This window comes from Oculina patagonica, chromosome 6, assembly GCF_052425735.1.
Source record: "Oculina patagonica isolate OP01 chromosome 6, crgOcupat, whole genome shotgun sequence".
NCBI classification, from domain to species: domain Eukaryota; kingdom Metazoa; phylum Cnidaria; class Anthozoa; order Scleractinia; family Oculinidae; genus Oculina; species Oculina patagonica.
Genome location: NC_135763.1, coordinates 34,101,705 through 34,172,563, shown reverse-complemented (window position 1 = coordinate 34,172,563; position 70,859 = coordinate 34,101,705). Strand labels below are relative to the sequence as shown.

The window sequence follows — 70,859 nt, the reverse complement described above, 5'->3', positions numbered from 1 at the left end:
TATTCGAGGTTGGGCGCTTAATCGAATAAATACGGTATCCACCTCATGAAGTGGTTTGACTACATAGAAAATTTCTCCAATTTCCAGGGCCTTGATTGTGTTGCTCAAAGCCCAATGTAGTGTACATGTAGTTGTATAATAGGGTCTTTATTTTAAGGTTTCATTACCTGGGATCCTTGCTGATCCCGAGTGCATCTTATAACACTGGGCACTCACAGGGTCTTAAATGAGAGGGTCCCAGGGGTGATGAATGTTAGCTCCTTGGGGTCCTATAAGAGTGCATTTTGAGTGGGCTTATTTCTCTTAGGGAAAAAAAGACAAACAACGTTGAAACTTTCATACTCACTTCAATAAACACTGAGCCAGACTCTGGATATCGATAAGAATAATGCCCAGGTGCAGATCCGAAGGCCAACAGAAAGTCAGTTTCTTGTGCACAAGCACCTCTGGCAAGTGTGGAGTCGTGGTTAAGGGTGGGCACAAGACTGTCACAGTGACGATCAGGGGGAGAAATAAATTCACCTAATGGCCCTCTACAACACTGAATGAAGAACAACTTTGGTTTGTTGCGGAGGGTTGGACATTTGATTGCTTTGAATTCGCTCATTACATCTTCAACATATGCAGCTCTATCGTCAACCCCAAACACAGCATCACGGCTTCCCCCATGTGACATGATGATAAACACGAAAGCATCAAAGTTGCTGTGATCTTCAGCTGCCACATCTTTAGAGGTTTTATTTATTTCATCCCGAGTTAGATTTCTTCTGATATCCACAACAAAGCCAAGTTCCTCAAAGAGATCTTTAAGCCTTTTTTCATCATGTTTGGCACCATCACGATTGTAGGCCTCATCATGGAACTGCTCATTATTTTTAATGACACACTTTCCTCTTGGGAGGCTCTTCATTTTGTAAGATGGGAGTCCAGGACTTTCTAAAAAACAAAAGGAAATAGTATATTATTTAACAGTCAATTGGAGTCTATATATACCGTACTTTCTCGATTAAACACCGGGCCCCGAATAAACGTCGGGTCTCCAAGCTGTATTTGAAAATAAACCCCTTAAACAATTATTAAAGGTTTAATATGCCTCAAAAATAATGTCTACATATATAGCTGTCAAAAATAATGAATAAAAATAATTTCATAAAAACATAGGGCTTGAACAAACTTCTGGAATCAAATAAATGCCGGCTCTATCGGGCCAAGTTTGAAATAAATGCTGGGGGCATTTAATCGAGAAAATACGGTATTGCAATCCAGTGGAAGCAAACAGAGGGGTTTCTTTATCCCACATTCAATCAGCAGGGTGCAGTAAGGGGTGGTGGCTCTCAATCAAAAGTCACAGGTCTATTTTCCTTCAAATCACAATTTTTTTTAGACGTTCATTTTCATGAAACATGTATTTAACATACACAACCCATAAATGCCTGTGCTGGCCAAAGCCGGCCATGATAAATATTGGCTTAAAATATGTACAAAAATGCTCTTCTGCCTCTGGCTACTCCATGGAAAGGATTTCCCCCTTTTGTTGACGCGTCTTTTGGAATTTTTGAATTTCATGTACTATATATTCGTCTCAGACGTCCATAGACAAGGGCTTTTTTGGCCCGCTTCACGGACCATTGGTCGTTAACAACCAAAATGGCATCACGTGATCAGTGTTTTGCAAACCGCATAGCCACAAAAACATTGTCACTTGACCAGAATTTCTGAACTGCAGACTAAAACCAACGGTCTGTGAAGGGGGCCAAAAAAGCCCTTGTCCACGGACGTCTGAGACGAATAGCAAAAGCAAGCCTCAGTAGAAGGCCAACAACTGCAGCAAAAAGATAAAAGGGAAAGGGAAATCCAAAAGAAAATAAATTAAAGTGCCTATAAAGTAAAAAATAATTGCTGCTTATTTGAAAGGCTTTTCATAAATAAAGAAGAATGGCATTTTCCTTTTTGAAATATCTCTTTTCGTTTTAGATATATAATTGCCATTTTTGTATTATACAAACAAGGAACTTGATGATGTCATAAATCGTTCCACTACGAGACACATCACACCCAGCATAGAAAATTGCACTCAATCTTTGGACTCAATCTGTGGATTGAGTTCGATTTCCAAACCAATTGAACAAATCAAACTTAATTGAACCCAATCCATCAGATCCCATTCGATTGAGTTTGGCAACCGAACTCAATCGAACACAATTAAATGGATTTTGTTCAATTGTGTTCACTAAATAAATTGGCTCTGATAAACCTATATACAAACAAACTCTAAGATTTCTTATTGCATCCATTAAGATCGCCAAATCTTGCACAAAATTAACTTGATCGGTGGGATTCCTCCACTCTAGCTAACAACAATCTCACATTTCTTTCATAATGGTCAAGTCTGCGACACCAGAATTCTGCACTGTCGACTTGGTTGGTAGACAGTGATTTCTTGCTTCTCCTATGACTCCCAACAGAATATCAAAAAACAAATCAATGTTTGGTATCCACCAAGCCACCATACAGTCATGCTGCTGGATGCCGGTCAGGTCATGAAGTCTTACATGCAATACTGACTGAATGAAATGTAAATCGGCTGTGAAAAAGGAAATTATTTACTATGCAGAATGCTTTTGATGTGGACGTACCTTCACAAAGAATGCCTTCACAGACTGCTTGGTATCTGCCATTTTTCATTGGGTTTGACCCAAATCCAACCAATATAACAGCCCCAACATCTTCTTCAGATGATGGGGGTCTTGAACTGGTAAAGTGACCAGTTTAGTGGGGTCTGAAGTATCTTTTGCACTGCGGTTGCTCAAAGACACCACCTCGCCTGACCGTGTTACAAGCTCAATTCGGCCATCCACTTTTACAGCATAGGAAATGCTGATCAGGGCATAAGGACGATTTGGTCTAGTTTCTTGATATATGCCCTTGGTTTCTGCAATCACTGCATTTGGAAATGCTTGCGTTATACTTGGAAACACCATCCCGCCACACTCTTTGAAGTTCAGTAGTGAAAGAATCTTGTTTGTGTCCTATTTACAAATAAAAAAGGATACAATAAATTTTGATAATTATTTTAGAAATGAATAGACAATGTATGCAGCACAAAGACGCATGGCTGTAATATTCCAGTGAGAAAAATTTGAAAATATAAAAATAGTATAAATGAGGGTTGTATATAATTTGGAACTTTCAAGGTAGACTGCACCTGCAGGGGTCGAAATGATCCCCTGTCGATTTCAGGTAATTTTCAGAAGTGACAGGTTAAAAAAAAATTGATGCCTGTTGTTGGTGACAAGCAAGAAAATCCTTGTTAATTCAGAAGTTATTGATTGAATAATATTTTCATTCATGTTTACTCTGTGCAGTTCCAAGAAGTTCTTGCATGGTAGTTATCAGACTCTACTACCGGTAAATAAAAGCTAGATGGTGTCATCTTTGCAGTGCACAGGACAAAGACAGCAAATATCACGTAACACATGTTTCTTCACCGATCAAGCATGAGACAAATTAGCAACAAAATGTCATTGTTATAAAACCACAGTTGGATTTTGTTATTGTTAAAAAATTAAAATATTTAAATAATATTGTTCAAGTTGGATGTTGGTCAGGTGGAGACAGATAACAAATATTCTACCTGTCACAAGACACAGGTAAAAAGGGAACATTTCAACCCTAAACATGTATGATTCTCGGCATGGTAAAGAAAATGGAAAGGTCAACGCAGTCAAACTGAATGTCAATCGTACTCAATTTATACATGTAGATTGAAATCAATCTACAGGATCATTTGCTTGTTAACTTTAATAATAATAATAATAATAATAACAATAATAATAACAATAATAATAATAATAATAACAAAAAAGGTTCTTAATGCGCATTTAAAATACAGCATTGCAAGTATCAGTGGCGGTTAAGTCTCGCAGCGACTTCCCCAAGCTTTGTTTAGTAAACTTATTTTACGTTTTTTTTGCCTTTTCTTGTCCGATCCAGCAAGTGCCGGCGGAGTCGGCTCGTAGTGCTGGGGAGATAAGTAAGGCTCGTGAAGTCACAATTGTCTATACTCTAGCACGTTGCTTACTGGAGGTCAGCTCATAGTGCCGTTTAGAGTTAGGCTTATAGGATGCGTAAGCTTATGCCCTGCCAACTTGTCCGATCCAGCGCAGGTTTTACCGCTGGGGAGATAAGTTTGGTAACACAATGGAAGTTCGCTTGTCACGCCGATTGCGGAGCGGTGATCCCCCCTTAATGCCATATACTGTGTGGTTATTGTGTTTTATTTACTTTATAAATGTCCAAAGCGAATTTGCATAGGAACTGCGACATTAATAAAGCTTTAAAGTGCCTATGAAGTAAAAATTAATTGATGCTTATTTAAAAGACTTTAACAAATAAAGAAGAATGGCGTTTATTGTTTTGAAAAATCTTATTTCGTTCAGGAGATATTCAAGTATTTGTGTTATGCAAATGAGGAAAGTGATGACGTCACAAATTGTTCCACTAAAAGATAGATCTCAAAATCAAGGATATCTCTGTAAATATAAGAGTGATATTTTTGAAACTTGGCATCGTTGGTGACCTTCCTCAAAAGTGTGTAAGATGGCTCATACTATGATGTAACCATGGCAACACTCTTGGTCCCAGTCTCTTTCTGTCATAAACCAAATATCTCCATTTGCAACCCTTTAATGTGGGGCAGAGGGTCTGTTGAAGGCACAAATGTAATAACTGGTCACAAATGTAAAAGGTCAAGTGTAATAACAAGTCAAATGTAAAAGGTAACAAGTGTAAAAATTGGTCACAAAGAAGGATACTCAGATTAAAAATCCGAAGGAATGAACTATTTAGATGTCTCATGTCGAACTTATTTTCTCCCACCTCATCTAATAGGGTAAAAACAATAGAAGAAGCCTTGTCAGGGCGGCCAGGAGGCCAAAGTGACCGCTAAATAAGGTTTCTTTACTTATTGTACTGAGAAATCCTTTTGATGCCTGGCCGTCTAATGGGTGGCCGCTTATGCTGGCCGCTGGGTGGCCGTTAAATAGGTACTCGACTGTAATTGTTTTCTTGATCATTGAGTGATTGTTCCCAGTGAACATGTTAGTGAGGATGACTTCTTGACTTCCTACTACCCTTCATTTCCCAGGCACCGTTTGAGTGCCTACGTAGGCACAGCCACGGGATCTAATTTTTTAGCTGGCTTACGTGATTGATGACAGGTTTACTTTTGTGTTTCGTGTGATAGGCTCCGGTACTCTTTTAGTAATTTTTGAAGTATTTTTCGTCTTCTTTTTTGCTCACTCAATTTGACCTATAAGTAATCGATTCTAATGGATTTCAACTCTTTCGGTAGCAATAGCACGTAGACAAGTGTCTAGACACAGAATCCCCGCTGTCTTAGATAGTTTGGACAAGTTGCATTTCTGGTTCCCCAAGTGAGTCTGTATGTCTGCTCTCTGTCCTCATTCCTTTTAACAGAGCCGCCCTTCATCAGTGTAATATCTGTAAAAGACTGTGAAGGGCCAAACATCTGGTGTTTTTAAACAACTATCTTTCAAGAACACATTGAACAAACAATTTCTTCAACTTGTTAAGTGATTTTATTTTTTTTCTCTTCTCAATTCTTAATTTGTGATTACATTGAATAACATAGTTATTACATTTGTGCCTTCAACAGGGTCCGGCTTGGAACACACATGATGCCCATATCTCTTTAACTCTCCTCATTATCTTGTTGAGAGTGGATCATCTTTGGTTAAGCAAAAACTGGGGATGTGAGTATTAATTAAAATAGGTATTTGCAACAAAACGGTTGCCATGACAATGGCATGACAGGTGTCATTTTGTGTCTTTTGTGGTGTACATTAATGGTGCCAAGTTTGAAGAACAAAGCTCAAATATTCCTAGAGATATTCTTGATTCAGTGCTTCATCTTTGTGTGGAACAATCTCAATGACGTCATCACTTTCCTCATTGGCATAATACAAAAATGTAAATATCTCTAAAACGAAAAAAGATATTGCAAAAAGGAAAATGCCATTCTTCTTTATTTTAAAAAGCTTTTAAAATAAACACCAATTATTTTTTACTTCATAGGCACTTTAAAGAGAATCGTTTAAATCACAGTTAATGGAGCATGACGCTCCCGAGGCCCCTAGTGGGTTTTCTATTTATGTTCTTGTGTAATGTAACGCAACAGATCTTTAGACCTTTCTTGTCTCAACAAGACAATGGTTATAATGGACTCTTACAGTGTACATGTCGCAATATCGACTAGTATTTTTATATTACGCATTTTGTATGGCTAAATTAATAATACCTCTTTTCATGTCTTGATCTATGCTGCAAGCAGTTCGTGTTGTCTATAGTACACATTTCGCCATTGGGCTAAACTCAGACAGCTGTCTGGCTATAAATAGTGTAAGGTTTGAACTTTAGCATCATTCGCTAGCAATATCGCTACTGTAACTTTAGTTCGTCAAAAAAATTGTGATTCCCACCCTCCCTCCCTTTGGAGGTTTGTTTATTGTTATTAATAATAAATTGGGGTTCACCACTGTGTATCACGCTTTCGGTTAAGTCTCGCAGCGATTTCCCCAAGCTTTGTTTGGTAAACTTATTTTACGCTCTTTATGCCTTTTCTTGTCCGATCCAGCAAGTGCCGGCGGAGTCGGCTCGTAGTGCTGGGGAGATAAGTAAGGCTCGTGAAGTCACAATTGTCTATACTCTAGCATGTTGCTTACCGGAGGTCAGCTCGTAGTGCCATTTAGAGTTAGGCTTATAGGACGCGTCAGCTTATGGCCCTGCCAACTTGTCCGATCCAGCGCAGGTTTTACCGCTGGGGAGATAAGTTTGGTAATGTTTGGTAATGAATTTCACTGGATTATCGCCCAAATGTCACGGCCACACAAATGTCTCGCTCCATTCTCTTCCATTTATCGTTCCATTTTTATCGCTCGTGTCAGGCTGATTATCGTCACGCTATGTATCGCTTGTTAGCGAAATTTTTTATGGCTTGAATCTCGCCAGTGTCTCGCTCAGATTTTTCCTACGGGCTGATCTCAAATGTTACAGAAAACAATATTTCTGCACTCTAATGTGCTTTTCAGAAATGCTTATACTGTAAAAACTTGTGTATAAGCCGCACCTTTTTGCTGAAATTTTGGGCTCAAAATCGTGGTTGCGGCTTATCTATGAGACCATTGCTTTTTAGGGGTGTACATTGCCTAGTCTCGGTCAGAAAAAGCACTAAAAACACCTGAAACCTGAAAACTGCTGTTGTCGATCATTGCTTTTGGTAAAAGGTCTGTCCCCTAGAGGAACCTTAAATGCTTCAGTCTCAAATTGTTTGTCACTAGTTCTTTCAAACAATTTATTTGCACCTCGCTTATGCAGCTAAACTCGAGCTGACATGGAATCTCCATTCCTCCACAAAGCTGCCTATTTGTTAAACTCCCATTTAGCAACAAATTTTTATCCACAGATAGCTGATATGATTAGAATTTGAACTTTCAGTGAACTTTACCGTGTTGTTTATGTTGTTTACTGATCACCGATCGGACATGACTCGACCCAGACTTCTTTCTTTAAATGACTGTGTACTAACCAAATGAAAATTTGGGGAATTTATTCCTTTTCACCTACTCCACAATCTTTGAGTTTATTGGTGTTTTTGATGCGAGCAAAACGGTCTTGTTATCTTGGTGAAAACGCTCTATCCACTGGATAACCAATCGACATTGAACTCCCACAAAAATCGACGTTCGATTTCGTTCGATTGCCATTTCCGAATGTTTCATTTACTATGCCGGGATGACTGCTGGGTTCCATGTTGTTGACAAACACCACCTAATCTAACATTTTAAGCTTTCAAATAAGAATTCCCTTTATAACACTTCCATACTACCGTTTCTAATAATTATAATTGAACAGTGAAAATGCATTTTGACGTGCTCATTCATATTAAGCTTAAAGATTGCTCACTCTTCTTGTAATTGATCTGTCGAACGCAATATGTATATACAATAACAGTAGTGGCAGCCATATGCACTCAAGCTGTAACAAGACTTACCAGTTTCTTTTTCGTGTTGCCTACGTAACGTCGCTTTTGGAAAGGCTTATGAAGACGGTAAGAAATTATCGATCCAACTTCAATATCGTCGCCTCTCGAGTCTCGATTATACCAAATATACCGACCATCTTCGTCCTCCAGACGAAATGGGTTTCCCAAAACTCGAGCGTTTTCCTCGTCCTGAAAATCGAGGACAATTTTCAAGCCATAAACCAGGGAAGTATCATCGCCCCCTCTCGCTTTGGAAATTACTACACCCTTTTTCTCGTCAGGATAAAGCTCCCGTGATGAGGATTCTTGACTAAGCATTGCGATTTCTTGACCCAGGGAGTCGATGTTGGCGAAGCAAATGATAAAGGCTGCGTTTGAAAATGGTGCGCCCCATAAATACATGACCATGTTAGGTCAAGGGTGGTGATGTCATGAGATTTGTCCAATCAGCGAGCTCAAGTAGAACAAAAGTTTAGCGCCAAATCGCGGACAAATCGCGCCATTTCAAATAAACTAGTACACAGATTTCTTGCGGACAAAATGTTAAAGTGTTTCCGTCCAGTAACCGTTTTGGGCCGTTTTTAATACTGCGAAACTTGCCAACGATGAATACTTCAAGCATATAGCAATTAGCAAACCGATCTAGCAAACCAGCAAACATTCTCGTCCTCAGAGGCCGCGATCCTTCTGGTCAGCACCAGGGGGTCCCCGTAGGTACTTCATATATGGTAATTATAATGTACCCTGATAATGTAATTGTAGTGTACATCAGTTGCTTGATTAATTTTACGTTCTTTGGCTGCTTCCTTACCTTTTTCCTTACCTGTTTTGCTTTCCATACTCTAGTTCCTTTATTTGACTTGGCTGAGATGCTTTGCTTACTTGTAGTCCTTGGCTAACTTGAGGTATAAAATTAAACCAGACAGAAATGGAACCTCAGGTTCGATTTCAGACGAACCTCAATTAAGCCAAGCCTAATAGCGGAGCTCCACAGTCTGTCATTGATTTCAGTTATTTATTTCCGACATATCAATACCGACAATGATCTCGAATAATTGCGTACTACAGACAGATTTAATTACTTCCCACTTTCTTTATTTTTTTGGGCCAAACTCGTGCACGCAGTACAATAGTAAAACATTCTCACTCGATTCTCACTGTATACAATTGCCCTGACACGGGAGGCTAAGTTATGGGAGGATACCTGCGACTGCCAGAGCAATTGGCGTGTAGAATGTAGGATACAGCAGTGATCGACCGCCACCAGGGGAGGTGGGAGGGGCGAAACTTTTACAGTCACTTCACCGAACTCCGTTGAACTGGCCACGAGGTGACTGAAACTGTGATAATTGAAGCGAAGGTCGCAATGCATCATGCTACTAGCGCGCAGGTACAACACGCCGGAATTTAACGAACTTAAGCCAATCTCGCGTGACGGGCTAATTATGATGCAGTGAAAATAGCGGATGGGTGTACAGACGTACGTAATATCACGTGACAAGCAATTTTTTTTTAGCTCGATCAGAGGGCCAAGTTTCTTAGGTATGGGGCTTTGCTCCGCTCGGGTGTGCTTCGGCGCGCACGTAAGCTCCGCTAAAACACCAAGTAAAGATATTTTATTCTGTCCACTGGTTTGTTTTTTGGTGTTTCTGCCTAGGGAAGATATTTCGTCCATCATCCACATTCCGTACCAATTCAAGTGTCCTGACCAATGTTCACGTTATTTCAAGATGTCATAGGAAACGCAGAAATAAACCTGGTGAGGGTCTTCTTTGGCAGAACACCGTTAAATTTCGAAAAAAAAAAAAATCCCCCCTGAAATAAGCCTCTCAGAAATACCAGCCTCCTCCCCAAATCTCGACAGACGCAAAAATCCTCCCGAAAAGGTTTCTGAGCTTGTCGAAATGCAGTGATCGAGGTCGGCCTCCTGCTAGTTAGGATTCTTGCAATAACATGTTTCTCTTCATAGCATCGTCTCTCGCTGATAATTAACGAGAATCACTTCGTGAATTTTACCGGGCCACATTTGGCTTGGCAACCCACGTTTACACTAACATGCATAAGGGTCGTTTATATCAATAGGTTTGTCGCGCGACATGAAAATATATTTTAACGCAAATATTCTTTAGAGAAAAAACAACGTGTAAATGAATAATGTGAAAAGAGAAAATGTTAGGAAATCCCTCATTTTGAACAGTTGAGAATTTGAAAATCTGGCTAACGTAAATATTGCGCGACAAAGGTTATTTGAAACATTCCGTTTTGTCGCATCATTAGTCAAAGCAAGATTTTTACCGTAATTGCATTGCATTGATTCATACGAAGACTTGTTTCAATATCACAGGGTGCCCGCGTTTTTAAATATTGTAAACTATGACAAAATTAAATTTACTTCTTTTGGATATCGTTAAGAATCAGCCTTCTGATTTAATTTAGATTTTATGCCAATTTTTATGCGACAAAGCACAGGCGCCCTTGGCCGGCGTGATTTTTGTGTCTAGTGCGAAGCTCAGACACAATGCTATAACGTTAAAAAATTTGGGTAAGTGCTTCATATAAGGCAAATTATGACGTCATACTGACCAATTTACACTGAGGTTTCTCATACGTGACAGCGTACGCGAAGTATTTTGCGGTATTCTTCTCTGGGTAATAGTAATCGATAATCACTCGTTATTGCCTCGTAACCCGAAGTAAACAACCGAGCTAACGTAGAACAAATGGAACAAGTCTAATTTGAGATAATTAAGTCATTAACTACGTCAACAAACGTCAACACAATGTGCTCTCGTGCTATCTGTTAACTCGCGCGCGCTCAATCAATTGAATATCCACTCTTAAGTTTTCGCTCATGAAGTAGTCTCTCGTTAAGATTGGGGAACTTGTCGTTTCCCCAAAAGCTATAATCTTTGTCTTGAATGCCCTCCTGCTTTTCGCAAAATGGCGAATAATAATTCAACTGAGCCAGCGATACATCTGAGCAAGTAAAGTTACTATGACAACGATTTTGTCAAAGCGGAAAGCGGTGCCCTGGAAATGAGACGTTGAAAAAACGAAAGGAACGGAGAGCATTTTATGACCGGTGCTTGTGCCCCGGTAATAAAGATAGGCACGCAAGGTGTACTTTTGGCCTTTTAGCAGTGCTAGAATCATCGACTCTCAAATAGCTTTTTGTTTATTTTTTATTTATTTATTTATTAATTTGATTATTTATTTACCTATAAGTTTCATAAACTTTCATTGCTTTTACCGCAAGTATTGCAAGTTCATTTAATATTTACAGTTTTTAGATGGCTGTGCACCGCTGGCTTATCATTATAATTCGGGTAGATAAAACAAATCTCTAGGTTCTGCCTCTTCCTGCTTTCCTTTTCTTTGCTTTAAAATTGCTTTGACTTGTTCTGAAGAACAATACTAAAAGCGACAAAACCCTATTAAAAACGTCAGTATTTATTGTTTTCGACAGTCCTGTAAATGGCTTAGTTTGTGCGAGTTACTTCTGTTTCTTAGGATCCCTGCCACATCTTTTACACGAGCAGTCATAAATCATCTCCACAAGCTTATCCACTTGAGAATTCTTTTTCCCAGGACAGTTGAGGCTTATCTTGGTCCAGCTCTTCAGGGAGGGCTTGCAGACATCGCAATACTTCGTTCTCTTTCTTGCGGCGTATCTCACTGGAAATGTGCCTGGCGAGTAATATGAAAAGCACTGGCCAACGCAAGCTTTGTTCTTGATCACCTTAGTCTCACAGCCCTTTTCTTCAATCGACTGCTCGATATCTGTCGCCATGCACCAACTGCTTTTTGTGTCAGGGAGAGGGGGCATGGATTTCTTTCGAGATCCTTTAGCTCGAGCATCAACTTCCCCGATCTTTGAGATAACGAGCGATAACGTGAAAAGGAGAATGAACCACTTTGTAGACATGGCTGGCTTGCCTATCTGAAAGAGGAGAAATAAATGGCAAAAACTTGTTTAATGAAGATGAATTGTTCAACAATAATACGAGCATAAGACAAAGAAAAAATCTGTGTTCCTGAGGGGAATCGAACCCATGGCCTCCCAGATACCGGTTGGGCACTCTAACCAACTGAGCTATTAAAAGAGAGACTCGTGGTGAGCTGGGCCATTTACTAGGTTGATATGTGACACGCGTCCTGCATACTGCTAGAATATGCAGTGTCGCAATCATCAAGTGTGTAGTAAATAAATAATAAAGATGGTAAATTTTAAGCTCGGTGCGGTGATTAATAATGAAGAAGAATTGTTCAACAATGACACGAGCAAAAATCCTGTCACGCAGCCTTTCTTGTATCGTCACGTAAGTCTTAGGGTAAGGATTGACTTACGTTCATTTCTTTATGTGAAGACCTCGGGCCATCAATCTCCTAGCCTGCGAACAGGCTCCCAAGTGGGCATCTGTCAATATTCATCGCTCAGTTGTCAAGAATTAGCGGTTTGACCAATTATATCATAATACCAGAATCTGGTATCATGGATCGGTGGTTTCAAAGGACTGTCCACAGGCTCCCGCGCCCCCGTACTCCCCGTCAAGCCCCGCTCTTCCGCTCGCTTCGCTCGCGTAACCCCTCGGGAGCCTGTTCGCAGGCTAACAATCTCCTAGTATGGCCCTCCCTTCTGACAAGTCCCCAGTCGCTTCTCTTCTTCCTTCCCATGATTCACTCCGTGTTTAGTTTCAACCAGTCTAGACTCAAGACGGATTCAAATGACGACTGGGGACGAGTCAGCCTCGTGCTCGGTTAATAAGATGTATATCTGCCTTTAAGCACTTGAGGTTAATGTATTTAATAACCGGATATGTCGTGATAGCATTGTTTACATCTCATTATTAGCATAATTAACACGACAAACAAACAAACACTAAAAAAGCGAAAACAAGCATATTGAATTCAGTTATACATGACAATTTCGAAGAATAAAGAACGGAAGCTTCAAAGCGCCCCAAACCCGGGCGAAGTTTCGGTTGAGAGGCGCAGTGACAGAAAGCTCACTTCAGGGCCTGTGTTTTAGCGCTGGCATGCATATCTAGATATTAAGACTAATGGATTAGTCAATATCGCTCTTGTCAACTTATGAGAAATGATTCGAAAATGTTTTACTGGTAAAGAGCAAGCGTGCAGAAAATCACATTTCGGTCAGACCCAATGAATGGTTACCCTGTTCCCTTTGCGCTACTCAATTTTACCTTTGGGTAAGGTTGTACTAAAAATCTTTGAAAGAATCATGTTTTGATGCGTGAAATTAGTTGTTTTGTAGCGTGTATTTATCAGTATTGTCATCGTGGTTTTGCGGTCAGCTGAAATTCATTGCCCGTAGGGAGTATTTGCATTTCGTGGGAATAAAACCATCGAATTTTTTTAACTACTCCCACCTTCACTTAGAAAGCTGTCATTCTCAACATTTTTGTTTTCAACATGCGTAAGCTCTTTTAATATCAATGCGCTCGTGTGTACCATTGAACCTAAAAATGGAGATTGCGTATACGACAGAACTCACCCCCCTCGAATGCCATAACTCACTGATACCCTTTACGCTGACACAAGACTTTGTAAGGGAAACAAATAAACAAAAATCAACGTGCCACTTCAGTGTAAACCAGCATGAATATTTAAAAACACGTTGAAACGATTCAAGATGCGCACTGAAGTACTCAGTTCTATTCACTCATTAAGATCATATTTTAGAATGGATACTGTAGCATTTCTAGTTGTCTTTTTGGTGTTACAGTTTGAGTAAAAACCTTGTTTCAAACTTGAGAAGCATAAACTAGGAAGAAATATCTACATCGTCAAATGTAAACGAATTCATGAATGGCACGAAATTGACGATTCAGAATATCTGAACTCTTTCAGTTCTATCAATTACGTTAGTTATCAATCGTTATCACCAGTATGTTTTGCAAACTTGCTGTTTCTTTATTTGTTTATGACAAAGTTTAGACATGGGTTAAGTCTGGTCGTGTTGCATTCAGGTCTGCGCTAATGCAAGACTACTATAGAAACGATACGTAACTTTGAAGTCTGTCAGTCGAGGCTCAACAAGATTGACTGAACGTAAATCGACTTCAACAATTAGGACGAACAAAAGTCATAATACATACCTTTATCTTTGCTGGGGCGTGTCACAGCCTTCCCAAAGACAAAATTGTTTGCTGGTTTTGTAGTTTAATTTTGATCTCCGCCTTCGACAAGAATTACACGCAACTGACTCAGTTGTTTTCAAGCTTGAGATGCCCCAGGGCCGGTCCGTATATTGGCTTCAAAACGACTTCCTGTGTGTGGGTTGTAATTTATGAGCGTTAAAAGCAGGCTGGTTTAAGAGCTTAAGAGCCACAAGTGTCTGTTGTTAGTAAAAATGTGGATCATTTGTTTATTATCTGGTGTCGTTTGGCAGTATTTTTAGGGAGTAGTTTTGCTCAATTTAAAAGAAATTTCGAAACAGGGGTGTTCAAAAGGGGAACGTCTGGCGTAGGCCGAGAAGTCAAAAAATCCATGTTGATGACGTAGTTCGTGTAATGTCTCTAATTGGTCAGATTAGAATTACAACAAATCAGACAGAGGCACTTCACGGATTTACGTGATGTGACGTCATCAGCACGGGCGCCACATTTTCTAGCTGACATCGCTCTAAGGGGTTGGAAGGCTGAAAAAAGCATATTTTTAGTCTAAATACCTTTCGTTCGTTTTCTAAACCATCTAACAGTCTGAAGTTGCAGTAAAGAAGCGGTTCTTTAAAACACAAACAAAACAAAACCAAGAAACGAATAAACGGTTATTTAGTAAAACTCCAAATGTTTGTTAGTATCATTCCTTGCTTTATTTGTTTAAAAAGATACAACCAGAAGACTGCTTAGTCAGGTGAAGAGTTTTTCCACAATCAATCGTTGAAACAGGTTTTTAGATTCAAAGTAGTTAAAACATGTATATCCCTCAGTTACATTGTCAGGGTTAGGTAAATATTTCTTGTCAAAGCAAAATTTGTCATAGCTCTAAAACACAGTCTTCATGACTTGCCGTGCAGCTGAAGATTATATTACGTCTGAAAAGCAAACACTACTGATATTGGACGACCTCAACTAAAATACTGTTTCAAACATAATGCTTGTCTTTGTAAAATTGCCTCCATGAATTTAAACATTCGAAAATATAGTCTATCCTAGTGAAATGTACTAGAAACGTTACTTTATAAAAAAAAATTACAAAATTGCTCAGGTAATACTTCGTGTAAAAGCACTCAACTAGGTTTGGATAAAATGCTGAAACAAAAATACAAATAGCACGCACTGGGTTAAGAGTTTTCAATTGCAAACAGCAATTAAAAGACTTTTAAAAACCACAACATGAACGTCTCGTTGCATCCTCAAGAGGGGACGCTAAGTGTAAACACCCCTTTTAAAAAATATACACGATTGCAACTGAGATTTTGTAACTATTTTGGACTGGTTTAATTAGTCTCTCTTGGAGGTCTTTTTAAACAAGTGCACGAGATAGTCGTCGTTTTCAATTGTCAACTGAAATATTATAAACATTCAGAAGATGTGAATTATTAAGTGATGTAATTATAAATATAGGTACGAGAGTTTGCAAAACTCGAACCAGTTGTATAGTCACTGCGGATTAAACAAAGGCGGCGCACTTTCAATTAGTTTGTTATTTCGTTGAGCTTTGAACTTAGTGAATTAATGTCAGAACAACTTGCGTTCATTGACGTAGTATTCGAGGACAAATTACAACCTATTTTAATCCCAAACTCGTTAGTCAAGATGATCGTGAAAATCCAGATAAATCATCAGTGTTGTTTTGAGAAATCGTACATTAAATTTTTTGTCATCTCTCTCGAAAACTTCACAACGGTGAGACAGGGAAACTGAAAAGTGAAAGGGACCGTTTATGAAAGGGAAACTCATTCTCGTCCCCATAGCCGGCAGGGCTTTGGCACGAGAAACGAAAGGCTCTGGAGACACAGGATTTCCAGTCCTAGATTCTAGGACTTCCGGTCTTCATGTATGCAGTCGTGATGTTTCTATGTACTGTGTGAGAAGAGTCATGGTGGTTTTGACTTCCGTTCAAGATTTCTTTGTTTCAAACAGCCAAACAAAACTGAAATATTCGAATTAATTCAAAATGTCCTATGCCGGTCCCCAGAGCCCTTCGTTTCACGTGCCAAGACCCTGCCGGCTAAGAGAAACGAAAAGGGTTATGGGGACGAGAATGAGGGAAACTTGCCTCGTCGCAGATCATCGATGTTGTTGTGGTCGAGTTTTGATTGAAAAACAGTGTTCACCGAAACGGTCCGCAAACCTCCGCTCAGATTTGCTTTTGTGCAAACAGCGGTCGCATGCGATAGCAATCGAACGTTAGTCCATAAAGTCTCGGATACACAGCTCATTGTGTCCATTTTTGTAACGTGATCGTTAACGCAAGGGCAAAAGAAAGCTCAAAAGGGCGTACAGCCATGCACGCGGGTTAGCTGCGAGATGCGCTCGAGGCGCGTGAGCTCACGCGTGTTCGAAGTTACATGTTTTGCATCTTGGGGATGTTTCGGCTGATGAACAGCCATGCACGCGGGTTTGCTGCGAGATGTTCGAGAGGCGCGAGATGTCACGCGTGTTCGAAGTCACATGTTTTACATCTTGGGAATGTTTCGGCTGATGAACAGCCATGCACGCGGGTTAGCTGCGAGATGCGCGCGATGTTGGCGCGATGGCGCGATGTTGGTCGCGGGAAGGAAAAGTGCTGTGAACCAGAGGACAACAAATGTATCTGTTCTGTTTTTATCTCGTCGATCTTTTTTTTTTCATTATAAAATCTGAATAATATTCCGCCCCAGTTCTGCCCAGATCATTTTGTTTGGAATCTTCATATCATTCACTCTGAAGAAATTTTGGCTGAATCTCGGTGACATATTCAAGGTAAGCGATTTTTTTTATATTTAGATTTTTTAGTAATTTACAGTGAATAACAATTCCGTATATTTTTCCTGTTAAAATTCTTCTCTCCTATGACTAAAATGCTCTGGATCACTTGAATTTAGCTAAACGGCGTAATTTAGTTGTAACAGTTTTGGACAGTAGAAAAAAAAAATGAGAAGTGTAACTATTCAAGCAGGCGGTCAGACTTGATTCGTAATTAATTTTATTGCGGTTTTGTGAGGCGCATTTGAGCACTGTATTGTTATTAACGTTATGTAAATACAAAAATTTATCTTTTCGCTTCGTCATCTTCCTTCAAGAGGTCTTTACTCCATACGGTTTACGTATGAAATGCTCCCCGATCTTGAAGTCTTTCTGTTTGCCACAGTCAATTCAGTTTCGCTCACTTGGGACCTGAATGGGTTTCCTTCCTTCTTACTGCAAAGCTAAACTAACTTAAACTATTATATCGTTGAAAAACAGGAACAAAATATCGTATCACACAAACAAAGCTATACTCCTCGAACTTCAAATAGGCCGCTTCCCGGATCTAAAAGAGAAATTATGGCTAAAGGCAATTATGTTTACAAAGGTGACATTCGCGACGACATCCATTCGCTGCAGAAGTAGTCCGCCGCTCTTGTTTTTAAATATAAAATTGAAAAACACGCTTTGTTTTCGGTACAAATCGTTACAGTAAGACACTGCTGGTTATTTCTTTGCCTCAAGGAAAATTAAAAGCGAAGCGCTTTGATAAACATCGATCTACATGTTAAATTAAACTTCTTTGAGATGTAAAGAATATGTTCATTGGGTCATTGGGGCTTTCGAATGAGTGGAATTCACCGCTCGTTTGAAAATTATCCTCGTTTTTCAAAAGTGAAGCTCAGTTTTTTGATAAAATAATAAAATAAAATATTAAGATTTTCTACTAAAAGACCATAATAAATGTGAAGACAAAACATTTGAAGACATTTTTTTATCATTAGTGTAAAGGAAATTAAATTAGCTTCTTCGAGGGCTTGAAAGTCGTTTTTTGATAGTTCCGAAATAAATGTAAGCGTTGGTCTGATATTAACCATTTACCGAAATATTTGATACTAATTATTGCACAAAATCTCCTGGTGTGTCATAGAATCTATGCAAATAAACCTGTGGTCACTTTATTTATCTTTTTGTAACAAGACAAATAAAAGAACTGAACAAATTAAAAACTGTTGTAAATTTCTTGCACAAATATGTATAACGTCATAGGAAGTTCCTTTCGGTAGGTGTTTCTTGCATGTTTTTTTTTCTCCTCTGGCTACTAAAAGGGCGCCAATATTTAGACTTAAAGCTTTATTTGTGAAATATTGCTTCTACTAGCTAATATTAAAAAGTTCTTGGGCTATTGTTTTTCTCGGCCAATATGAATTTAATTCAGTCCGTATTCTATTAGCTGTGTTGAATTGTATCCGTACTTTACTTTAGCTGATTCGCCAAGCAGAGCTTTGTTTTTCAAGAGGTTCTTTGAATCAGTCTGAGTATCGCGATCTTGTATTATCCTTGGAGTGCCATAGTATTCCAAATTAATTTCTTCCTCAGAAAAGGCGCAAAAAGTCGAACAAAACCACTTTCACCTGGCAAGAATATGGATCAGTTAAAGAGGCGAAAATTACCATTTAAAATCATTATCTTTGAAATGTAATGGCTTGTGCACTCAAAAGGTTTCCCCGCCTACAAAAGTACGCCTGAACAAAAGAACAGACTAGCCAATATCTATAGAAATAAATAAAATGATTCTGTAGAAATGTCGGTACTTTTTAATTTGTTTTAATGAAGCCTGCAAGGAAACGAAGTGTAGGCGTAGTATTTTTCTTGTCAAAAAAATTTATACAAACATAAGCTTCCCCAGCAATATTTAATCAGCAACTTCCACAACTGTCGAAGTTTGCATCAAGCTCAATTGTTTTGCGTTTGGCGGAAATGAGCTAACAAAAGCCACACTGAGTGCCCATGTTTTTGTTTTTTTCTTTGCTGAAATACCTGACAAAATTATAACGTACAGTTAAGATAACATAACGAGTTAAATTTGACGTTCAAGACAAAACAGTCGTTCGATTGAAGTCGAAGACGAAGTTTGAGGTCGCCATTTGCAAGAAGCTGGACTTGAAAAAAAAAAAACTCTAAGTACGCAGTTAAAGGTATTCCATTTTCCCTAATTTAATTTCCCTGAAAAACATTTTATTTTTTAAATTCAGATCTAGAAACAACTGAGTTTTAAAGACTTCTCTTGCTCTCGTTTAAATTGCATTTGCATTGAACCCGGCTGGAGCTGAATAGCTCGCCCGCTGTCCGTCGGATATCAAGTTCAAAAGCTCTTGAGTTGCAATTACAAACCACCCACTGAAAATGTTTTCTAACTTCGGTTGAAGTCGCGAAATTAAAAGCGTAAGTATTTATTTTTCTTTCGTAATCTTCTCTTTAGGGAATGTTTTTATATAACGTCATAAAATTGTAAAATTTGAGCTGTTTTGTTCTTTGCTAAGCTCTTCATTCGAATGGCAAGCAAAATACAATATTACTGAACGCGTTCCTAAGAAGTCCCGAGGAAAGAGAGATTTTCCATGCTTAGCGTAAAAAAATGTGAATTTTCGATTCATTCCTTATAACGCCGAGATAAGTTACAATTCCCTGGAGAGGGCTGGAGTTAACATATCGGCCCGGAGACCGATCATGAATACGTGGTCCGGGGACATTGCCTTCAAGACCTAGAATTTTTTTTTTTACAAAGAATTCTGGCTTCGACTGAAATTGTCATTTTTTTCCCCAAATTGTTATACATTCCATACGACGTTTTCTCTCATAAAAATAAAAAAATAAATGCAAAATAAAATCAAGACTTGATGAAGTATATGAGTGCTTTGCCTGCATTTTACTGGAAACAGTTCGAGATATTTTTGAGAAAGCTATATTTTTAAATAGTGTAAACTAGAGAAATCTTTAATTTTGTGAGTCTTTTTGACAAATTAACTATATATTGCAAACAATCTAAAACATTTTCATTCATATATTTTATCTGGTTATAATTCAATGCTACTGTCTTAAAACTTAACTTGACGGCTTTGTCACCTTTTCTAAACAAAGGAATAAAGCGAAAATGGGCCTCGACAGCCTAAAGAAACCGTTTTCGATAACACACTCAGTTTTATATTTTATAGTTCATAAAAAAGTGGTCGTTAGTTAAAAAGCCAATGTGTAAAACAAGTTATCGACAACAAAACATATTTCCTTTAATTTTCAAAACGAGGAAAGGAAAACCGTACTTTTATTGTCAATAACAACCCCGACAGTTTTGTTATTCACAAATCTTTTGTTTTCTACAGGTCTCTAAGACAACGGTTTCTTTTCGTACAAACAAAAATGCCTAGTAAAGCCGGCTAGTTGCCAAGTCCTTGCAGAAAACATTAGTTGTTTGAAAAGAGTGCATCCGGACACGAAGAACGGAAGTCCAAAACAGCTTGTCTGAAATTCAAAGAAGCTAGAAAAACACTTCAAAGTTTGGGGCGAATCAGCGACACAGCTGAAACGTCGGGCGCCATTTGACAAAAACACTCGCAAGCTTGTTTATTCCGGCAGATATAGGCTCACGCGCGTCAGTTCAAGAAAGAAGTGATTTTGAATGCAATAAATTGTTTTTTGAGTGTTCCAGCTTGGTAAAGCTGCACTCGACTTATTATATTAAAAGCTTTAGGGGGGGGGGGGGGGTTTGTTGTGGGGGGAGAAGAAAAAAAAAAAAAAAAAAAAAAAAAAAAAAAAAAAAAAAAAAAAAAAAAAAAAAAAAAAAAAAAAAAAAAAAAAAAAAAAAAAAAAAAAAAAAAAAAAAAAAAAATTTAAAATTTTTTTAAACACCCATTTTAAAAAAAAATTTTCTTCCCCAAAAAAAAAAAAAAAAAAAAAAAAAAAAAAAAAAAAAAAAAAAAAAAAACCTTTTTTCAAAAAAGAAAAACGAATAAAAAAAAACAAAAACGAGAAAACGAAAACCCCAAAGCCCCCTCCTTTAATGATTTTTGAACACGTTATTCTAACTGATTTTTGTGAGCAAAGCAGAGTTTCACTCAGAGTTTCACTCCGTTTACAGGTTCACGTGTCGGCTTTAAAAGCAATTTGTTTCTTTTTCTTTGGAGGTAATTAGTTTAATTTGTAAAGTTCATTATACAATTTTTGTTGCTAGAAAAGTCCATCCAAGCAAATTATATGTCTTTTTTTAATGCGTCTCATGCATAAAAGCCGGTGCGAGCTATCAGACACCTGTTAAATGTTAAAGCACTTAGTTCTTCGACCAAAGCACACAAAAGCAGAAGGGTTCTGATGCATTTTTATATCCGTAAGTGGCGTTAAGAGCCAGCCTCGCTAAGTGGCTCTAGGGCGCCTCCGACCGCGTCTAAAAAGAAGAAAGTTACCTCAAAGATAAGGTTTTAGTTTTCACTGTTCAAAGTTCGGTACTAAAACAGCATCCTGGTGATTTACAAAAGGTTTTGGGGCTTTGCTAAAAAAAAGTTCTACGTGTTGAAAACAGGTAAATGCGGACTTGTCGGCGCTATTTGTCAAAGCAATTTGGTTCGGATGCAGAGCATTTAAAAAGTAAAAATACTTGTTTATTTGAAGGATTGGAAATTTATATATTTACACAAAGCAGCTAGTTTATCTATCCCTGCTCATACCTCCACTGCAATGGTCCTCCCGTCAACTCCCTATTTTTCTACGCAGTCAAAAAAGTAAGACTTCTGCTCGCAGGCTTCCCATTGCATTCAGACGGGTCGTAACAGGTTTCTGTTAACAATTACGAAATTTAACACCGCCCCCACAGATAGAAGGATTTAAGACTCCTTTTAATGAAGCTTTTTATTGGGTTCATGATTTCTTTTCCTTTCAATTTAGCGACTATATTACTCTCGCTATTTTTAAAGGTTCTACTGTCTACTAGTTTTTGTTCTGTTTATTTCGTGGTTTGTTACTCCGTTTAAGTAAGAATTCTTTGAGTCTCAACAACTGTACACACCAAAAAAAATAAAAAATAAAAAAAGAGAGCATATGCTCTTTTTCGCCATTTCTTTCACTGTCAAAACTAACTTAATAGTATTCAGTTTCTTACAAAAAAGGTTTTCTAACGAATCCTAAGTAGTAGGGGGCATTTTAATTTTGATTGCCGTTTTAAAGTGCGGGTAGTGTTCCCAATTTGCATATTTTTGTGATTGTTCCTGCCGGTTGCTTCAACAGGTTTTTCTCTCCAAAAGCACATGTCTACAATTTATTTCTTCAAAATGTTCAAGTGGAAAGTTTTGGTGTGCTGGGTCGCGCTGTTGTTAAGCGTTTCAAATGGCGAGTTCTTCACATCGCTTACTCAGATGAAAGGCCTGGTTAGGTTGGAAAACGCACTTTCTAAGTCGCTAGACAGCTATTTAGAACAGAGATCGGACGCTCCGGAAATTCTCCGACAATTTGCCGATCATGTAAGGAAGGAAAGGAACATCGCTGCGAACGATATCGAAAAATACGTGTTCCATCCGATTAACTCCTTTCAGCTTGTGCGGCGATTTATCAGACATTGGAGGGAATTGGAATCTTACCTCGCAAAAGGCTCTCCAAATGGTAAGAAAATATTCAGTAACTTGTTTTAAACGAGACTCGACCGATGCACGTGTTAAATTAAGTAGTAAGTTGAACGTTTACTGTCTCAACACGCTCCATGCAAAAGATAATTTGTAAATTTATATTATTGTATTGGTATAAATATGTAAAAGAGTGGTACCGTAAAGAAATATTTAAACGGGATCAGTCTACGCGATAGCGATCTCTATTCTTTTGCATTGTTGTTAAATATAAAATCATTGTCAATAAGACAGGTTACATGGATAAAACAGTCAATCAACGAACTAGGAGTCTAGGAAATACTTGCATATATTTAAGGTACTTTTTAAAACTCAGACTATTCAATATAAAATTACAGGAAAAATAAAGATATCCATTAGCTTCTTCTTAGCCAACGGCCAGATGGCTTACAAGTGTCGGTGCTTTTCTCCGGGCTTACTATTTGCCTCGGAGTATTGTTATCCCCTCCCCTCTCCGGATGGGATGTTAGTCTCATCACAAACTACCCCCCCCCCCCCTTCCCCAGTAATGTGTCACGTTGCTCTAACAATTTTGCCGGTATCTATTTATACAACGGGTAGAAAGAGTCAATGGGAGAGTAAAGTGTCTTGCCAAAAAACAAAACCAAGGTCACACAACATGAGAGTTTCGGCAAGGGCTTAAACTAAAATCTCTTATTTTTTAGTCGTCCGTATTTCAACCATATCCTTGGAGACCCAGAGGGGGATACTTAGTCGGGGCGAAACTTTTGAAAGTAAACCTGGCCAAACCTTTTTAAGGGGTGGGGGGAGCGACGAAAGTTTTCAACTGAGAAGAGTTTGATTTAATCAGTAATCAGTTTGATTACTGTCAGGTGTCACCCAATTCGTTAAATAAAGTCATACTTACTTACTTACTTACTTACTTACTTACTTACTTACTTACTTACTTACTTACTAGTTTTCTGAAAACTTTCGTCGCTATGATCTTTGCCAGGTTTACTTCGTTTCGCCCGTTACGCACCGACTAACTTCCCTGGAGACTCCGAGGGTGTATTTCAACCCGCTAACCACTAGGCCACAATTTCTCCCCTTATTATAAGAATCAACTGAAGAGCTTTCCTATTTGTGATTGTCCTTTCTCAAACGTTCAGACCTTCAGGGGGAGCTCGTCATCAATCGTCCAGCGTTTCCCACGTCGCAAGACTTCATGGGAAGCATCTCAGCGATTCTGCGCATTCAAGACGTTTACAACCTTAGCGCACGCGCGATTGCCGACGGAGAACTACATCAAGAAAAAAACAGCGGGGGCCTGGGCGCGGATGAGTGCTACGAACTGGGCATCGTTAGCAACGATCAGGGAAACTACGAAGATGTTATCGAGTGGATGAAGGAAGCGCTAAAGCGGATGAGCCTGCCGAATGAATACAGCGGTGCACTGACAAAAATCGACGTCCTGGAATATTTGTCCTGGGCCGAGTATAAGGTGGGTTTTTAAGCGACAAGTACAAGTACATCGTATTTTGCAGTGTGAAATACTCAACGTCAGCTTACAAGACGGTGAAGTGCATAAACAGACCTGCGATGTGTTGCCAAATAAATTTGCATACAAGCAAATACAAGTTAGCTCGCATGCTAGAGAACGATTTTCACCTGAGTATCGAAAGTAATTCGCATTTGCTATAGTTTTGCATTACTACGCTTAGTGATAGGTTTTACAAAAACTCGCGCCCTTTCTCAACCAATCGGCAAGCAAACCAATCGTGACTTGCTAGCCATGTTTCCCGCGCTTCGTGCCGGCTCTTGTCGTTGGCCGGTTCACTGGATGGAATACGTCTTTTGTGATTGGCTAGAGTAATTTCTTTTCTTTGGTTTTACGGCACACAACTAAAAATCGCTCCAAAGTGCATTTGCAGTAAGACCGACTTTCACGCGATCAAAGTCAACGCGCTTTTTACCGCAAGACTTACCAAAAATCAATTAAAAATCGAGTCGCTAAAGTCGAGCCACACTTTCCCTGCGTCATTTTTCGTCCCTTTTTGAGCTTTGCCGCCTTGGTTCGCAAACGTCCCTGAACAGCTTGTATTTATCTTTTATCTTTACAGGTTGGACGCCTTGATGACGCGATTAGACACACACAAGATATTCTCAACGAAGGTATCCTTATATACATTCTTTGCTTTTCCGCTTGCTGAAATTTATGGCTGATAATATAAACTCGTGCTCCATGTTTGAAGCAGAGAAGCGCAAAAATGATGCCCAATCCCATGAAGAACAAACCGAACTGCTACAAGATCTGAATGATTTTTTTATCCCTCTCCGTTCTATAGTGGCAGTCACCTACCTGTGCTGTTTCTCCCCTCCCCCTCCCCCCTTCTCGTGCAGTAATGGTACTTATGACCTCTTATCAGATGAATTGTTTTGTTTAGATCCTACAATTAAACAGGCCCATATTAACCTTGGACACTTTAAGACAGAGCAGCTTCAACACAACACTCACAGAGATCATCAGTCAAAAGACACAGCCAACAATAACAAGAAGAGAAAGCACGACTTTATGTCCACTTATGAGCGGCTATGCCGCGGCGAATCTCGAAAGGTTGGTAACTGTACAAAAAGCAGTTTATATCAGCTTTATCTGTGCTTTTATGGGAGGCGCTGTGCGCCGGACTCCGGATCGAGCTGTCTGGCTTAGAGGCCTGGCCAGGGTCGCTGTGTTGTGTTCTTGGGCAAGACACTTTACTCTCATAGTGCCCCTCTCCACCCAGGTGTATAAATGGGTACCGGCGACATGATGCTGGGGGAGAGTGGGTACCCTGCGATGGACTAGCATCCCATTCAGGGGGAGTAGAAATATTCCTAGCCGCTTATACACCACTTTCATAATGGCGGCCAATTTATTTATTCTTTTATATGTATGTTAATTAGCCCTACTGGCCTCGTCAGCATGTGAAAAATTCAAAAGAATTTTTACTCTAAAACGAGGCCAGTAGGGCTAATTAACATACATATAAAAGAACAAATAAATTGGTCGCCATTATGAAAGTGGTGTATGGCAGTATACCAACGTATACCAACGTATATTAGCTTTAATACCTTTTTATCTGTGCTTTAATCGAACTTTAAAGTTACGGATACATTAGACAAGCTAAATTTGATCTGGTCCTCACTTTGTAAAACTCTTGAAGATCTCTTTCGTGTCTTCCCAACACCCTGCGTGCAGTCATTTAGCAATCTTTTCGCGAAATCGCACAGAATATCGCCTGATACTCACCCACCTACGAGTCTGGTTAAAATCAGACGATATGTCGCAAGATTGTACGGGCTAATTGTTTTGATATTCAAAACATTTTCAACGAATCGCACATTACAACTAGGAAAACTCTGTTTGTGCATCGCTTTGCCAAATGGCGGAGGAATAATTAATCTTCTTCGGCGCACCTCCAAAATATGGCAACCTTGGCATATCCCCCCCTGAATTTCAGACACCCCTCTGTGCTCCCCTGCTGAAATTCAGGCTAGGCATATCCGGGATATCTGCTATATAATTGCAGATTACGGATAACAAGGACACACCTTTCATATGTCAGGAAATTTTGAAAATTTGTCAAAAACTTGTTAAGCAGCCGATAAACATGAAGCAATGAAACATGAACCAATATTTCGCGAAAAAGTTTTGCGTAGAACAAATATCTCGACAAATTAACTGCATGTAGTGTTCTTGACAACACCTTGCTTTCGGTTGTGCTTTGCAGACCCGGATTGAAAGAGACAAGCTTAGCTGTTATTATAATAGAAACCTCCCTACACAACTTCTAAAGCCAGTTAAAGTAGAGATGCTTAATTTGGATCCAGATCTCTACTTGTTTCATGACGTCATCACGGACAGCGAGATTGAGCATGTGAAGAAGCTAGCGAGACCTCAGGTGTGTGGACCTATTAATATTACAATAACTTGGTTAAATTTGTATTTATTCGAGGAGAAGTTCATTCTAAAATAACATTTTTTTCTTCGCGCCAACGAAAAGGTACAATCAATTCCAAGATATATTAGTCACCAAAATTTCAGCTTCCAAAGAGTATTCAAACCTTATGAAATCCTATCTAAAGTAGTCCAAAAATCGAGAACCGGCCGCCGCCATCTTGGAGTAGTTTAGCAGCCTGGCGATGTATGTGTGACGTCAAGAAGCTCAACCTGAAGTTTGACAGGAAGTTCAAACATTGTTTAAATACTTGACACTCCTTGTTAATTGTCTATTGGCTTGTTTTTCGAAATGCCTGTTTGTGCAGCATCATTTTGCACAAACTGAGCTCCAAGAGAGAGTAAAAGTTGAGCTCTTTGACGTCACGCATACACCGCCAGGCTGCTAAGTTACTCCAAGATGGCGGCGGCCGATTCTTGTTTTTTGGATTACTTAAGACAAGGATTTCATAGGGTTTAAATTCTCCTTGGAAGCTGAAATTTTAGGTGACTATTAGCATATCTGATCATATCTGTGTATTACTTGTTCGTTGGCGTGAAGAAAAAAAGTGCCAATTTGGGAATGATCTTCCTCTTTGATAATAGCAATTTATTTGCTCTAAACTTGCTTGAAGATAGCCTTCAACAATGGAAACTGAACATAACAAAAAGCACATCTTGAACTGAACAAATTTAAGATCACAAGTCTGATCTACTTCTTTAATAATAATAATAATAATAATAATAATAATAATAATAATAATAATAATAATAATAATCATCATTTCTATATTTGCTACGTCAAAATGTTGCGATTCTGTTTGGTACGCCGCGCTTTTATTTCGAATTTTTTCGCCTTTGCAAATTATGTCACAAGAAATTTATGAGCCAAACTGCACGAAACATTGTCTGGTGTAAAATCGCCTTAGCTGTGTTGACCTGTGCCATTATGTTTGATTCTTGCATCTTAGCTCAAGAGAGCCGTTGTTACAAACTCAACCACTGGGAATCAGTTAGAAGCAGGGTATAGGATTAGTCAGAGGTAAGGAATTCGGTTTTGGAGCGAGGTGCCGTGGCTTAAAGGCTAGCGCGCTACACTTTGGATTGAGCCCTGGCTGGGTTCCGTGCGAAGTTTTCTTGGGCATGGCAAGACACTTACCGTAATGATTCGATTTAGCGCCCTCGTTCTAATAAGCGCCCCCTTTCGAATAAGCGCCCCCTTCGAATGTATTTTTGTCAATAAGCGTCCCTATTCCAATAAGCGCCCCCATTCCAATAAGCCCCCATTCTTATAAGCGCCTCTATTGTGAATAACTGCACGAACTGAAGTCATCGACGTCGAATAGATAAGCTCATGAACATTCACCGAACCGTATAGGTATGTATTTATTGCTAAAATGAACAATTCTTTTACAAGTAATCTTAATTTCAACAATTTGTTATTGCGTCAGGAGCCCATAACCTATAATAATGGGCTCCTGACTGCATACAGTTTCTGTTATTGTTAGTTATTTTAATATTTATTAAAGTTTTGTTTTGAACATTTGGGTGTTGCTCAAAAAATTAAATATTAAAGCGCCCTGTCCCGAATAAGCGCCCTCCTTTGAGGTGTCAAAAGTAAATAAGCGCCCCGGCCGCTAAATCGAATCATTACGGTAACTCTTATAGTGCCTCTCTGTACCCAGGTGTATAAATACGTACCAGCGAATTTAATAGTGGGAGTAACCCTGCAATGGACTAGCATCCCATCCAGGGAGTAGTAGTAATACTCCTAGTTGCTTAATGCTACGGACACCGGGATAAGCTTCCAAAAGAAGAAGGACGGAAAAGGCGGCAGAAAAGGGCGCGAAAGTTCACAGACAGCGAGATTCAACTGGCTTTCAGCGTTGAACGGAAGTTGAACCTTAGGCGAGAGGCTTGTAAAGTTTTCTGTTTGATCTAACTTGTTTATTGCCCATGATCAAGGATAATAACTTTTTTTACGGTTTATCTCGACAGCGCCTGGCTAGAAGACAGCGACTCTCCAATAATAAACAGAATAAGTCAAAGGATACAAACCATAACAGGCCTGTCTCTTGATCCACAATACTCAGAGCCATTACAGGTAAGAGTTCTAAGGAAGCTTCCTTCATTTTATTAACGATCATGCCTTTTTAAAACTGAAAATACCAATTGATGGCATAGATTTATGGCATAAAAAATTCCCACGCGCGAGAAAAAAAGAAAGATCATGGATTTGCGTGGATGGATATTTATCAGGCGCAAGAATGGAACGGGTACAACCTCGTTCCAAGGGTCTTCTCCGCGACGATCTTCAAAATGGCGGCTCCTGTCCGCCATTTTGAAAAGCGGAAAAGACCCTGGGTACGAGGTTGGGGTGTGCTTAAGCCATCTACGTTTTCTAGTGGTTCCTCCTTAGTGACTTGCAGAGGTTTGTCTTTGCAAATGTTGTTCTGCTCAAAGGGTGGGAGAAAGGACATAATTGCTTGTAAAACTGTACTTTTTGTGTTCTCGAGCAGATCGTTTCATGTTTCTGAATTTTTTAGGAAATGAATGAGTTAGTTTTTTAAACCCGCTTTCAGTGTTACGTGCACAGCTATCTTTCTACATCCATCTTTCGACGTGCTGTTTGAAATGAGCCAATCAAATCCGATGCATACCGCTTTTGGTTTCATGCAAATGAGTCACAGGTTCAAAAGGTTATGCTAGTGGGCTGTGATTGGTGGATTTCGATCCGCCTTGTTTGTTTAGCATGTCGAAAAAAGGGATGTCGATAGAAAGCCGCTACGCATTTAACACCGAAAGCGGGCGTAAGTTATTGTACATGAAGTAGTAATTCCATCTTGTTTTTATATTATTAGGTGGCGAACTATGGCATTGGAGGACATTACGAACCACATCACGACTTTGTCCAGGTGGGTACTCAGTCAGATATCCGTCATATAAGGTGCAGCCAATTGTCCTGAAATTAAGTTTGAAGAAAACATACAGTTCTCCAAATTCTTTACTTTGTTCTGTCAAACGCTTTGTACCTCATGATTACATCTTATTTCTTTGGTTGTTATCAGAACGCAGATGGATCTCTTCCTGCTAACGAAACTGGTGATAGGATATCTACATTTCTGTTTTATGTAAGTACCGGAGCATTAATGCGCAATAAATACATCATTCCTGTACAAGGGAAATTCTTACCAAGAATTAAATATCTAATCCATGTGACGTATTTATCTTCAAATATTTTGGAAGGGGTCCCTATAGAAAGTGAATGTGGGTCGAGTTGTTAAATAAGAAACAACAAATACCATGTTATGTTTACAATTTTTAGTAGCAATTAAGGCGTGCAGTCTCTCCCCGCGCACATTCGTTTTTCTCTCTCCAGGCTCCGCGCTTACTATCCACCTCTCTCCATTTCCCAGCAGTACAGAAAATAAAAAAGGCCTCTGCGGAGGAGAGAGGCATACAGTTGCTTTTAATAACTCCTAGAAAAAGTAGCTATTGTGATATTCGACACAAACTGCGATCTTTTTCAGTTTTGGTCCCTAAAAGTTGCGACGATAATGGCATTGCCATGGCAGTTCCCCTTAGGTATCTGTATCTAGGATATTTTTTCCCCACATACTCCTTCGTCCCCCCCCCTCCCTCCCCTCCCCTCCCCTACACTCCCGAGTGCCTTAGCACAGACTGCAAGTGATACCTGAGCCGCCATGCATCGAGTACTTCAACATAGTGTTTATCAATTTATGTATTTAACATTTGCCTTTGCCTTTAGTTGAGCGATGTAGATGCCGGTGGCGCAACAGTGTTTTTAGATGTTGAAGAAGTTGTTTATCCTCGAAAGGTTTGTGATATTCAAAGCATCGTTTTCAACTCAACCAAGGAACATAACCATGATTCCCTAGTCCAGTCCCCATTCAATCCTCTTTTCCGTTTTCTAACCTCGTATTTCAAGTCTTTGCTACTTACTATGCAAGTTTTATGAAAGGAGCGAGTCTCGACAGTTCCGGTTTGGGGGATTTATGTTTGATTGGCTTAAAAGAAAACGAATCAGTAGTAATTTCGGTTTGGCTTACTTCAAATCAGAACTTTACAGCCTCACTTGACTTCCCGACCGCTGGTCAGGGGAAACGAGGACTTTAAGATTGTGGCTCAGCTATATCTTAGTTCCTTACTGCGCACGCTTCCCGATTCACGGTGCTGACCAAACTGATCCAGGGCTACTGGTACAAGATTGACAGTACTCCGGATCAAACAATTTTGATTTTGATGTAATTTCCATTGCGTTTCCGGTGCCAATAAAACTTTCTATCATTTATTATGTTTCGGCACCAAGTAAACTGAGAAAAACATTTTCAGTACGGCGCTTAGCAACGAGGCGAGACTCAACTTACTGTTGTACCAGAAAAAAATCACTTTTGTTTCTCATTCTCTTGTGCCTTTATAGGGCGACGCTGTATTTTGGTACAATCTTGGAAATGATGGTCGCCCTGATGTTAAAACACGGCACGCCGCTTGCCCTGTGATCGTCGGCTCAAAATGGGGTAAATATTGTCAGACAACCAGTCTTAGGTCATTCTCATGGATTTCATAGCGATAGAGAAATATTAACTGGCGGCGTTAAGAGGCTTGGTACTCACGTGTTTCTTTGGAGATCCTTGCAATTTCGTACCCAGATTCTACAGGGATATACGCGTTCGTTAGTGACTGAGGAACTTGTAGAATCTGGGTAAGAGATTGTAAACCTTAAAGGGACATGGTCAGCGGTCTTACCGCGCTGACCTGGACACTTGTTTTCACGTTTTGAAAAAAGACCACTGTGGACTTTTTTCAAAACGAGCCATCAGAAATCTGCTTCAATCTTCTCAGTGTTTCACTAAATGGGAAAATCTGGAAGAAAAAAAAAACACTGAGAAGATTGAAGCCGATTTCTGAAGGTTCTCTACGCGTACTTTGATTTCGGGTTAAGGTGGACTTTTTTCAAAACGTGAACGCTGACCATGTCCCTTTAAGGCACACTAGGCATATTGCTTTCAGTCAGTGATATTTTTAAAAGCTTATTCCTTCACGTCCTACTTAGACTCACAGTTGTTAATTAGCATAGGCTTTGAGCAATCTGATGTGCACTTTTCCACCCGTGCTTGCCACCACAGACAAAATTCTTTTCTTTTTGAGCAAATAATTTAACAGATTTAACCGTTCTAATTGTTATCACTTTTTTCTCTTTTAGTTGCAAACAAGTGGATCAACGAACGAGGTCAGGAGTTTCGCCGACCATGTAAACCTACGTGAATGTAAAAGACGATCTTTCGTGTTTTGTAATTTTAAAATAAAATAAAAAAACAACCATTTTAAATATGTTTTCTAGTGTACATGCCTTGCTGAACTGAAAAGGTGAAAGAGTTTGGGAAACAATTTGATATACCTGAACAATTTCCACCCCACCCTCCCCCCCCCCTCTCCCATGCTACCTGACCGAGACTGGAAGTCGCTCCGATCTTCTAAAAGTCGTTTGCTTCTCGTTTCCGGTTTGGTGGAAGTAGACCGCGCTCGAGTTCTCGCGCTTCGCGCTCCTTTCCTTTTGCGCTTCGCGCTCTGTGAGCTCGACTTGTAAGCAAGCCTAATCTCCCTCCTGCGAAAGTGAGAATAACTTGAAGTTTTATAATTTATCTGCCTTCCTCGGGTTTCGACACGACCAAATTTCTGATCGATGAAGCACTTGTCACGCTACTCAGCGACGGTCACGCCAAAGTTACGCGAATTAAGGTAATTGAAAAAAATAACACTTTAAAAAAACTGGATTTTGGCGGAGAAGTTTGCAATCGCCAGTCTTTAATTTCCTTAAAATGAAACGTCTGTCGTGTTGGCATCGTCTAAAACTTTATACATCGTATGATTTTTTTCATCGTATATGCAAATTTCGTCTGATTTGAACCTCAAAATGTTCTCACGCCAGTAATTGTGCCAAAATCGGGTTTTCTCCATGCTTAATTGTTCTTTATATTTTACTATTTCAGGGGCTAACTTCTTTTTGAAGTCCCCTTTCAAAAATTAATTTTTTTTTTTTAGGCTTGACTAAATCTATATATATTGACTAAACTGAGGGGGCGCATTTCTATTCATTCACTAGTTACCTGCAATCATTGTGGGATAAGCGAGGGAACTATAAACAACACAACGCCAGGCGTCGCATAGGATAAATATCCAGCTTACATTTATACTGACATTACACAATATCTTTCGAGGCATTGTTTTCAATTTCAACTCTGTCGCGCGTTTTAATGAAATCGCGAATACGCATGCGCAAATGACAATGCTCGACTTTCAACGAGACAAAGGCATAAAAAGAATTATTTCCAGCAAAATCAGCATCACCACCAATATATTTGTTTTGGAGGAAGAGGAGGGGGAGGGGAGGCTGAAGAATCTTAGAATACGCGGAAATGTGTGTAACCCACCCTAGACCACCCCACTCGTGCAAACTCTGTCTGCAGTTTCCTCACGGCTGATCGTTATTAAAGGGACTATGTCACGCAATTTTAGGCATTTCGGCACTGACCAACTGGTCATAGAATTAACTGAAATATCGCAATAACGGCTTAAAACAGTAGAAGAACTCAAAAGAGACACAGAAATCCCAAAAAGGGCCGCATGGATGGGCAAAATTCGAGAAGATTAAAATACTTGTCACAAGATACTCCGCAGGTTTACACGTCCCTTCACACCGTCATTCCTTATGTGCCTCTTAGGCGCGAAGAGGATTATGTCATGTCTGTTATGTGTGTCACACCGTCATTACAACTGAACTGCACACACGACTACCCAATGAATATCATAGGATTTTTTTTTCAGCGTACAGTTGAATCCCGATAACTCGAACCTTCAAAGGAAACATAATAAAAAAGTTCGAGATAACGGGAGTTCGAGTTATTGAGGGTACAGTTAATAAGAAAAATACCTGGAAGGGTATCGAAAAAGGTTCGAGTTAATAGCGGTTGGTTCGAGTTACTGAGGGTTCGAGTAGTCAAGATTCAACTGTATATGCAAATTTCGTCTGATTTGAACTTTTAAATATTCGCACGCCAGTACTTGTGCTATAAGTCACACAATACCGTATTAATTTGATGGATTCAGCAACTTGTATTTTATTTGTTCTCTCTACATATTAAAATCACTGCTAATTTGAGAAGTGCTTCAAGCCTGGTATTCACGTTATAGCCTATATAAGACCTATATAAAGCTGCCAAGCTTCCGATATTAAAGGTGCAATGAATTAAATATTCATGTGGACGGTCACGCAAAACAATTTACACTTGCCATTCTTTTTTTGCTTTGTTTTTTTTTTTTGTCGCAGCGTGGGTGTTTAAAAGGTTTTGGTTTGTCTCATCCTCGGAGACCCAGGGGCAGTTAGTGGGGCGAAACGAAGGAAAACCGGGCAGGATTTCTGCCCGGTTTTCCTTCGTTTCGCCCCACTAACTGCCCCTGGGTCTCCGAGGATGGGTTTGTCTTTGAATGACCTAAAATTTTAGTAGTTGGGTTCGGAGGGTCGAAGATACGACAGACAGTTATATCACTTATATGGAATATTTGTTTCAGTGATGTCAAATGTATGTCAATGCGTTTTTCAATCCACTCTTGTAGATCACACAAACCGTATTACTATTTGTAGAGGAGGGTACACTTCCGTCGAAAAGAATAAAATCCCCGTTCTAAGCAGCAACTTTCTCTTTACTTTTCACAATTTGCCAAGCCAAGGCAATTTTTACCACTGATGTAAGTTCTTAATGTTATTTCCGTTTGTTATAATTTTTTTTTATTGTAAAACGCCATGAACCATGGTATGGCTTTATAGAAATATTTTACTATTATTTCTATGAAGTATTCAGGGGCGTTCTCGTACGGGCCTGTTACGAGATCCCCTTACAAAAATTTGTCGTATAGAAAAATCGTATGTTAACGACGTCATCGTGCTTAGAAATTTCGAACGCAAAAATCTTATACAAACTTAATCTCCAATCATTGTGGGAGTGTGTAGATTACGCATGCGTAACATACTATTTTACACTTACTTTCAAGTTCCTAGCAAGCGACCATTTAGTTTTTGAATCTTACAAAACAATTACATAGAAAGCAACTAAGCTTTTATTGCAAAGTTTCTGAATTTCTGTTTTCATAAATCAGGGGTTAACCTCGCACAGGCCCGTTACGAAGTACCCCTTACAAAAATTACTTGTAATAATAATAACGAACCTTTAAAGATGGCACACTTCCGTTTATTCACAACTTACCTGCAATCTTTGTGGGATAAGTGGGGGAAATAAAAACAACACTACGCAGGCGTCGCATAGGATAAGTTTTAGCTTACACTTACATTATTCGTCGACTGATGCTAGAGCGGAATCATCCCACTGAACCACTGAACACCATATCTTTCGATCGCGAGTTTCATTTCACTTGCGAATACGCATGCGCAAAGGACTCTGCTTTCCTTTTAACAAGAGTTAATTTTTTTCCAGCAGGATGAACGTCATCACCTTTTTTTTTTTGGGGGGGGGGGTTGCACTAACCCCTATCACACTGAGGATAAGTAGAACACGCTGCTTCTTCACGTCTGCTCTGAAGATTCTTATTTAGAGGGTGGGAATGGCAAGCACGAGTTTTGAATCAGAAAATCCATTGCTTTCTGTGTGTTAGTAACAGCTCATAAAGTGTTCTTATTCAATCAATTGAAGACAGATTTGTGCATATTTATCAGTTTAGAGCAGTGTTTTTTACATGTCCCTTCACACTGCCAACTGGACTGCACACAGCTTACACTATTTTATTCCAACAAATATTTTTCCATTAATTTCAGAGAATAAGTGGATGACAATATGGTTTGAAAACATTTTAAATTACAAAATTTGAAAAAAAAATTTGGTGAGGCACTGTTAGAATAATTTCATAAAGGAGCACATTGAGGAGTAAATTCAGTGGCGGCAGAGTGTTTTGTAACGTGGGGAGGGGGGGGGGGGTGGAGGCTGTCCCAAAATTAATCAGCAAGTTTTCATATTTGGAGCAACTTTTTGTTTTCTGAGCAGTTTCTAGACCAAAGTGATCACCTTAACCTACTGTTACGCATAACCCAATCCCTAAATAAAGCTTATTCACTTCCAATGAATAATCAAAAAGGCTATGTTTACACCTATTCCTAACGTTTAGACAAGGCATTCACAAAGTGAGGGCGGGTTCACTTCTCTATCTCAAACTCGTGAAGTAAAACAGTTTACTGGAAATTATCAAAACATACACTATTAAACATCTTCAAGCGAATTGATATTTTAATAGGCCATTTGTGAGTTACGCTTTGCTTCTGTTTCAAAACAAGTGCGAAACCATTCAAATGACAATGAGTTTGATTTGCATGAAAATGGATGGCCTTTAGGTGAAACTCATTTTCATATTAATGATTTTGCTCGCAGACTCGTTTTGAAATAGAGGCAAACGGTAACTCGGAAATGAGCTATTCAGTTCAGTGTTAATCAACACATCCCCCCACAGTCTTGGTGGCAAAAAGAAATCTATAAAATAAACGTTTTTTCAATTGAAGAAGTGGACAGCCATGCTGCTTAGAAAATTCTCGATCATTTCAGTAGTTACTCTAGATATATAGTTCCTCTATAAACATTCAGGATGTTTTAGGTCATTTAAACTGGAAGTTACAAAGATCAATCACTGAAATACAAACATTGCTTTTAATGGGAAGGAATTGTTGTATAAACAATAACACCATTCAGTTTAACTTTGGAATTGCAAAAGGAAGAAATAACCCCCACTCGTGGATCATACAAGACATTCCAGTTTCTTATAATGAACAGTCCAGCCATTTCCTATGCAGTTAAGAAAATCTAAGACAGACAAAAACGTTGCTCTTTAATTACAATATATAATTGACTGCCAGAGTTGCTTTCATTTCGAACAAACCGTTTTATCCTAAACGCAAGCATTACTCAAAAACTACCTAATGCTTATAACTCACAATAAGCTCATTTTTGTAGAAGAGAACTTGCTAACTAAACTTACTGTTCACCCAGGAGTTGCAGGATCAAGAAAAGAAGAAATAGAGCAATTAGTTTTGCCTAGTGCTTTATTTATCACAATGGTTCACTTTTACTGTCTAAAACATTGACTGCAAACAGCTGTGTGTCCATTTATTTTGACTGTGCCTTGAGACCAATAACGGTTTCCTCTCCCATTGCCTTGAGAACTGTTACCAAAAACTGATCATCGCTTTCAAATTTAGTCTTTATTTCTTTTCCCAGCTCATTATCAGGTAACTTTAAGTCCTCGCGAGTCTCACCACCGTCATCCATTAAAGACAGGAATCCATCGTCGTCTATGTCATTTAGCTAGAAAAGATTACAGGAAATGTAGTCAATTTAAACATTTAATTTGTAAATGTAACATGTAACTGATTAAGCACAAATGCCAATGGGGCAGAGCATTCAAATATTAGAAACAAACATTACAAAGTTAAAAATAGGTCCGCACAGCGTACATGTGTCTAGTGCTGAGCTTGATTGAGCTTTGTGCATTACTGTATTGCTCGGTCACAGTAACGCATTAATTAGGATTTTGTTGGCATAGACTAGCGGTGTGGAGAAAAGGTCAAAATATCAAGCTTCAGCAGTGTAGCATAGAAATTCGGGTAGCAATAATAAACAGTTGCAAGATGATCTAGAAAGGCTATCTGAAGTAGACGTAGCATACTTTTGTGTAGCACAACGCATGCACTTTGATTAGTTGATTTAGCATCTACTACATGTATTTGCCCAGGGTAGACGCTAACGAATACCTTCAATGCATGAGTACGCGCGAGTTAACAGACATCTCAAGAGCACATCGTGTCGATGTTTGTTGACGTAGTTAATGCCTTAATTATCTTAAATTAGGCTTGTTCCATTTGTTCTACATTGTCATCGGTTGTTTACTTTGGGTTACGAGGCACTAATGAGTGATTATCAATTACTATTACCCAGAGAAGAATACCGCAAAATACTTTGTGTACGCTGACACATATGAGAAACCTCAGTGCAACTTGGTTAGTATGACGTCATTATTTGCCACATATAAAGCACTTACTGAAAATTTTTAGCGTTATAGCTTTGTGTCTGCGCTTCGCACTAGACACAAAATTCCAACTAGCAGGAGGAGCACACATGTGGTTGAGGTCCACATGAAACAGATCAAATGAGAAACAACTCCAGGAAGTGGTCAGAACAGGACTTGAACCCAGGTTTTCCAGCTTTCAAGTCCAGGGCCTTAACTATTCAGCCATGGCTGCTTTCCTTTGAACAGCCCTGCTCCCAAATACAGGAATGATTCTAACTTATGGGTTCAGATAGGTACCATAAATGATCTAATAAACGTCCACTCTCAAATAAACACCTCGTATCTAACCCTCCCCCTGAGGTGTAAAGTTTGTATTAGACACCCCCCTCTAATAAACGCTGTGTCTATTAGACGCCCCCTCCAAAGATTGCCTCAAAAACCAAGGTAATGCTCCATAGAGTAACAGCATGCAATTTATTTAGTTTCTTGCTTGATTCAGAGGCCAACGATAACAACATGGTTGACCCCAGTGTCAATGAAAACATTGATATCGAACTATGAACAACATCTCCAGGCTTTGCATTAGCGCAGAATAGATTGGTCTCCTATTTTCTGTCTTACTCCGCGAGCAAACTCTGTGTCTTATTTGACGTTGTTTCAGTTACCGTATTTATTCGGCTATAAGCCCGACCCCGGCTATAAGCCGAGACCCTAAACTTTTGGTTTTCAGAACCAGTTCGAGTCTGACAAAAAATAAACCCAAAACACTCGGCTATAAGCCGAGACCCAGTTTTTCCTTCAAACTACAAAACAATCCACGTGCAGCAAATCAACATATTTGTTAAATCACAACTACATGTATGCAATCGAAAAAACAACAAAAGAAATTACTAATAAAAGGTGAATTTATTTAGAACCGTACATACGCGTGATAAAAAATTCACCTGAGTTTAGAATCCCATCTCAAACAATCACGCATTCTTCTGAAGAATTAAGTGGTTATCGATCATCATACCAAAAGCTACTAGTTTTCAAACAACTAAATCTTCCGATGAAAGTTGTTGCTGAGGTAGAGACCGTTCAAAACAACTGCAAAATCGCCAGAGAATACGGGATGAATACTGTTCAGCTTGTTGCAAAATATTTTGCAAGTCGCCAGCGAGCAGATCATGCGGATGAACTTAAGATGTTATCAACACGAAACACCGTGCTGTTGCCGGTATTTGTCGAGTATTCTGAATCCAATCAAACTTTTCTGAAGTGGTTTCTTTTAGCAGAGAAGTCGTGGTATTAAAAATTTGTAGTTTTGAACAACAATATTACATCCAGCCAGCCGCTTTCTGATAGATTGTGTTACAATGTTTGCCAAGCGCGTGGGAACAGCCGCTTCTGATTGGTCAGTTTCTGACGTCGCCAAAGCAAGTCAAAACAATCGATTCTTTCTTTCTTCTCTTGAAGTGTCATGTTAGCGGTGATTCTGCATAAAACTATTAAAAAACTGAAGGAAAAGAAACAGTCTCAGGCAGAAATTTACTTGTGGAAGAGATTGCAAGGAAATTGTTTAATACATGCAAGATTTCGAATGATCTCGACCGTTCAAAAGACGATCACGCACGCCGACAAAATAATATTCCAGAGCGAGCGGATGGACGACCGCAGTTCCAGCCTACTAGTAAATAGCAAAGAAAAGACGAATAAAAACTTAATTCTTAACATTTCTTCACTAAACCAGATGGCTTTTTAGGAGCCGCCACTTAAATAAAAGGTAATGAACAAGAATTAATTACAAATGCTTGTTAATTTTCTTTATTGATGATCGCTCGGCTTATAGATGAATAATTTATTCAAATTCAACTCTTTTCTAGTACCATGGAATTTTTTTTCGGCGGAAATACTCGGCTATAAGCTGAACCCCCAATTTGGTTGAGTTTTGACCAGTTTTCTGTAAGATTTCTTAAGATTTTTTAAGATTTTCAGTAAGACAATTCATCACATTTCCAACCATGCTTGCAGTACTGTTTTCTCATCCCTTACATCATGTCTCCACTTATATTTTGGACTTCCTGATCTGGAAGACATGCCATCTTTATCACTTTCTCCTTCTGCCAACAGCTCTAGCACTCTCTCAGTATCAGCAGCGATAAAATGTGATCTCTTACGCCATGTTTGCGAAGCCAAGGGCTTGGTAGGCAAGTATACCATGTAGGCTGAATTGTGTGTCTACGCTCAAATTCGCAGGGGGAATGGGGAATTTCTCTGTCATGCAATCTGCCAAATTTTGTAGCGATCAGAAAAAAAATTTTTAAAAAAAATTTTCGGTATCATTTCCGAGTGCACGAATTTAAAGGGGCGACAGGAAATGAGTTAATTGGAAATTATTGAAAAACTATTTTTTTCTGGCTGGCTCTATGATCTTTAAGTTTTTTGATGTTGTTGTTTAACCAAACAGTATACATAACTTTGATAAAAACAGTCAATATAATCTTTTGGTACACAATTAGAGACATCGACATTCTCCCGTTGGTACAAGACATGCATCATTTTCCCTTTATATGAAAACTTACCTGATAGTCCGAACGTGAAACATGCGGGACGTTCATGTTGTGGGTTGAAGGGCAGATATCTTCATATTTCTTCCCAGTAAAAATGTCTAGGGCTACCAAATGGACCTTTGAACAACAATAAAGGTTATTGTTATATAGCTTATTTTCCCTAACAGTACATGCTCTTATTGGCTTATTCGAGGTCACGACATCTAACAATAAAACTGTTTCCTGCCATAAAGTCTCTGAGCTGGCAACACTGCAAAATCTGTGACGTCTGAGGGTAACATTGCATTTTTCTTAGTCTATGTCGTGCAAGATAACGAAACACTTTTAAAACAGGCCCGTAGGAACAGATTTTGGAGTGAGGGGGCCCAAAGGTTAGAACTTTTAGGGGTTTTGTTAGGATGGGCCAGAGGCCCATCCCCTGTAGCGGGGTACGGGGGTATTGTCCCTCGGAAAAATTTGAAAATTTAGACATCCTCTAGAGCAATTTGGTGCATTTTGGAACACTTTCAGAGAAGCAGTTTGATGTAACTTTCAAGCCATTTTAAAGCCATTTTTTGAATATTTATTGTTGTTGAAATACATAAAGGCTTCTATCAATCACACAATTTGACCCCAACTCAGCGGAAAACGTAACGCAAGCCCAAAAACTTGCAGTAAATAAAAAATTAGCAAGAAGTGTGGACCCGACTAACATTTCTGGCTCCCAGAAGGAAATTTAACAGACATTTGAGCTTAAAATGCCTTTACAAAACACGCCTCGGATGCTTATTAACTCTTAATTAAATATACTGTTCCCGACTGTTACGAGACTGATTTGACCTATTCTATTTAATTTTTTCTCAGGGGGGGGGGGGGGCGTCCCCCCCCCGGCCCCCCTACTCCTACTGCCCTACTTAATGACTGATCCCTTGGGAAACTAGTTAATTTTGTTTCCCTCGAATCTCAATGTTTCCAGAGGCAAAGCCGAGGGAAACATTGAGAATCGAGGGAAACAAAATTAATTGTTTCCCTCGGAAAAAGTCATTAAGTGTATAATATTTCCAAATAAAGCAATTCACCAAAATCCCTTAAAATAATAATCGGAAGTACAACAGTCACTTTTGATTGATTTAAGAGGGAAGCTCGCCATATTTTATTTTTTAATCCCTAAAAAATTCTGGATGTAAAAACAATGCTTTGTAATTTCAGTTGTTAGAATAAATTGAAGCATCCCAAAAGAACACGAAGTGATCCCTAAAAATTCAAGTCCCTCCAAGAGAAGCAACTTCAAATGCTATTTGACTTTTTAACCCTCGGACGTACAAGGGGTGGTGGTGACATTTTGAAAAGAGGATTTACTCTACAATGCTGAAACTTTCAGTAGCTGTTCATTCATCCCTTGCGGAAATTTTGATATGCCAATCATGAACCCAAGATATTTGACATTGCCATGGCAATGTCATAATTACAAGCAGGTCTGTCCAAAATTTGTCATTTTTAGCATTTTTCTTTATTTTTCCAGTTTTTTAAAACAAAATTGAACAATTTGTTTATTTTTACATACCATAAGCATTCTGGCTTGATTTTGCATCAATTTCCGTTACTTTGTGACTTTCTAAGAAAATGGTGAAATCCAAGATGGCAGCTCCAATGTTGTCACGCAACGTCATATGACGTCACACCAAAAACATTATGTCATCTTGTAGAGTAAGCAATGGGCTTTCTACTCGGTGCAAAATAATTTTGCTGCGCCTTAATAGAACAAAAGCTTTGGGGAGGGGTTCCATCCACCCCAGGCTTTCAGCCAGGATTTAAAAACTGGGAGTCCAAAATTTTTTCAAGGCCTGACTTTGTCCCCATAGGAGAGCCTGAGGAGCATACAAGGTGTTTTTCTGCAGTTATGAGTGCTTAAGTATCTTAAGATGTCCAAATTTGCTGAAAAAACCTCTGTTAACAGTTACCGTATTTTCTCGGTTATAAGGCGCACTCGGTTATAAGACGCACCCTAAACTTGGCAACTTTGTCATGTCAAGTTTCCAAACTAAAAATTTTGCGAAAACACTCGGTTATAAGACGCACCATGAGTTTGGGAGTTAAAAAGATGCAGTCATCAATTTAAGGACAGTTCTCCATACAGAATTTGAATGTTTGAATGTTGTTCATACTCCTTGGCACAATTTTCGAGTAAAGAGGTGAGATTTCTTGCTGTTATAAGACGTAAATTCGCTCGAGGTAAACATCTTTCTATCGTTCATGCTTTGATCTTGGCTGCTTAGTAACCTGGCAGATGTGTAGTTACCAGTGACCACTGAGTTTGTAGCTTGGTTACCAAGTACCCAAGCATGCTTCGTCTCGCTTCGCACTTTGTTTATCGAGTGTTTATCAAAGATTCTCAGGCTTTTTTTTTGGTGTTTTCCTTGTCTTCTAAAGTCATTTATCAACTTTCCACGATGAGAAAGGTTTGATTAATATAAGTATGCTTGATTTTCTTTGTCTGTTTCAACACAATGCTGACAAAAGCAGTTGTTAATAAACTTCACGTTGAAACTTGCCGTTTCTTGTTCTAGAAGTGTGAAATATTATAAAAGTGAATGACCAACACCAAGAGTTTTCTTTTTTCTTATTTTAACTGCAAGTTTCGGTAAAATGGCGGCCATAAGATTTTGTTGGGCGAAAATACTCGGCTATAAGACGCACCCCAATTTTGGCAAAAACTTCCTAAAAAAAACAGATTTTCCTTGAAAAAACCGTGCGCCTTATAACCGAGAAAATACGGTATTCATATTAATTTTCTCTGAAAAGTGGCCGTCCATAGGACTCCTGGACTCCCACCTGGCTAAAAGCCTGATCCCCCCCCCCTTGTACAATGGCGGGTGGAGGGGGGGTATGAATTTGCTTGTACGTCCGAGGGTTAACAAAAACTGGGGAAAAACAGATACAACAAAAGCTGAAAACCAAAATACCCGATGTTTACTCAAAGGAGTATAAATGAATTCACCACTCTATTCAATATTAGTTTACCTTATTACATGAAATTTTCGCGACACGTTAATTTCGCGATTTTGAGGTGCACATATTTCGTGACACTTAAATTTCGCGATCTTCGCAAAAATTTTGTATTTTGAATCACTTTAATTACATGTTTTTGAGTGAGACACATGTTCAATTTACATTTTCTTGGCAATATACTTTGACATGCCTTTGAATTATACAAAAGGACTTCACTGGCGAAGGAAAAATAACGTCAAAATTAACAAAAAAGCAGCGGGGGGACTTAATCTCGGCAATAGCAACAACAGAGCAGTTCTCACAATGTCTACAAGTGAGTCATATGAAGACAGCATCCATTTACATTGATTACTGACATAAGCAAGTCACTTAATATTCGCGTCATGTTATGTTCGCGACGCTTATTGTCCGCGTCACTTTAATTTCGCGATTTTTTCAGAATCGCAAAATTAAAGTGTCGCAAAAATTTCATGTAATAAGGTAGTTCTAAGCTAATAAAGATGACATGCAAAATTATCTTCGCCCCTTGATTTGTTACCACATACCTTAGCGTGACCATGCTTTCCAGTCTTTGAAGTCGACATTTCCACTATTTTACAGGGACGGCCTTTAATGACAACATGGCCATTTTTACGAAGAGCAGAGCACTGCTGGGGATACGTTTCTGATGCTCCAGCATCTGCACCTCCTTCTTCATATTCATTATCCATGTCACCCATGTTAACAGAAACTGAAAAAAAAAAACACTGTAAACAATCTAAACAGGACAATCTCATGAGAAGTCTTCTACGTTTTTGTGTAAACTGTGCCAGGGTTTTCAAAACAAGCCAGCACCCGCCTGAGTTCCACGGGCTACTTGATTTTATGTCACTGGTTACTTTGGCCATAGAAATCAGCTTGTGAGAAACAAGCTTGGCATTGTCACAGCCCCCTACTCTTCCAGTTGCTGACGCCTACTTCAAAACATTTTGAAATCCCTGCTGTGCTAGAACTGTGAGGGCACTCACTTTTCAACAAAATAACCCTTAAAGAATAAAAAAGGCATAAATCCATGTCAGCTTGCCCATATCATTGCTATCCGCCCATAGCCACACTAGTTAAGTGTGTTTTAGCAAGGCCAGGGCACTTTTAGTGGATTTCCAATGGAGACCAACACCTTCATTGCATCTTCAAGTAGCACCAAATCTTGGTGACACTGCCCCTTTAAATATGCCATCAACTGAATTTAATGGCCCACCAATAAAATCCTTGATTTGCTGGGGCTGATTGCACCCAGTGACTACCAAATTCGGCCGTGTAAAATGCAAGCGCTGGGTAAGAAATATGTCCTCCCCTTCTCCAAGGTTACACACTTGTTTTTTTTCTTTGTCACTTGTGACCATGAACAAAATTACATTATCGCCATTGATCAATATGTACTTGTCTCGGACGGGTAGACAGTGGAAGTTTTTTGCCCTGTGGGACTCACTGCTGATATAAATGGCTTTACGAGTAGTATTCGCTAGCCAAATTTCGATGTTGGATTACTGGGGCTCACCAAATCGATAGCTCAGGCACTTGGTCCAGAATTATTACGATCATGTGACAAAGGGTATTTCAACCCCCCCCCCCCAACTAAACAAACATGTAGTCCAATGTAGGGTTATCCCCCCTTCCCAACACTTAGCCAGTATCATACTCTTGAATAGCAACCCAGGCCAACCCAGATCTCACATTAGCCGTGTTAATTCTAACCTTTACACCACACATAATATCAATCCTTTATTTATGAAGTCTGCAGTTAACCTTTAAAATTGTATAGTGAACTGGAAAAATGACGTTGCTAGTTTTTGTAATAAGTAAATCGCACAATAAGAAACAAAAAATGGTTTTAACTCGAACAGGCAAGCAACTTTTCTGAGTCAGCAATAATATAGCTGGGTGTAATAATTCAACTTCGATGTAATAATTTAACTATGCATTACTCAATGCCATCGATACATTTAATAAAGCTAGAGTTTTCCCATTTTAAAACGAAAACTGAAAATAAAAAGCAAAGATGTACAATGTACAATTTATAACGTTGCCGGACATAAAGAAAAAAGTTTTTATCACGTGCGAAGACCGCTGTAGCCGGCCGGTCGGTGATTCACTTTTCGCCGGCGATATGAGTAACGAATTAAAAGTCTTACTGGACGACCCAAATTGCAAATTTCACAGCAGTAAGCTTTGCTAGGCGCTATATATATTCATTTACTTTGAACATCAATGCATTAAACACCAAAACTAAGTCAATTCATTGTATCGTGTGGCTCTTTAGATCAAAGACCAAGAAACGGCCTTCGATTCTATACTTGGCCTAAAGAAAGCACAACGGGGATATATTGCTGATAGAATGTTGAAAAAGGGATGGCAAGAAAAAAACTGACTTGGCTTTCTGCACCAGGGACTCAAAACGGAGTTCTAGGGAAATAAAACACTGAATGAAATACTTACGGTAGTCGACAGAGCTTCTCGCAACGTGGTTCGGAAAAGGAAGGCAACGGGCTCTGCGCACTGGTATAGGGGGTACGAATCAATTGGAATTGCTCAACCCATGACGGAAGTAAAAAAAGAAGAAAAACTTGAAGTTTCAGCATGCGTGACGGATGTGACGTCAATGCTTAGCAAAGCTCCGAATAAAAATTAAATCTACAGGTATTATTAGTGAACTCAAGGTGATTTTCCTTGTTTTTTCGGCAAAAACGATTATTTCTCGGCCTTCGCAACATTTACTTTTTGAGTGAATTCTTTTGAAGAGCACAAAAAATACTTTTTTGTAAAACAGATATTGACCGCGTACCTTGGAGGACTGGGGGCTAGTGTGTTTGATCAATGCAAGTTTGAACAGAGTTGCAGAGCTGCAGAATTTGAGGTAAGATTGTACGCCAGTTTTTCAGTTACAAATATCACAATTAATACAACATGCACAGAAGCACGAACAATAACTCCTTTTATTGTTAAGGTTACGTTCATTGTGGTTTAATTGTACTGTACTGGGGAAATATATTAACAGAAATGTCGAAGCCTTGTTGTTGACACATCAAGAAAGATTCCCTTGTGTATAAACTAATCAAATCCTCTGTTTAAAAACCTAAAGCAAAGAACTATAAAGACAACAAAGAACCTGGAAACAATATAGAACAGAAAAACAATAGCTCCAAAACAAAGAAAACTCCTTGTTTTTACACCGATGAAAACCCTTAAAGGTCCAGTGAAACAGTTTTCCTTTTGATCTGGTTATCTCTAGTGATAGAACAAACAATTATTGGATGAGGTTTTTGTGATACCTGGAATAATCAAGGTTGAGGTTATTCACTATAAATCTGCTAGCAGATTAGTGAATACCTACCCCAAGAAAAGTTATTAGAATTTCCAAGGGTGGGGGCGGGGGGAAAATGCTAAATATTTTAATGGGTGATAGGGGTGTCTGAAACCAGACACCCCTGAATAGGAGGATGCAAATCTGCTGATCAGTGCTTTTTTTTGACCAAATCTATCAATCCACCACTATTTTTGTTCAAATCTGAAATTATCCTAATTACTTGAAAACTTTATGGGGTATGGTAGATGCTATTTTTTATGCCAATTTTTGAAGAAGTTTCATTTTATTGCTTATTTTTGTGACAAATTATTCTGCCAACATACTGACAAAAACTAACCAAAGTGATCTAAACTTCATTTTGTATCCACGATCAGAGCTTCCTGACATGAAGAGTCCAGAATCCAGCCAAAATTCTCAGCTAAGCGGTGATCCGCTGTATTTTCAAAGTCTGCATATATGCTCAAGATAGCATACAAATTCTAGGATCCCTGCACTTTTTAAGTCCAAATCCATCAATCTGCAAACTTATTCACCCCCATCAAAGAGGTCTCCAGTCATCTATTGGTTTTGTATCATAAAGAACTAAAGCAGAGGGAGAAATATAGGTCAACAACGCCCTGCACTCATGTCCATGAGAAAGGACTGGGACCAGGGCAGTGGGGTATTATATTTTTAGGAACTATATACAATGCTTGATAGCACTAAAATTGATTTTCAGGAATATGACATCCAGAGGACAGAGCGAGACTCAGAAGTTAAAGCAGAACTTGGGAGAACAGCTTGATCGCCTTGTAGCCCAGCTTGCAGATTTAGAAGAATGCAAGTAAGTTTGTTTTGAAGGTCTTTTTCGTTGAACGTGGCAGGGTAGTACTTTTGGATTATTTTCAAAGACTGCAAGCAGTCGGTCATTTTCCTCAAATTTTCGGTGCAGTAGAAATAGTGGGAGGGGGGCGAATGTAGCTAAGAAAACACTAAGCCGGCTCATCAACAACCCCAGCTGGCTTTTCTAGCCTTGGCAGCTATAAACGTTTACCCAAGTCTTTGTTTTCATGTGAAATTTCAGCCGGATTTAAGTCCTCTTTTAGCCGGTGAAATTAGCCGGCAGCCGGCCCTTGGCGACAGCCCTAGGTGAAACAAGAAGGGAATTGGGTGTGGAAGGAAGGAAGAAAAAGATTAACCGGTAGCTTGCAAAATCCTGTATTCACCTTGTACACTAATTTAAGATAGAGAATGCTTGCAGTTTATTATTTTCCCTTTGCGTTTTAACTTTTTGGGTTGTTGATTCCTTCGAGTCATTAGTTGTGGGTGGTAAAAAATTTTTATCGGTATTTGTATATGTTGTGGTTTCAATTTATCTTTGGTTTAAAAATTTTCATTTGAACTAGTTTGATTTTTATTTTGTTTTGTTTTAGATTTTTATGATGATGATGATGATGATGATGATGATGATGATATTGATGATGAGTAAATTAACTTGTTATAAGTAACAGACATTTTCATACAGGTCTGTATTTTTATTATTATTTTTCAAGGGAGGATTTAGATGAGGATGAATATGAGGAGACCAAGAAAGAAACACTGGAACAACTCAAAGAATTCAAGGACACCTTGGATAAATTTGCCGCTGGAAATGTGACGCTAGTTGATGAAATAAGCAGCATGCAGCTGGTAATGTCATCAAACAATTAAATTTCAGTCAAAATGGTTGACAATGCGATGTCGACTGCCTTAGCTTATTTGTCTTTAATTTGTGGCCTGTCCCTTTAATTGTTACTACCTGGTTAACATCTTTCTCATACAGTCTTTAAGCCACTGGGATTTAAAAAAGTGGGCATGCCAAAATTTCTATAAGGCCTGACTCCACCCTTCTAAGAGGGTCCAAGGATTAAACTTTTAAAAGCATGCCAGGTGTATTTCTGCAGTTTTGGGTGCACATGTATTTAAGATTTCTAAATTTGCTTATAAATAACTCTTAATACAGTCGAACCTCGATTATCTCGTTGGGACTAGGCTAATTAAATAGTCCGGATAATTGAGAGTCTGGATAATCGTATGAATATTTATAAGCCAAAAAACACCCAAGGCATCTGACAGGATGCGGTGGTGCGGATCCGCATAGTTCGCTAACTTCTGCATCCTCCGCATCTTCGGCGCATTTTTCCACATTAAACAGAAAAAAAAAATTGCTTCATAATAGCTATAAATCAGCTGTTAACCATCCTCAAAATAAAATTTCCAAACACACTGATCATTTTGAGGCATTTTTTCTTTCGAAAAAGGCGACGAAAACACGCTGATTCGTTCGCAAACAATTTTGAACCTCCAGGCATTCCATGAGTCTTTTCGTGATGGGCCTGGTGACTAGAAGTGGTGCTAATGTGCGGCACAGACCGATTGAACACTCTATGATGTTTTTCACTTGATAGAAGGATTTAAACATTCTGAATTTTGCAATTTTGCCTTGTAAACTTCAGTATAATACAAGTACAAGCAAAGACAGAAAGCAAATTTATTTGTGTGAATGTTTTTTATGGCTAGTGGAAATTGAATAAGGAAGTTGCCTGCCAAAGTATTAAGCTTAAATGTTGTTCGATTGGAAACTACACATCAGAGGTTTTCCAATGCTTTTTGACAGGTAAACCACCTTGTGATAACGTTAAAATCATCGTCGAACTTAGTTATATCTGGTCTTGAATGTGACTTAATATTCATGAAAAAATTGGGACCAGAGAGGGAAGTCCGGATAATCAAAAAATCCGGATAATCGAGGTCCAGATAATCGAGGTTCGACTGTACAGTAATTCATTTTATTTCCTCTAAAAAGTGGGCATCCACTAGAAACCTGTCCAGATGCCCACCTCAGGCTAAAAACCTGTTCTTGTTTTTCAATACCATCATTTCTTTCTGTGTTCAACTTGACAGGCAATCCAGGCAGCTATTAGTGAAGCTTTTAAGACACCAGAAGTCATTCGCTTGTTTGCAAAGAAACAACCAGGCCAACTGAGACAGAGACTTGCAGAGGTGAGGAGAAAATAACTAATAATCATCTTGTAGGAAAATGAAGTAAACCTAAGTCTGGCATAATTTATGCATGCCAGCTCACGAGAGCAGTTGCCCACTTTAGGACAGGGTGAGATGAAAATAACAGCACTTCTGTCCCACCCTGTAAGGAGTACATGCAGCCAGAATTGTTCAACTCCATGCAAGTCTATCATCAGTGGATTTAGCCTGCAGAACAGGCGGTTTATTTTGCTGGTCGAAGCGCGAAGTGCGAGTTTTTATTTTGCGAGTCGTGTGGGGGCGAGCGTGAAGCGCGAAGGAAAAAGAAACCACCTGTAGACACACCATTGTTTATGCTCTTCCAGCAGTTTGCCGGGCGAACGGTTTTCGGTCATGTGATTGGCTGCTTTAAGCCACAGGATGTTAAATGTGTAACAAAACAAAAAGGCGATCAAGTGTTCGCTTCCGCCCTCAATTTGTTTCCGGTTCCGTGTGTTGAAGACGCGCATCGAAGCATTATTAGAAAAGAAGGTTGTTTTTGTTTTGCCGTAAAAGCTTGATTTATCAGCTCTTCCTGAGAATCCTCGTGTTAGTGAACGGTGACAATAAGTGCCATGAGATTTCAATTATCTACATTTGAATCATGTGGTGCCAACGTAACACAGACAGCAGAGAAGGTAAACAATAAAACCTAATCATCTAGCTCAAGAGACAAAGCGCTTGATTAAACTAATACAAGAATCTACGACACAGAATGTCTCTCTAAAAACAACTTTAAGCTTTCTCGAAGTAAAGCTACAACAGCCTTTGCCAAAGCCGGACAAAGATAAATGTACCATCCGTGATAAGATCACATCTTGCAACAATATTCATTATCAGCCAGGCCTGTCATCAATTAGTTATCTGCATTTTCAAAGAATATTTGTCAGACCTTGTCCTTCCAGAACGTAAATTTTCAAGCCTCAAGGATAACTTACAAATGGAAATGAAACAAAACTAACTGAACTAGCGAAACATGTAGCAAATTACAGATTTAGACGTGTCAAATGAGACCACCAACTGTTTTCGCAGTACTGATACTTGAGACCTGTTTTCCCGCTAATAAATTTAAGCGTTTTGTGATTGGTTCTTTCTCAGTCTTTCATGTCAATCAAAAAAGTTGGCGGTAGAGCATGAACAATGGTCTAGCTATGTACAGGCGCTTTATTTTTCCCTCGCGCTTCGCGCTCATGGGGTCACACTTTGCGCGACCTCGCAATAACCCCGCAAAAAATAAACCACCTGTTCTGGAGGCTACAGTGGATCAGTGGGCTGATCCAGAGTTGGCCTTACTGAAGGTTCAGGGGCCAGTGAGGGAGAGGGGGAGGAAAAGGGGGGGGGGGGCAAAGTGAAGTTTTGGAAAAGGAGTGTCAGAAGATCCATGGGTTTTGGGGCAAAAATGTTTGGCCATTCAGGCCCCTCTCCCCCTGGATCTGTGACTGATCATTGGTGATATCCCCAGCATGTTTCCCAGATGCTTGCAGCACTTTTCCATCAAGTGCAGCCAGGTCCATGCATGGAAGACAGAGGGTCTATATTTTCCAAGTACAGTCCTAGCAAGATTAGCTGATAAGGGAAGCCTCGAGCCATGGAGCCCATACTGCCAGTCCCAGAGCTTATCCCGGTTTCCGTAGCATTAAGGGGTTAGGAATATTCCTACTCCCCCCTGAATGGGATGTACACTAGTCCATCGCAGGGTACCCTTCCAGCATTATGTCGCCGGTACCCATTTACACATCTGGTAAGCCCTCCCGAATATAAGCCCCTCTGCTTATAAGCCCACCCAAAAACCCTTACAAAGTTGTATAAGCCCAGGGCTTATAACCGGAATTCTACAGTATTTAATAAAAAAATTTCAATGACTGGTATTCTGTTTAGATGCAAAGAGATCTTAAAACTGGTCATCTGAGTCAAGCAGCATACACACAACAAGCAGTAGAGATTTTAACAGCTTTAAAGAAGCTTGGAGAGCAGGTATCAATCAATTCATTATCACTTAACATATACAAAATTAATTAATATAAGCACTAAGAAAAGTACCGTAAGTAGAAATTTTCTAGCTGAAAATTGTTACTCTTGCTGGTATTTTCCTCACAGAAAAAGCTGCTTTAAAGCAGCAGGGAACAATCAATTTATTATCAAACATATACGAAATTTAAATATATTGTAAATGATCTAATAATGTTAGTACCCAGTTATGATCTAATGATGTTAGCCGTAATTTTATGTGTCACCTGATTTTTCTATTGGTGGATAACAAATGTTGTCTTAAAATACCTCTGTGTCCTTATCTTTATAAGTTCTCACTGATAAAGATCTTAGCCACATTATTTCGCTGCCTTGAATGGCTGATAGAACCCTGGCCTGTAGCTTGGGTTCTCTATGTGCCGTCACGTGAGTGAAGTGACCTACCAATCTATAATCTTTATCAGAGTTAATTAAGACTCCATGTCTTTGGAGGATGGAGGTTTTATTCCTTAAATAACAATTTTTAATGTTCAAAAATCTATATATAATTTATACTTTATAATGGCCCAGCTCTACATGAGTCTTTCATAGCTTAGCGGTAAGAGCGCCCAACCGGTTTCTGGGAGGCCATGGGTTCAATTCTTGTCAGGGACTCAGATTTTTTCTTTGTCCCAGGCTCGTGACATAATGAACATTAATTTTCATCTTCATATATGTTGTGGTTTAAATTTTTCCTTGGTTTAAAATTTTTCAAACCAGTTTGATTTTTATTTCCCTTTGTGTAAGATTATGATAATGAATTTGAGACAATGAAAAATAAAAGTCAAACTGGTTTGAAAAATTTTAAACCAAAGATAAATTTAAACCACAACATATATATATACATTGTATCAAATATTCAGTAAAAGGTATGTTTTTTTTTATGACTAATTGCAGTTAAAACCTCAAGAAGCTGAGTTCCTGGCTGTGAATACCAATGCAGCCTTAAGTACCTTTGAAAAAGTTTCAGAGAACATGGGTAAGTAGTAGATAAAATATGAGCGGGAGATCTGTATGGGCGTTTACAATGGCGAGCCGATAGGTGAGACATTGTAAACGCCCATACAGATCAGATGTGAATAGTTTATTCTACTTGTGAAATGAAAACAATAAATTGAATGCAAAGTATTGTCATGTGATTCTTGGGTAGCTATCTGTATCAAAAGTTAATGAATATTAATTAGCTGAGCAGGAGTTTGTATAAAAAGTCAATTCTATTGATTGATTTGTATTGGGGTTTACAGTTGTGTACATGTGATCTGAATACTGTGCTGGGATTGGTTTGCACCCTGATGAATAGTTAATGAATTTTTCATTGGTGTATTTTTACTTAGCACAGACTGGGAAATACACACTGCTTTGTTAAAATAAGTTAGTCTAACTGCTACATTGACTTTCTGGTGGCATAAAGGTGACTGCGGCCCAGGGGGGGGGGGGGGTACTCCGGCTTGTTAATGACAGGGATGATCGAAGGATTTTTTTGGGTTTGAAATTTTCGATTCCGGGATTTTTTGGGGTTGGAAAAATTTGGCAAGTATTTTTTTGGGTATCTTGATTTAGATAGGGGATTTTTTGGGGTATTAAAAACGAACCAAAGTACCTTGGCGCATTAATGGTATGATGAATAAACAAAACAAGCGTTCTTTGTGTTATGTTATTGCACCTCCTGGCAATTTAGGGGTAATTTGACAAGGGATTTTTTGGTGGGTTATTTTTGGTTAAGGGATTTTTTTGGGTAATGTCGGAAGACTAAGAGATTTTTTTGGGTCCTGAGTTTTGCCTCCATTCGATCATCCCCGTCGTTTACAAGCCGGAGTACCCCGCTGGGTACTACGGACCCCCTGGATAGGACAAAATATTTGCTTTTCTTCAACGACAGGCAAATTCCAGGGAATTATGAATCAAGTTAGAAAAATTCTCAGTAAAGACATTAAAAACTCACTCCTGAAGATAATTTGTTATCTGATGGCTGGACAGATTTCTGATGTGGTGGTGTGGAGATTGGGGGAGGGGGGGGGGGGTTAACTGGATCCACACAGACAAATATTTGGAGGTTTATAACTGCATTGAAAGGATTTTCTGTTGCCTTGCAAGCAACGAACACTTTTCAAAAACCTGCCTCCACTAAAAACGGAGATTGCGAACACTTGTAAAAAAATATACAAGCACAAGCAAACGAGCACCCACTAAAATTTTGCTAGCATTCCCAACAGAAGCCTAATTTTGCGGGCACTGCAAAGTTTTGATAGACCATTTATGACCCCTAGGCTGACAGGCCTGATTTGTTTTCAAGATGCGTTGTCCCGGATGTAGCTCCCTTAAATAAGCTAAATGTACTTGTGTTAACCAGTAATAATTTTGCTTAACTCTTGCAGGAAGTGGTGATAAACTACTTAAAGTGGCTGGTTCCCAAGTAGAAGACGCACAGAAATGAATTGACTTTCGTTTTATATTTTGGATCAAGTAATTTGCCTTGATGACATTACACCTCAGAAGTGTAAACATTTGAGTTTCTGTTTTTCTCATGCAGTCGTCAATTTTGTTGATAAACAGAAATGACAGCATCGAGGGAAATTCAAGTATATGAAGAGACCTGAAAAAGTAGTTTTGCATTATTTATAAATGATAAATAATGGTAATAGGACTGAGTGGAGTTCAATTCAGTTTGTAATCATACGAGTGATTAACAAAATCGGGCGACATGACGTCCTATTATCAATTAATCATAAGTACAGTCGAAGCTCTCTTTACGGACACTCTCGTAAGCGGACAGCTCTACTTACGACCGCCTTGTCTGAAACCCCGTTTTAACTCCCATACAAACTCTGTATTTTTACATTCTCGTAAGTGGACATTCCCGTAAGCGGCCGCGGACACTTTAAGAGATTACGACTTAGACTTTTTCTTTGTTTTTAAGCTCCGGTAAGCGGACAGCCCAAAGAAAATCCTATTAACAACCTCTAAATCTTGTTTTTATAAATCAGCTTCACATCGCCATTCGTCACAATGATTTTACAGTAATTACAGTACCATATTTCAGTGTTTGTTTTGTTGTCATGCACGTCCGTCCGGTTATTGTTAGCTGAGCAAGCTCCCGTAAGCGGCCATCTTTTCCCTACACCTCTAGTGGCCGCTTACGAGAACCATTCTCGTAAGCGGCCAGCTCCAGTTACGGACACTTTTTTTGCGTCCCGAGGGTGTTCGCTTACGAGAGCTTTGACTGTATATAACAAAATTCGAGACAAGCGAATCCTGTTGAGGATTCATCCTCTCTATCTCATTTTTAAAACTGAAGGTTTTAAGAATATCAAGGAGTATTAAGACGCACTTGCAGCATGCAAACTTTGTTACTGGACACCTTGTAACTGGACACTTTGTTACAAGACAATTTTGGAAAAGTAGGGTGTGGTAAGCACCAATCAGATTCAAGAATTTTGTTATATAATGATAAATGGTTATATATCTGATCTGGTCCAGTATGTAGAGATCTAAAGGTGATAAAAATAGAGAAAAAAAATCAGATTGTCATTGACAAGGAAATATGGGCTACATCGACTACCAGATTCTTGTAGCAAAACATTTTGATTAATGTGCACTAAGAAGTAAAAAGAATATTTGCCTGGTTGTGGCCAAAAGGATTTTCTTCAGGATTTAAACCTCTGGAATAGTGTTTAGTCCTTTGACATCACTGAAAGTTAGAAATGTACAGTCAGTTAGGCCTATAAATCAAACGGGATATAGAATAGTAAATAATAAAGATGGTAAATTTTTTTACGGGATAAAGAATGTAAAACAAGAATTTGGCAATTTTGGAACTTGCTTGAGCGCCTATGCAGATGTTCAGGTGGCTTGAGTGCATTACCTCCCCCAGTGATCTGCAAGTGCTGTTTTTTTTAATATTGTTAATCAGTGATGTATGCATCAGCAAGAGATATTAATAGCATGGTGAGCTTTTATTTGTACCAGTAATCACATGATTTCGAGTGCAATTTAGAATAAATAAGCACGAGTAAATTTTTCAAAGGCTAACAAAATTGCACGAGCCCGCAGGGCAAGTGCAATTTGTAGCCTTTGAAAAATTTACAAGTGCTTATTTATTCCAAATTGCACGAGAAAAATCATGTGATTACTTGTTAATAATATACAAGCGACAATTTCGGTCACGCTTTGATAATTTTCGTGACAACTTCAGAGTAGCGCCTGGCTAAAAATTTTGACGTGTGAATTCATGCGTAAATATTCATTCACCCTCTGGAAGTGCTGCATGAAAAGTTTTCAGAACAGTCTTTTGACTCTTTTCGCCGTTGAATTTGAAGAATGTGAATGACAAAGCAAGGAAAAAATTCCTAAGGTTCTGCTGCTGTTCTTGGCTGAGAGGTATTTTTTTGGTACGTTTTATCCGTGCTGTGTTTGTGTTCGCCCGAACAGAAATCAACCTCAGTTCAACACATGTTGCTCTAGCTGACAAATTAGTCAAACTAGATGAATACCGAAGTGAAATACTGAACTATAAAAATCTACCGAACGGATTTTCTTAGTACAGATGAGCACTCTGCTACAACTCCGGGCAAGATTTCCGCACAGCCCCCTACATTAATTATGCATACAATAATCTGAGTGATTCGTTCTTTTCATGATTGCTGTTTATGTATAGTGATAGTATGAAATAGTTGCATACATAATTAATGTAGGGGGCTGTGCGGAAATCTTTCCCAACTCCGCATTGCTACCTGATTTCACTGGACATTTTACAGGTTAGATTTGCCTCTTACAGTTGTAAAACTATCTTTTGTGCCTTTTGTTGTTGAGCGAGCTTTTAAATAAACAAGCTTCGGCTATTATTATAAAACAATCATGAAATGAAATGCTTGCTCCTTCTGTGTTCAAAACTAGGTAACCGGTTCCTTGGAAGTCTGGTCAGTATTTCTTCGCATTTCGCTTCAGAGAAGTGAAGCAATGTTTCGGCGAGAATTTTAATTTACTATCGGCCGTCGGCCGTGAGCTTATTTCGAGTTTAGTTAAATGTCTTGTCCTCTTTGCCCTTTTGATAATTCTACGTCTTTTACAGTAAGTAATGTTTGTTGTTCTTCTGTACTTTGCGTCGTTTTCAAGTCTTTTAATTAAAATTGCGTTGTTAAGTTTAAATTTTGTCTCACTTTCGTCCGGCATTTTGTTTGTTCAAGATGTTACACCGTTTTGCACTGCCAATTACACTTTTTGCACTGCCAATTACACGTTTTGCACTGCCAATTACACCTTTTGCACTGGTTTGGGATAAATTGACGTGTTCTTAGCCAATCAGAATGGAGAAATTGCTGCTTGTATATTATTAATCTAGTAATTAAATATAAGTGAAAATTTTATTTGTTAACTTAAAGGATTTGTGTTTTTAGACCAGGGTAGGTACTAGTATGGAGAGGTATTTCAAAAGGTTAAATGCGTTGTTCCAGGAAAATCCCTAGAAAGGTTTTTGGTTTGATCCCGTTCCCACCCCTCTGGAAATTTCAGATCACTCAATTAGCCATGTTCTAAACGAGTAGGGGACTGGGTACGAATTTTAAAAATTGATTAAATTGAAAAATGAACCCTGTCAAATGATCTGAAAGAGCATCCAAAAATTAGTTTATTTATAAAATGTGATTGTTATTGGTTTAAACGCATAGGTATGGTTCACTTTTAGAAATCGCTAAAATAAGAGAGCTTAGTAGGTGCTCTCCCTCCAATCCATACTAAGCTCTCTTATTTTAACGATTTTTAAAAGTGAACCATACCTTTGCGTTTAAACCAATAACTCTCAAATTTGGTTAAGTTACTAATTTTTGGATGCTCTTTCAGATAACAGGTCCAATTTTTCAATTCAATCGATATTAAATATTCGTACTCAGTCCCCCGCTCGTTTTGAACATGGCAAATACAGTTGAATCTTGATAACTCAAACTCTCTTTTTTTAAATTCCCTCCAAGTCATTTTCTTACTAATTTTACCCTTGATAACTCGTACTTCCAATGACTCAAACCCTTTTTCGATTTCCTTGAAGGCTTGGGTTATCAAGATTCAACTATAATAATATTATTTCCTTTCAAAACTTTGGCTTTTGAAACCTCTCCTCCCCCTTGGAATTTCCCAAAACTTTCTTGTGGGGGGGGGGGGGTCACTATAGTAATTTCCTTGACCCTCATTAAATTCCATGGCTTGTTTTAGAGGAGTATCATAAATCTTAAAGCTTTCACTGCTTATATTTTAATTTCTGGTATTCATTACCTGACTTTAAAGAGGCCCTGCCAGGGGGGTTCTCATGTCGCTTGTCTAAATTTAAAAATGTTCTGTGTCGCTGTTTTATCCCTCTTCATGTTGCTGTCGTTATTAAATTGAAGCAAAATTGCTTGTCCTTGTCGGAATTTAAGTTTTTCCATAAGGGTTGTCCTTTGTCGCGGTTTTATTTTATGTGCTGTCGCTCCTTTTTGGGCCACGTCGCTTGTCGGAATTTACCCTGGCATGCTCCCCGGGAGATTTTCAAATCTGGGGTCTCTAAAACAGCAGTTCCAGCAATTTTAACTGACTAAATATATCTATGAGTTCAGAAATGCTTTTGCAACAAATTAGAAGTACAGATATGGTAATTGCTGAGAAAGTTGAAAGTAATAATCTTGTTGGGACGTCTGCGTCACTGATATGGAAGACTACGAACATTCAGACTATCAGACTAGCATATGGCATATATATGCTAGGTCAGCATATTTTTGCCATGTAAATTCAAATTGTACTTTTATTAAACAAAGTAAAATGAAATAGTACATTTTATGACTTCCACTAAATTGTTTTGAGCAGGGACGTGCTAACGAGAAGTGTCACCGTGATTAGCTTCAAACGAGATGAAAAGTTTTATAGATGAGCTGACTCTAGGGCAGCTGTCACATTGATGAGTCACATTGTTCAAAAATCTGGCATGAAGTCACGAACTATCATTTTCATTTTGGGAAAATTGCAAAAAAATGCTTCCATCCTGGGGAATTTTCAAAGCCAAATTCTTTCCCGAGAAACATTAAATATGCAAGGCCCTTGCATATTCTAGCTATTTCTCTTAATTGATTATTAAAATTACCAAAAGTTTGGTTCAAAAATCTCAAACATCTTGTGTTGTAGCGTTGAATTATCAGCATGTTTGCTTTCTAATACTCGTGGCGTTGCAGGTGACAGAACGGTAAATTTTCCATTTTCTGATTTTCTATTCATCGAAGAAAAGACCGCCAGCTAACAGGTTAATTTTAAATGCATGCAAATCCAATTTTAGCCTAGCGGTGGCAGCCCTTTGTACGCCGATCGGCCATTGTTTTCAACCACAAAACTTATATTGAAATTTCCCATGCGGGTGTGAAAACACGTGATCAGTGACGTCACGTTCCTTTGGCGTGAGGCGAGAAAGGAAGATATAACCCGAGTATTGGATTACATTTTGAGGACGAAATTTTTCTACGACCTTTCTTCTCCGATTTCAAGTTGTGGGCAACCGAAAATGCTGCTGATGTCGCCGCGAACGGCTGTTGTGTGTTTCTTTAGCGTTCTGGTAGCTTTCTGTTCGGGTCTGGAGTTTGAAGAAAGAGGTAAGTCGAAAATAAGTTCGTAGGCAAATTCGAACGCGCGTTCGTTCACTTTGACAGCGTGTTTGCATTTTCTTGTGTCAGAAATGGCCTTGGCTAAAAGAAAAGTTACATTACATGCTAAAAATCGTGTTTTTCGATTACTGGATACTCTAACTAGACAGAAAGCAATTTATTTGGGGGTTACTAGGGCCTGTTTACTCAGAACTGTTAGTTATTTTTTTCGATTTAATCGCGACGGGGATGCTGTATTTAACTTCGACAAGCACTAAGTTTCTTCGTATCCAGGCTTGATATTGCACATTTCTCGTTTCTCCAACGCAAATTTTGTAGTTTAAGTCTTCAGAACCGTTCAAATGTAATGGTATTATCCTCTCCTAGCCCAGCCTTGAAGTGCCGAAGGCTTGTTTTGCGACTTTCAAAGATGACAATCCCGCGCCATATTGCATAAAAATTTACATGTACACAACAGTCCATTATGCTCAATCATCTACGCTTTTTCTTACGAAAAAGCTTTCTGTCTGTACAGCAATCCTTTTATTTTACGTTTGTTTCGATTTATCGTTCAGTTGCTTTATTTGGAGAGTATAAACTGGATTTAGATCCTAAAGCAAATTGCATTGTCAGCGAACACTTTTCACTTTACGGCTTCGATCGATTCCGCCTCATTTCGAAAACATTCTTTTCTTCGCGAACAATACTTCAAGTAATCTGGAACGGGTCAAAAAAGATTGTAAGGGTTTTGATCTATCAGAAAACTCTTTCGGCTTGTGATTTTTGATTTTCTGTCTTTAATAAGATAAAGAAGTAAGCTAGTAGTAGAAAGATTTCAACATTTAAACTGGTTTAGACGTCGGTTCGTAATGTTTGCGCAGACAACCAAAAACTAATTATGCTTGCAGAATTCTTTTCATGCACGATTGAGTTTAGTCAATTTATAGTCAATCAGATCTTAAAATGTCTGGTTGGATACTTTAAACGTTGAACAAAATTCAGTATTTTGGCTGTTTCAATTGTTTCTTGTCCGTAAAACCCCGGTTAATGTTTTCAGAGTCGTTTAAATTTAACTTCATTTTGTGGATGTGAATTTCGTTTAGTTTTCAACGCTAATCACCGTGGAATATGTTCTGGGACTCTTTACATCTTTTGAAAAAGTGTGTAGAGCTGACAAAAAATATAATAAGATTTCAGACCAGGAAACTGAATCCCCATTTGTAAAATTATTAAAAGTCGAAACGTGACACCGAATGTTTTCTTATATGCTTGATAAGTAAAGATGACAAGTAGAGATAAAGTTATCTACAAGTAAATCTATTGGGAGTCAGCCATTAAAGAGATTGCGTCACGGATTTTAGCCAAATTTAGGCATGGGAAATGACAATTAAATTCGCTGAATTGTGAAGAGAACCGTTTAAAACATTGGAGGAACATTTCAATAACACAGCGAATACAAAAGAAGGTTTGGATGGCCAAAAGTGACGAAGATTGAAACAGATTGCGATAAGGGTTTTTGAAGTACTGTTGGGCTGAATAGTTTTCAAAGTTAATCTTGTTTGCTTGTAATTTCAAATTATAACACACGGAGACACTGTCTCAGGGTTGTCGCTAAGGGCCGGCTGCCGGCTAATTTCATCGGCTAAAAGAGAACTAAAATCCGGCTGAAATATCACATGAAAACAAAGACTAAGGTAAACTTTTAGAGCTGCCAACAGAAACTTTAGCCAGCTGGGCTTGTTGATTAGCCGGCTTAGTGATTTCTTAGCTACATCCCTGAGACACATTTGGTTACAATGAAGCTATAATTTTGTGTTTTAGGTCCAAAGAAGTAAAATCTTGGCCAACATAAAGTTTCATAGCGAGTATTTGGCAGAACCTAATAAAATAAACTTAACTCAGCTGTGACACAGTCTCTTTAAGTTCACTATGTGATTAAGTGGAAACTAGAGTTGAAAGAAAAAAGAACAACTCACATTTAGACCAGATCATGTTTTTGCTCATGCCATTCAATGATGTATAAAAACCAAAAAATAAATTCACCAAACAAAATTGATCATAATATTGCTTCTAACATGATAATTTTAGTCTCTTGTTATTGTATCTAACAAATTTCCTGTTATCGACTTTCACAGGGTTTGATTTTGTACAAGATGAGTACGCCCGTGCCATTACAGAGAATCGTGCCGTTAATAAGACTGTAATGCACATCAGAGCCGTTGGTTGCGAGGGACCAGTGAAGTACACGATCACAGAACAAGACACACCTTTCACAGTTGATGAGTTTGGACATATTTGGCTGGTCAAGCCATTAAACTATGATAAAGCAAAATCCTACCTTCTCAATGTCAAGGCAGTTGCTGGAGATGGAAAATGCGTCGCCCATGCCAAAGTCCGATTTGAAATTATAAACATGAACAAGCACGCACCACAGTTTGAATTTGAGAAATACAGCTGCGATATTATCGAGAACACACGTGATGTTCGGTTTAATCCACCAATGAGGGTTCTGGACAGCGATACTGGAGAAGCAGGCAAGGTGAAGAATATAACGATTGTCGAGTCTGGTCTTCCGTTTGTTTTCACTGTGGATGACAAGGGGAACGTCCAGGGAAGAGCTACTAAAGATATGGATGCTGAAGATATCACCGATTACTTCTTTGATATCATTGCCTGGGACGGTGGAAAGCCCCCTAAATCATCCTATCCAGTGAGCTTAGAATGCGAAGTTGATGACGTGAATGAGTTCACACCACACTTTGTGAAAGAAAACTATGAGGCAAAGATCAACCGTGGAAAAACATATCTCAATATTACACAGGTACGGTTTATCAAGTTTTATTTGTGTTGTGTTAGTGAGAGAATGTGTCTAATATTATCAGTTTACAAAATTAAACTTAGCCTGAATATCAGCATTCTTCTCTGGTTGCATGCTCCCCAAAAAATAATTTCTCTTGTAAGGCGTGACCAGAGAAGGCTGCTAAAATACAGCCTAAATAAAACCAATAAGACCAATACAATTATAAATTCACTCATCTTACCGCTCTTCTAAATTATAAGAAAAGGACTTTTTGGTAAAATTTACAGATGTAATTCAAACTTGATTTGTGGATGTGAGTTTGACTTCTACTGTATGTAACTTTATAAACCTTGTTTGACAGGCCAGATTTCTAAGTATGATCAAAATAATCAAATTGAGAATTTATTTTGATGTACTGCCAAATTTTAGAACTAACAAAAATATACAGCATATATAATAATCAGTTTAAAGTTTAAAGAGTGCTATTGTTGCATGTATGTGTTTTGTTTTACTGCAAACTTTTTTTGATCTAACAATATGTGGATGTGAGTTTGACTTCTACTGTATGTAACTTTAAACCTTGTTTGACAGGCCAGATTTCTAAGTATGATCAAAATAATCAAATTGAGAATTTATTTTGATGTACTGCCAAATTTTAGAACTAACAAAAATATACAGCATATATAATAATCAGTTTAAAGTTTAAAGAGTGCTATTGTTGCATGTATGTGTTTTGTTTTACTGCAAACTTTTTTTGATCTAACAATATGTAAATGTCCCCTTTGCTTTGTAACACACAGGGAGCCCAACTTCTCAAAGCAACAAATACTTTTACTATGAAAATACTTCCCCCAAAATAGCATACACATTGGAACTTTCAGTATTTTATGGCACAATCTCTAAAATGCACCTTAATTCAATTTTCAGGTTTTTGCCGAGGATAAAGACATCGGTCTCGTCAGTGGTCGCGTTTGCAAGTACACCATCGAGGGCTATAACCTTCCATTCAAGATTGATGACGCCGGTGTTATCAGTCTTAACGAGCCGTTGGGACGTGACGCCTATGATCTGTACGAATTCCAAGTGGACGCTATAGACTGCGGTGGAATGATGTCGACAAAAAGTGCTACAGTGTCAATCAGTGTACATACGCTGTGTCATGAAGGTTTGTTTTGGTTAATAAAAATTGCAAGATGACTTTTTGAAACTTGGTTAAGTGAACATTTCATAATTTCCCCTAATAACAAAAATTCTATTTTTTTCATTAATTATTTAAAAGAGAAGTCTAGACATTTTTGTTATGGTTTTTCTGAGAATGAATGAGAAAGAAACTCTGGCACTTGTTAACGATCCTGGCTGTGTTTTTAAAATGACATTTTTTTCAACTAAGCTTACATGTACAACCACAGTTAATTGGGTTGTTATTTAATACTGCCTTCTAGTTAAAAAAAATCAATAGCTTTTATAGCACATGCTTCATGACAGGATGGTGGTACACACCTCACAATTAAAATTTAAAAGATAAAAATCCAACAATTATTGACTAATCATATGCTAAAAGATGCAGGAATAAAATTAACTATCAAATATGACAAAAAGGCTGAAAAAAATTACAGATGAAAAGAATAGAAAAATTACTAAGAAAAAGTCAGTTTAAAATAATAGGTCTTGAACAGACATTTAAAATGGTCAACTGTGGAAGCCTTCCTTATAGATGTAGGGAGCGAGTTCCATACTTGTGGAGCAGTCATACTGAAGGAACGATCGCCAAGTGTAGCATAAGACTTATGTAACGGAAATTTCTTTCGATGTTGTATTAAACACCAGGCTCTTCTTATCTGTAATGTTGGATCATTTTGTAACTGTAACCTTAACTTTTTTTATCTCATGCTTAATATCTTGCAGAATTTACTGGACCAACTAAACACGAACTGACAATGCAGCAGTGTACGGGCAAAGTTTACGTCACTCCTGACATCTCATTGAATGAATGTGCCAGAAAGGAAGAAAAGGCTAACTTGTCAGCCATTGTTCACTTACAGACTTACGCAGGCATGGGCTGTGACAGGGATACGTACCAGGCATCAGATGCATACACTATCTGTGGAGCAAGCGACTTCATTGATCTGCTACCCCAACCAGGAGTTGGCAGAGAATGGACCGAAACTCTCAAGAAAAGTAGCAAAGGTGGGTTGGTATTGTAATAATTAACATCAAGTATATTTAAAATCAACTTTTCAATGTGAGGTTTTTGTAGTAAATGGTTTAAATCTAGGAGTATCCAAAGTTCACTGAGTGTTAACATCAGTTAATAGTGTGAAAAGGACATTTATACAGCCTGAGCAATAGTCAAATCAAGCTTTTACTATATTGATTGATGCACTAATCCTTTCTTCTGAATTAACTTAGAGAAAGTACTGTCAGTGCATGTTGGAAGGTCATCACATGACATCATTGTGAACATTTTTTGAATCAGAAATTCACCTTTCAAACAAACCAATTCTCATAACAAGAAAGAGCTTCTGTCAGTAATGTATTAAATATGCAAACTTAAAAAGAAAAAAGACAGAAAGCCTTCTTTAAACAATTCATCACCAGTGTTTTCAAACAAGTCCGCACCCGCTGGTGCAGGTTACTTTGGCCATAGCAATCAGCTTGTGAGAAATAAGCTCAGCTTGTCACAGCTGCCTACTCTTACAGTTGCTGACGCTTACTTCAAAACATTTTGAAATCCCTGCATCATTTATTGAAATTGTTTAGAGTGGGTCGCACCTAACCTTACAAGCATCAAGCATGTATAAACATCTTTTAGCTCTCTAAGTCTAATAGAAAGTTTTGCTTTATAGAGCCAAACGAAAACTTTTTTTGCTAAAACATGCTTTGCTAACCCTCCTTTTACTTTGCTTTTTTCTTTAGAAGAGAATGTCTTTTTATTTGATGGAAAAACATATGTCGACATCCCTGACGAGGTCGTGCCTGAAGACTTCGGCGACAAGTTTACCATCAGTACCTGGATAAAGATAGGCATATCAAAAGGTCGTCAAACCATCATTGCCAACACCGACAAGGAACGTCTTGACCGCGTACATTTCTCCCTGTCCACATCTGGAACCAAGCTGTTGTTTGTGCACCGACGTGAGGCCATCCATGCTAGCCGTGATCTCTACTGCAATTCAGAATTCCAGTATAAACCTGCCATATTTGACTCCGAGTGGCATCACATTTTAATAGTTGCTGACGGGTGTTCTGCCAAGCTGTACATAGACGGAGAGCACTACACACCAGTTGTGTCTGAACCAGACTGGACCCTTCACAAGTCCAACTTGAAAAACAGGTTAACCGTTGGTGCCCGTTATCTGGCCAAGGAGGGGGTTTATACAGACAAGTTCACTGGATACCTGTCTGGACTAGCAGTCAGACCAAACAACGGTCTAGATGAACAGGTTAAAGAAGTGTTCATTGCTTTTTCATGTATTTGTAGTCCAATGTTGTTTCTTTTCTGTGCTATTAACTAATATAGCCATTACGGTTAGCTTAATCAGCTGTAGGCAACACCTGAGATTTCTATCCAGGGTTAAATTTTAGGGTATGCAGTGCAAATTTAAATTCAACAAGTATCTTTCTAAACGTAATAGGCTAGTTTTAAATTACACTCCACTGATTACAAACAAAAGAATGAAGTTGAGGTTCAAGGAATTAATAGAATTTTTTTTGTTTTATTCTAGTTAACCCCGACTTTTACTTGTATGTTTGGGATCAGTAGAGCGTAATGCGAAAGTAGCCTTTTTACCTTCTAGTTTTATTACTCACATTTTCTACCTTATTGTTACTTATTTTCGCGGGGCGTCTGGCCATTTCCTTCGGTCTCTGCTCTGCTCAGCACCTGATTTGCATTTCCCCTTTCCTCACGCGCTGTTGCGCTTCAGTGGCTAGTTGCGTCGTGTGTGGGCTGTTCTCGTTATATTGAGGGTTTGTTCGCGTCGTTATTTTTTGCAGAACTTTTTCAGAGGTCTTTATTTTGCGATTTTTTGAAAATCGCAAAAATTAAGTCCTGCGAGAATAAGTGAAATAAGGTAGTATTATTTCTTCCTCCTGCTGTGGCTTTCATGCTTGTTCCTGTAACTGTTGCAGACTGTTATTGACTGTGATATCAAATTATTCAAGGAGTTGCCCACTTGCTTTGTATTTTTTTATTTTCACATTTTCTACCCTACTGAACATTTCATTTTACCTGTAAGTGATGTAAGACCACTCCATTTAACTAATAACATAGTTATTTCTTGTCTTCTGCAGGTCCTACGTTGTGTGATTGGATGCAAGGAACATGTGAACGTTGACGGCCCGCTTCCCCCAAATTTCTCTGCAGAAGTCATTGATTTTGCAACTCTGAGGATCACTGGTGTTGGAGCACCCAAAGATTTTATCACGACGCTGCAAAATATTGTCTACGTCAACGAGCGAATGATGCCAACACCAGGAAAGCGCTCCGTCATCATCTTGTCCATGTTCAACCAGATGCCACTAGCAACCATCTCTGTTGACGTAAACGTAGCAGGAAACACACGGCCAGTGTTAGTCGTCCAAGGTTTGGACGCAGACATTGGCTTAAACTGGGAGAAGAGAAAGATAGTCAAGGAAAAGGGCTTGCGCATATTTGATTCAGTTGAGATTGAATACGAGGGCTGCAAGAAGGATGACGATACCCCTGTCGACAAAGTACGCTTGCTGGATGAGGCAGTGGTGCGAGTTAACCCAGCGTTTAAAAAAGGAGAGAGCTTTAACTTTCCACAGGGCATCAAGGGGTTGAAAGAGAAAGGATTGAGTGTGAGCTTCAACAATGAGGAGCTGGTCATCCGTGGTATTGCCCACTTTTCTGAATATGAAGAAGTATTGCAACAGATGGTGTATGTCAACCTGGTTCCAAAAGACACTCTGGATCTTGAGATCTCTGTAAGTATTATAGTAAATGGTTTGAACCCAGGAGTATCAGTAGGTCGTATAGTGTGATCGTCTGGGTGAGAGTAGTTCTGAGAAGAAGTAGTTCTGAGGAGAACTGTTGTTGGTTCACCATCTTCTCAGAACTACTCTCACCAGGACGATCACACTATACGACCTTCTGTAAGTATTCTGGTGAAACTTTGACTCCTAAAAATGGCGATGATAAATGTGGCAACATGTTTTCAGTTTTTCTCATATTTACAATGAATTGTTACCACCCTGTAAAGGAAATTCTACTGTATGCTTCTCAGTTAAGCCACATCCTCAATTTGATCACTAAGGTTTTTTTCGTTTTCAGACAGTGGACCTTTTCAAAATTCAATTTTACTGACAGAACTTGTCTCCAATACAAACTCTGTTTTGCACCTGTTTCAAACTGGTGTTCAGTCTGTCCAACGTCTTTAAATGGACACCGAACAAGTTAAAAAGAGTATCCATGTTATGGAGGTGTCCATATACCGAACAAGTTAATGTGAAGGTGTCATTCATATTTCTAAGCATCATTAAAGCCATTATTGCATTACTGAGTCGAAATCACCTTTCTGACTATCTAGGTCTCTGTAGCAACAATGAACGGCAAATGCAAGAGTGACGAGGAACGACGCCATATCAACACCATTCATACTAACAGAAGATTGGATAAGTATGGTGTTAAGGTTGCACAGAGCAGTCTGGATGAAGAAGAACTGCCGGGAATAGTTTCCATGGAGACTGGAATGGGCACTGTGTCATCAGGAGGGTTCTCTAGCGGCATTATGGCATTGATAATCATTTGCAGTGTGTCTATCTTTATCTTCCTTGTGGTGATCGGCATCTTCAAGTACAGACAGTAAGTTACATGAAACTCTTTGTTCTCAGCTCTTGTTCATGTAGCTTGCATTGAGCCACTTAGAAATCATACTCATTGAATACGATTGAAGCTGTCGGCCTGTAGGGTTTCCTTTCAGCTTTGAGGGTCATTCTGGTACTGTGGGCCCTCGTCGCTTTACCCATGATGATAGTAATTTGAATGTCTTCCGTTTCTGTAATAACCTTTTTTATGGTAAGTTGGTTATCAGCCCCCAGCCCAACCCCCAACCTGGAGGACCAGGGAGGTCATACTTTGCCTCGCCTCTACCCTTTGACCTGTTAGGCATGGGTGACCCTACCAGGAGTACAAAACTCCAGCCGACAGGTGGGGTCACTGAGACACACAAACCATCCCACTGCCATAAGGTGGTGACCCCACGGGATGGGCTTATTGATCAGGGCCAGAGAATTGAAAGCAAGATAAACGGGGGTGTTTTTCTTCCATTTCTCTAACATGAAGCAACCAGGAGTTTTGCTACATTCCCCCTAGATGGGATGCTTGTCCAGCATATACTACTCACCCCCCCCCCCCCAAAAAAAAAGCATTATTGCCAGGTTGTACAAACTGTGAGCCACTGTGATAGTCAAGAAACTTACCCAATTACACAGCTCAAATGACCCTGCCAAGACTTGATCTCAGACTTTAAGGGGCTTGTGTCAAGTTACGTTTATTTTATTACTTTTTATCAAATACTTGCCATGAAACTTAATGTTTGCAAAGAAATTGCTTCTATCGATCTAAATGACGAAACCAAAGCTTTACTGCAACCAAATGTGTCTCCTGGGCATTATAATTTAAAGTTACAAGCAAACAAGATGAATGTTGAAAACTGTTCAGCCCAGCAACATTTCAAAAACCCATATTGTAATTGTTTCAATCTTTATCGCTTTTGGCCATCCATACCTTCTTTTGTATTTAGTGTGTTATTGAAATATTCCTTCACTGTTTAAGAGGTTATTATTATATTTCAACGAATTTGATGGTCATTTCCCATGCCTAAATTTAGCTTAAATTCATAAACATTCCTCCCAGCCAGGGTTAAGCCTGACTCAAGACATGATCATTATCATAAGACGTGATTTTTTTTTTCTTTTAAAGGCGGCCTGAGACTGTTAAGGTTGTCCCCCCTGGAGATGAGAAAGAAGAAATGTACTGGGACGATAGCGGTCTGAGTGGTGTGCGTATTACGCTTAATCCCATGCAAAAGTTCCAGGAACTGGACCTGAATGAAGATGGCAATAACACCGACAAGTCAGACACTGAAGATGAGGAAGGCAAAGCAACCAAAGGTCTGCTGGAGTGGGATAACTCTGATATCTAAACAGCTGTATCTGTGCCGACAATTAAGTTGTTTTTATGTTTTATTGGTTTTAAGGAACTTTTGTTTTTAAATGGGGCAATGTACAGTGATACATGGCAGCCATTGGAAAGGATAAGGAAAAGTGCAAAATTACTAAATGTGCCAACCTTTCCCCCAAAGGTTGAACCTTGTTTTGTTTTTTAAGGTGCAGTCAAGTGCTTACTTGAAGTTTTTTTTTTTTCTTTCAAATATGTTTATTTCAGAATTGAAAGAAATGTCTGATTTGTACAGGTTTAGTTAAAGAGTTTTGGTGGTCTGGGATGGCATAAACTGCTCATAATACCACGGCATCCATATTTAACAGACTTGACAACTTGTACAAACTGGAGATTTTTCAAAACAAACCAGAGAATTTCTGTTAAAAACCTGAAACAGTGACATAAATATTGGAATTGAAAAGAAAAAAAAAAGATGCCTTGACAGAAAACTAGATTCTTTCAAGAAGAATTGCTGAATGTATGAAAAACAGTTCAGAGAAATTGGCTTTCATTCATAATTATTGTTGATGATTTTGATTTTTAAAAGTGTTAAAAGCAGGTGATAAAAGGAGTTACTGCACAAAACCCCATCAATAATCTTTTAGTTAATTAAAAATAAGTTGAATTGGTTTATATATCATTGATCAGTATTTTCACACTGGCGGAATTTTTTTATATCTTTTTACCGTAAATGAATGTTTTCTTTTGTCTGGGATTTCATATGGTAATTTTTCTGCTGTTAGTTGCAGCTTTCTTTTTTTCAAGGCAGACTGTAGCCACAAAGCTTGTTTTCGTGACTTTGTTTTTGTAGAATTTGGTAGTTTTGTTTTACTAGCAACATATTTATACAAACTAAGTGTGTGCATTGATATAATCTTCTTGTGAACGTTGTTACAAAAGACCTTTTTCATGCCTACCGTATTTACTCGAATAAGCGCCGCCCTCAAATAAGCGCCGCATTTGGCACAAAAAAGTTAATAAGCGCCGCCCCCGAATAAGCGCCGCAGTCCCGATGCGGCGCGTATTCGAGGAATTTCTTTCAATAAAAACAGCACTACAGAGCAACTCTTGAAAAAACTTGGACATATTTTCCACCAAAAGCGATGTTTTTTAGTTCAAAGTGTATTACCGTTCCCCATTATTCCTCCAACATTCCTACAATACATAGTTCTGAAAATGTTGTAAGGCCGCGAACTGCCCGGACAGCTAGTGCCACTCTTCTCTTCAGCAAGAGACGAATACTGATGATCAAAAGACGGGATTTTGTTCAAATTTTAAATAGCGCCGCCCTCGAATAAGCGCCGCACTTGAGGCGCTAAAAATTTAAAGCGCCGCGGCGCTTATGAGTAAATACGGTATTTATTGTTCTTTTATGTGTATGTTAATTGCCCTCCAGACCTCATTTTGGAGACTTGTAGGGCAGACTAGTATGAACACAAAAGAATAAGAAATGGCTGAAAAAGGTATATTCTGTGTGATTTGTAGTTTTTAGCAATATTGCTGTTCAGTGGCAAATAATCAAAGCAAATAATAATTGAAAAAAAAAAACGTATACAGGTATCGTTAAGTATGAATTCATATTTATGACTGGAGTTATCTTGTAACCCGATGAAAGCTGACATCCTTGGGCCAGAAGTTGTGAATTTCCACTTCAGAACATACATGTGTGTGGACCTGATAATGAAGGGGTGTCCGCTTGGGCAAG

General features: G+C 38.8%; 5 protein-coding genes and 1 pseudogene across 6 annotated transcripts in view; 3 read left to right on the top strand and 3 right to left on the bottom strand.

Annotated features, from left to right (window-relative positions):
* Positions 1–8,402, bottom strand: part of LOC144657023 (caspase-7-like) — a 10,036-nt pseudogene extending 1,634 nt beyond the window's left edge. Inside the window, exons 1-3 of the transcript XR_013571435.1 lie at positions 8,072–8,402; positions 2,637–3,029; positions 347–936 (exon numbers count right to left, since the gene is read on the bottom strand). The product of XR_013571435.1 is annotated as a caspase-7-like (transcript). The remainder of the gene's footprint in view (positions 1–346; positions 937–2,636; positions 3,030–8,071) is intronic.
* Positions 8,403–11,555: 3,153 nt separating this feature from the next.
* Positions 11,556–12,415, bottom strand: LOC144658046 (neuroblastoma suppressor of tumorigenicity 1-like). The gene is made up of 2 exons (XM_078518371.1): positions 12,410–12,415; positions 11,556–12,002 (listed from the first exon to the last, which is right to left on the bottom strand). Exons 1-2 carry the CDS (start codon positions 12,413–12,415, stop codon positions 11,556–11,558), a joined length of 453 nt encoding a protein of 150 aa, XP_078374497.1.
* A 6,703-nt stretch (positions 12,416–19,118) lies between these two features.
* LOC144657020 (prolyl 4-hydroxylase subunit alpha-1-like) lies at positions 19,119–31,916 on the top strand. The gene is made up of 13 exons (XM_078517300.1): positions 19,119–19,175; positions 22,252–22,623; positions 23,756–24,087; positions 24,707–24,758; positions 25,031–25,200; positions 26,357–26,527; positions 27,534–27,604; positions 28,561–28,666; positions 29,424–29,477; positions 29,631–29,693; positions 30,332–30,400; positions 31,004–31,100; positions 31,787–31,916. The coding sequence occupies exons 2-13, from the start codon at positions 22,272–22,274 to the stop codon at positions 31,846–31,848; spliced, it is 1,599 nt and encodes a 532-aa protein (XP_078373426.1). The 5' UTR covers positions 19,119–19,175; positions 22,252–22,271; the 3' UTR covers positions 31,849–31,916.
* Positions 31,917–36,271: 4,355 nt separating this feature from the next.
* On the bottom strand, positions 36,272–45,715 carry LOC144657041 (eukaryotic translation initiation factor 5A-1-like). The gene is made up of 4 exons (XM_078517328.1): positions 45,663–45,715; positions 43,733–43,917; positions 40,212–40,316; positions 36,272–36,944 (listed from the first exon to the last, which is right to left on the bottom strand). Exons 2-4 carry the CDS (start codon positions 43,904–43,906, stop codon positions 36,747–36,749), a joined length of 477 nt encoding a protein of 158 aa, XP_078373454.1. The 5' UTR covers positions 43,907–43,917; positions 45,663–45,715; the 3' UTR covers positions 36,272–36,746.
* Positions 45,716–46,033: 318 nt separating this feature from the next.
* LOC144657039 (protein LZIC-like) lies at positions 46,034–56,947 on the top strand. Its single transcript, XM_078517326.1, has 8 exons — positions 46,034–46,080; positions 47,249–47,353; positions 48,063–48,198; positions 49,453–49,551; positions 51,448–51,543; positions 52,474–52,555; positions 53,952–55,541; positions 56,915–56,947. The coding sequence occupies exons 2-7, from the start codon at positions 47,253–47,255 to the stop codon at positions 54,008–54,010; spliced, it is 573 nt and encodes a 190-aa protein (XP_078373452.1). The 5' UTR covers positions 46,034–46,080; positions 47,249–47,252; the 3' UTR covers positions 54,011–55,541; positions 56,915–56,947.
* Positions 56,948–58,986: 2,039 nt separating this feature from the next.
* On the top strand, positions 58,987–69,560 carry LOC144656862 (calsyntenin-1-like). The gene is made up of 8 exons (XM_078517108.1): positions 58,987–59,177; positions 61,304–61,989; positions 62,896–63,133; positions 63,874–64,155; positions 64,885–65,411; positions 66,262–66,918; positions 67,521–67,795; positions 68,915–69,560. The coding sequence occupies exons 1-8, from the start codon at positions 59,090–59,092 to the stop codon at positions 69,135–69,137; spliced, it is 2,976 nt and encodes a 991-aa protein (XP_078373234.1). The 5' UTR covers positions 58,987–59,089; the 3' UTR covers positions 69,138–69,560.
* Positions 69,561–70,859: the final 1,299 nt, after the last annotated feature.

Coding starts and splice junctions, on each gene's coding strand:
- LOC144657020 (XM_078517300.1), top strand. CDS start 22,272: ATGTCTACAATTTATTTCTTCAAAATGTTCAAGTGGAAAGTTTTGGTG. Junction 29,694..30,331: donor TATCTACATTTCTGTTTTAT/GTAAGTACCGGA, acceptor CTTTGCCTTTAG/TTGAGCGATGTAGATGCCGG. Junction 30,401..31,003: donor AAGTTGTTTATCCTCGAAAG/GTTTGTGATATT, acceptor GTGCCTTTATAG/GGCGACGCTGTATTTTGGTA.
- LOC144657041 (XM_078517328.1), bottom strand. CDS start 43,906: ATGGGTGACATGGATAATGAATATGAAGAAGGAGGTGCAGATGCTGGA. Junction 40,317..43,732: donor GAAAGCATGGTCACGCTAAG/GTATGTGGTAAC, acceptor TGTTGTTCAAAG/GTCCATTTGGTAGCCCTAGA. Junction 36,945..40,211: donor TTTCACGTTCGGACTATCAG/GTAAGTTTTCAT, acceptor AATCTTTTCTAG/CTAAATGACATAGACGACGA.
- LOC144657039 (XM_078517326.1), top strand. CDS start 47,253: ATGACATCCAGAGGACAGAGCGAGACTCAGAAGTTAAAGCAGAACTTG. Junction 47,354..48,062: donor GCAGATTTAGAAGAATGCAA/GTAAGTTTGTTT, acceptor TTATTTTTCAAG/GGAGGATTTAGATGAGGATG. Junction 51,544..52,473: donor TAAAGAAGCTTGGAGAGCAG/GTATCAATCAAT, acceptor GACTAATTGCAG/TTAAAACCTCAAGAAGCTGA.
- LOC144656862 (XM_078517108.1), top strand. CDS start 59,090: ATGCTGCTGATGTCGCCGCGAACGGCTGTTGTGTGTTTCTTTAGCGTT. Junction 59,178..61,303: donor TCTGGAGTTTGAAGAAAGAG/GTAAGTCGAAAA, acceptor CGACTTTCACAG/GGTTTGATTTTGTACAAGAT. Junction 61,990..62,895: donor CATATCTCAATATTACACAG/GTACGGTTTATC, acceptor TTCAATTTTCAG/GTTTTTGCCGAGGATAAAGA.